At 30.8% G+C, this 56806-nt stretch overlaps 1 protein-coding gene across 14 annotated transcripts; it reads left to right on the top strand.

Annotated features, from left to right (window-relative positions):
- The first annotated feature begins 1021 nt into the window (after window positions 1–1021).
- Window positions 1022–55183, top strand: LOC103573905 (ankyrin-3). 14 transcript variants are annotated; one of them, XR_008404098.1, is made up of 34 exons: window positions 1022–1209; window positions 2536–2964; window positions 12760–12861; window positions 12969–13101; window positions 13216–13379; window positions 13502–13657; window positions 13729–13857; window positions 14020–14859; window positions 14935–15084; window positions 15178–15318; window positions 15412–15567; window positions 15643–15741; window positions 15998–16195; window positions 16276–16459; window positions 17115–17219; window positions 21473–21601; window positions 21714–21819; window positions 24796–24813; window positions 26166–26390; window positions 26486–26646; window positions 26752–26963; window positions 27059–27263; window positions 28512–28701; window positions 28815–29281; window positions 29393–29596; window positions 31170–31414; window positions 31690–31744; window positions 32538–32768; window positions 34963–48210; window positions 49276–49344; window positions 50137–51105; window positions 51805–52024; window positions 53729–53807; window positions 53891–53911. XR_008404098.1 is itself a non-coding variant. In XM_053741068.1 (33 exons), the coding sequence occupies exons 2-33, from the start codon at window positions 2818–2820 to the stop codon at window positions 54033–54035; spliced, it is 19722 nt and encodes a 6573-aa protein (XP_053597043.1). In that variant the 5' UTR covers window positions 1022–1209; window positions 2536–2817; the 3' UTR covers window positions 54036–55183. The 14 variants fall into 14 exon arrangements, 3 of the variants coding, with proteins under 3 accessions (XP_053597043.1, XP_053597044.1, XP_053597045.1); XR_008404097.1 differs by lacking the exon at window positions 24796–24813 and adding an exon at window positions 23328–23405 and having other exon boundaries at window positions 51808–52024; XR_008404096.1 differs by lacking the exon at window positions 24796–24813 and adding an exon at window positions 23328–23405.
- The last annotated feature ends 1623 nt before the right edge of the window (window positions 55184–56806 follow it).

Below are 56806 nucleotides of genomic sequence, written 5' to 3'. Positions count from 1 at the left end.
TGAATATAGCAGACATGAGACAATTTATAAATTTAATAAAATAATGAATTTAAAAAAAACGCGTACTGATTTTTCATTGATCTAATTACGCATTTTTAATTTTTATTATTCTACTTACATTTTATTTATTTATTATAAAATTTAAAAAATTAACACTTGTCAGTTACATTCACATTTATTATTTTGCACCAAAAGTAAATATGAAAGTTTATTTAACACAATAAGTATCCAAGAATGAAATAAAAATAATTTTTATTTTATATTTAAAGTAAATTTTTTTTTTAAATTAACTGACTACTCAATAGTTTGAAAACTTATATTTATAAACTCATAGTTAAATTTAAAAAATGTATTTTTTCTATTACAGATAAATTTTTAAAGAATTAACTAGTTATACCTTATACTTATTTCATTACCAATAAGAATCTATTTATATGCCGAGAAGAAAAATCATATAATAGAGAATTATTATTTAAATTACATGCGAGAATTAAAATGTCTATTATTACAACTACACGCTTTTTAAATATTCTTAATCCATAATTTTTTAACCTACATAAAAATGTTTAAAAACAATAATCTGAAAAATCTTTAAGTATAATACTTTATTATATTATGAACTATAATACGTGACATCCTTAATAAAATTTCAACTTCAAAGTGAATTTATTTTTAGTAAATGAAAATGATATTTATTATAGGCAATAGTGTTAATTTTAACAATGATATAATATGTACATTTGTCAATTTTATTATTATTTTTTTTTATAATGTACACAAAATAGCTCATCAATTATTAACAATTATGGAAGCTGTTATTTTAGAAAAAATATTTTTTATTTAAGATTGTACCGCCAAAAGTTTATTATTTTACATAAAAATAAAAAATAAATAATAATTACAATAATAATAATAATTTAAAGTAGAAGAAGATAGAAATAGAACTAAACCCCAAGAGGCGCTGTAGTCGCAGAATGTTGGGAATTGGAAATCCGATGAAAACGGTCTAGAGCTGCGGGGAGGCACGACGGCATGAGGCAGTCGCTCGCCGACAACCAGAGAGAAAAAATATCGGAGAGCGACATTAGTATCGAATAAAAATAAAAGTAACGAATAACGGAAAAAAATAAAAAAGAAAGTGGATGCAGTGAAAGATGCGTGTGTTTTGACAGTGGCTCCAAATTAAAAACAACAAGTGTTTAAAAAAGGGTTAATATAATATTACTGTTATTCACTATTTATCCTTCTATACATATATGGATTTTATATAAAAAGGAGTTAGTGTCGGAGGGGCAATCTTTATTACCCTGTTGCCCGGGTAGTTTTATTTCATCTATTCGAACTGGGGCACGACGCTCAATAAATTTACCGTCTCATACATTGTATTTGAATATAATTGGTAATATTGTGAATATTTTTAAGTGATGAAAAATTTTTTTTCGGTATATTTGAGCTAGTTTTCTTATACTCCTCGGGGAAAGAGGGACCGAGAGAGTTGAGGACGAATCCAAAATCGATCCGTAGGTGCGCGATTGTTGTCTTGATCCGGTATTACGGTTCGGTTATTTTTTTTATACTCTTCTCTTTTACAATTATTAACTGATTATTGTGCAGACCGGAAATGTTTAATAGATTTTGTAATTAGTTAAATTACACTCACCAAATACTTTCATATTTTTTTTCAGAGTTATTGGATTTTTGTTATTCATCAATCATTCATCCAATACATTTTTCACAGTAAATTTTTATGGTTTTATTTGTTTATTTTTAATAAACACATGTAGCTTCTATCGTGATACTGTAGTTCTAAATTTATCGATCATTTTAATAATATACATATAATAAAAGTGGTGTAGAAGTATCGGTTATAACACGGGCGCGGTTTCTCTCTTCTTTTTACTCCTGCGTTGTTTTATTCACTCAAGGCTTCTCATCCGCGAATTTATTTCGAGCGAAGCTTCATTTTTACAACGTTTAAAATTCCAATCGACTACGTAATACATATGTATAAAATTTATTTCACTCTCTTATATTACTCCATATGACATTTAATATTTAGATTTTTCTAAGCTACTGAACATACGGTACTTTTTTAATTTAAAGAAAAAAAAATATATATCGAAAGACGCATGAGAAAATCCAGCACAATATTATATTTTACTGAATAGAAGGAAAATGCTTTCTTGTCATTGGCTTTGGAGCCATAAATTTTGTCCCCCTTGTGTGTTGCTTTCTACATAACACCATCACTGCAGTGTGTTTTAAAACATCTCCCCTCTGACCTAACGTATTTTTCGGTTTCGTTTCAAAGGGGACTAATAGGGTAAAACCTATACATGTTTAACATGGCCTTGAATTTAATTTAATTAGAAAAGAAAAATAAATAAATAAACTGGTCCATCACATAATATCTTCTTTAAATTTGCATAATTAAAATTTATATCTAATCTATATTAATCTCAGTTAATTATTATTATATACCATTCATATTATACATATTTATAGCTATCATCAATATAAAAATTAATTTTACAGGTAACGGAACCTCTTAAGGATCGGCGAGTGAAGATACAGTGATTAGATAAAAAATAAATTAATAAACAGACGACAGTGAAGATATTGTATTTGACAATAAATTTATTTATTTTTTTTTATTATTTATTTGTGAATGAGAAAAAGAAAACAAGAAATTGATAGTAATAGTAAATTGAACAAGAACCCGGGACTCTGAGAAAGAACAAAGTGTATTGTGCTGGAGGCTTTTATTAAGTGTACGCAGGGGGTCCTCCCGGGGGTAGTTAAAAATAAGGTCGCAGAATGACGGGTGTCGAAGAAGGAAAAGGCGGGGGTGGAGACAACGACGTTAGCGCCACCGATAAAGTCGTTCAGCAAAATGGAGCTCCAGAAAAAGCCCCTGTAGTTACGGGAACTAACATGGAAACTCTCCCGCGTCCTGGAAAACAGGTGAGTCTCACTCTATCATATATTCATATACATATATATGTATATTTAAATACTCAACACTATACTTTTTTACATTGTAGGAAAAAAAAAATAATAATTATTAGTATGATTAATATGTTTATCACTCGGTACACTGACGATGTTATTGAGATATTCGAATTTAAAAATATTTTAATGATTCCCAGCTGTTAAAAAAATGTAAGATAAATGTAAATAGGTATGTTTAGTAAGTGTCATGAGCACGAAATAATTACGTCAGGATCTTTATGTATGAGTGTGCGTGTGTATGATGCTTAAAGACGAGCGTGCGTATTAATATTTATCGTACGCATGACAAAACTAAGCAGCTGTCGTTCTCACGATATGAGTATATATACATAGTAGTAGAATAGCGTATAATACAGAATATATGAGAGAGGAACCCCTGCGAGTTAAAGTAAGAGAATAAGTAATAAAGAAAACCCGCTTCAGTTTACCTTTGTAAATTGCATCCGTTATTAGCCTAGGTCTTGGATTATTTTTAATATTTTTTTTTCTTTTCACAATCAAGTTATCTTAAATTATTTTAATTCAGTAAAGTGGTCTTTTTTTATTATTTGTACATAAATAAGTATATAGATAATTGAAGATCTAATGATATAATAACGAAAAGAAAAAAAAAAATTAAGAGATAAAAGGAAAAATATATATCACGGAATAAAGGATGAAATTGATGACTCAAGTGATGACGAGATTCGTTTATCATCACGCTAGGTATATTTATTCATTCTACTTGATTATGATTTTACTCTTATTTCGTTGTTCCTTTTACTCAGAAAATTGCCGACGACATTTTTGTGTGATTATCTCAACACGTACACATGCACACTCAAGGAATAATTTTCGGTTTACTGCACTGTGACCATCATATATGAGTATTTCGTATTTTTCATCTCGACCCTCGTTTTTCGTTTTATTTTTTCAAGAGCATTAGTATGTATATGTATGTATAAATGTGTATATGGTGCTTGAGCCACCCTCACTCTTGAGAACTTAAACGGTTGAGCATCGAGTGTTTAAAAAATTTCTTAATTTAGTAGATCGTAAGAGTCATATCTTTCCATCTACCGTCTTTTTCACTTCGTCAATTAAATAATTTAAAAACGAAAATTTTTTCTTTTAGATAGACCAAGATTTACGTATATTGAGGAAGTTGTAAATCAGTATTGTAATAGACTTGGTTAACTTATCTATCAATCTATCATGGTCATTATCGATTTCAGTGTTAGTGTATGCATTATAGGTTTTAGGCAAGGTCAATGCTCTCCAGACTCGGACCGCCGCTTCACATCATTTCTTTTGCCTTCACTTTAACTCGTCTTAGAAAAGATTCAATGTATCCCCGTGTAGTACAAAGACAGAGCCCCTCATTTATTCCACATCGCATGCGTGCAATAAGGTCGTTGAACTTCACCACTTATTATTTTCCCTCTCAGACTGTACCTACTAGTCAACATCTACGAGATGGTGAAAAAGAAAGTCCAGACTTAAAAAAAAAAACAAAAAAGTGTTCTTTGAAGTAAACAGAAGCAGTAAAAGCCCATGAAATCGGACAAAGACTGCGTTTACATTAAAGTTAAGTCTACAACTTTTTGCCACTAGAATGAACTAGCTTCATCATCCCCTCGTTTAAAATATCACCCTTCAGATTTGAAGGATGGAAAAAATTACTTCAAGTGTCCTTTTCACTGCCATATACTTGGAATTATCGTATTTTCTATTCTACTAATATATATGTATACATATATACATTTATGAAATCTATAGTTAATGGTTTGCAGGTAAAAGTACAAAGAAACTTTACCCTCACTTTATTTCCGCACGCTTTGAACAGAGTAACAACGACCCCAAAACTCGAGGGGGATATTTATGTTTGGGGTTGGCGTGGCTGATTGTTTCTAAGAGGTATAGATATCATGTGATTCTTATGTTCGTAAAAGCGAATATTGACTGTACAAAGGGATATGAATCCGAATATAGTACAGTAGACAAACATTGTGAGTCTTCCCTTGACGTTCACGCGATGCGAAACTGATATCTATTGGTGACATTCGAGATGACTGGAAAGGAAAATTGGTTTCACTTTCGCTTTTATATTACTACTATTGCAACATTGATTTAACTTATTTTAATACTCCTAACATATATTTTTTTAATTTTTTAATTAAAATCATTTTTTTTAATATCTTAATCAAAACCATATTTTGTTTTTTATAAATTTTGAAAGCATACATATTTCATCACGTGTTTATTTAAACAGATTAATATCACATTATCTTATCTGAAATTAATTAAAACAAAAATTCATTTTAATATTATTCATAGCGTACTCCGTTAGTATAGACCTAATTTATAGAATAGGATTTTCAACGCTACAATAATCGTATTCAATTAAGAACGAGTTACTTCTTAGTTTTTACAAGATTATATATATTATTCAATATTGTCACGGCCGGATTTTTTTTCCATAAATTGAATTTTTTTTTTTTTAATTCGTTATTTATGTTGAATATATTTTGAATACCGAATAAACATCTGTATATTTTTTGTTAAAATAATAAGTTACGTTTTTGATGGAACGGTTTTGCTGACTTTAAAATGATTCACCATCTATAAAATCATTGTAATATTGTAAGTAATCGCGGTCGCATTGATAAACCCTCGTTGTGACGATCGAGGTTGATCAACAATTTATTGCATAAGAAACTTCAATGGCAATCAAATATTCTTTTCGCTGCGTGTAGAAAATAAATTCTCTACGTACTGGACATGCAGACAATATCGATCTGTATACACTATTGAGTATTGAGGTTGGCGTACTTTGTTAAATAAAAATCCTTTTTAATAAAATCTCCGTTGTTTTACTCTTTATCACAATTTACTTTTACCACTATACACAAAAATAATTTATTATTTTTCAATTAAATTTATTTTGTTTTATTGTAAGCTCATATTTTTCGGAAATAAAAAAAAGATAATGTGAGAATAAAAAATATAATAACTATATAATTTAGCCTTTTGTTTTGTTTTATATATTGTTTATAGTTTATATTAGAAATTCAGGGTGGATGGAAATATAAAAAAAACATTAAATATAATAATTTGAAAAACCGGATTACTACGATTGTCTGGTCATTATAAATATTATGATGGGAAAAAAAAATATTCGGGTCTTGAGAAGAAAGGCCCACGTCATTATTTTATCTTCTGTAGTATCTCTTCACAATAGTAAATAACAACTTTCATCCACAACATTAATTAAAATGAATGATTTATTATTTTAAGTAAAAAAAAAAATGAATATAAGTATATATATATATTTAAATAATTATTTTTTCGGTCAGATTGTTTTCATTGGTCGATTAATAGGTTACTTGACCTACTTTTAAACTTTTCCGTTTGTCCGCTCTTCAAATTTTCCTGTGTATGTTCTCTTAGCTGACTCAATTTAACAAATTTCTATAGCAAACCTTCGATTTATTAAATTTTTAAATTCATTATATTTGTTTTTTCTTTCGTACGATTTAATTTAAATGAAAATTAATATAAGCTAATAAATTCATTTATTTGAACAAAAGGTATTATCATTATATAAATTTTAATTAAACTTAAAGCTTAGCCGTTAAAGATAAAGTTTTACTTTGCTATAAAATCAATTGATTTTAAAATGGAGTAATAATTAAATTGTTTAATACAATTAAAATAGCCGCCGCCCTATAGTACAATGTGATGTCGATAATGACATTGCTACAGCAAGTTAGTATGGTAGGGTGAGAAAAGTTTCCCATATTCCGACATGAAAAGAATGAAAATCATACGAATAGAAGTTAGTAGTAGAAAATAGATATATGGGTAGTCAGTGGATGAAAAGGGTAGAAGAGTAGAGCTTGCAGTATACTAGCGTTCATCAGTTGCCGCGTTGATATCGACCGATGGGTTGTGCCTCCATCTTGTTTGCCCCACTTTGGGTGGCGCACCTTTTATAACAATACTGATATGGCTACAGCTACATATGACTAGTATAGTACTTACTACCACGCAACGCGTGCCTTTTTTAGTAAAAAAAAAAAAAAAAAAAATAATAATAATAAAAGTCAGAGTTCATAATATCTTTTACGTATACGTGTATCTCATGTTGCTAAAGCATACATTAACATAATGGGTCCATAATAAGGAAGAAAAACGTAGACAAGAGACTATGTAATGATGTAATATTTAACTTTGTTTTAAATAAATATGTATTGTTCTGAATTTCCTTTTTGTTTTACATATTTCTTATTTAGCGTCGGTATGCGATAATAAAAAGGAAATAGGTTTTTTTTGTATTTTAATATATAATTGCTATGATAATATGAGCGATAGCAGGTGTACTGCAGCAGTAGTATTGATGGTTCTACATTACAAAATTTTTTTTTTTATATTATTCACAAGCATTGATATTTAAAAATAAGTTTGTAAAGTAAAAAGTAAATTTAAAAATGAAATTCATTTTAATGGTTATTTATGTCATATACTATTGATTTAAATTTAAAAGTAGTAAATAACTTTTAAAACTATCAGTACATAAATAACATTTGTAGTGATCAACAATCACAAATATTGAAGAAAAAAAAATATTTTCGTGTATTTATATTATTATTATAACTATTTGTTTTTAATAGTTAAGTAGTATCTAAATTATGCTGTATAATGTTATTTTTTGAAAATATTATAACATATTGGTTAAATATTTAAACGAAATATTATTTTTGTAATGTTAAAATGTATCAATAATTTTATAGATTAAAAAAATATATACCTATTACAGTCGAGTCGCGTTATAAGTCCTATTAGTGTCTCTCTCATATTAACGGGAGTCTGGTTAAAAGAAAAAGATACAAACCGGACTTATAACGCGACTCGACTGTATTTAGTGAACAAAAATTAATAAAATTAGATTAGAGTGCAGAGTTACAGTTATGTTAAGTAAATTGAAGAATAGAATTATTGTTGGAGTACAGTATAATTTAGACCCTTCTTTATTGTATCTATTAGAAAATCGTCTTTCATTGGGTCTTTACTGCATTGAATTGCACTTAACTCATTAAATGAAGGCGTGCGCACAATTTTGTCCCTTTGTATAATTCTTTTAGAATTACTTACCTTATTCCTCTCTCTTTCTCTCTGCTTTTACCTTTATATACTCCACTCACTATTACTATTATATTGCATATCAGCCACAATACACTTGACCTAATGTGAAACAATGACTTCGATTATATTTGTTGGGTGCGAGGCCGAATAGTGACTTAGAATCTGACCTAATGACCTAAAGACCATCAAACTGTAGCAATATAAATTTTTAAATTTAGCTGGGAATAAAAAAAATTTGCTTTCTCTTAATAAAAATTACTCCTATTTAAAATAATACGTCCGCTATGTGATTTTAAATTTTAGAAAAGTAAAATAATAGTTGACTTGGTATGTCAAGTATCACAGATCATAATGAAAAGAATTGTAAGTTTAACTTACTTTATTTTTCTACTTTTATTTCTTCTTATATTAGTTCGACGTGCGAACGTGTCGTCGACATGGTTCGCTGCTCTGGCCACGCTTCAAGACCGATCTGACTCTTCTTTCTTTTTGTTCCCTTCTATTACTATTCTTGTGTTCTTACCTTCTATTTTATTATTTTTTTTAGTTTTTTCGTGCTCTTTATACTTCACATTCACTTCATACCCTGTACACACTATTATATAGTTGGGCCATTCTTTTCGATGTGTCGAGCAGTCAATGAACTCACAGCTTTGCAAGTTAGATTCCCAGGTGACCCTGAAAGCGCAAACGAACGATCTAATGTAAGTTCATCGTGATACCACCTCGCATATCCATTATAATTATAAATTAATTTATAATTACACTTATTGTAAATAAAAATAATGAATTTTATGTAATTAAAGTAGTGACAATAATAATTAAAGTAATTTAGTTTTTTTTTCTGCAATAATGTTTGTCTCAGTAATAAAGTAAAATTAAAATAATCACAAAAGGATCTAGTGTACGCACGTGATCTTGGTCAAGGCCAATTTTTACAATTGTCGCTTATTTACGAGAGATGCCGTCATACATTAAATGTATTATGCATGATTCATATTAGTACACTCTGCTTTAATTCATAATAGTAAATATCTAAGAATTGATTATGACCCTTTAAATTATATCTTACTTACAACTGTCAAACTAAATTTAAGTATATACAATTTTGTAATTTAGAGAAATTCTTTAAACATTATTTCTACTTTTTGTATCAATATAATTATGATATTAACTGTTAAAATTTATTAGACATTAACATTCTATTTTTTATAGTCGTAATCTGAATAAAGACGTATTTTAAATATTAAAAAAAATATTGAATTCTCTTTTTTACTTATTAAAATTTATGACATTGATTTCAAAGAAGGTTTGAGAAAACTCTTTAACGGTTGAGATATGATACTCATAAATACTCATGCTTCTAAATAAGTTTAAAAATAATTAACTTTTATTGGATGTAGAAAGATTTTATTATGTTAAATAATTATCAATTTTTAAGTATTGAAAAGTATTAAAAACTAGTCAATTATAAGCATAGCGTCATTGTCAAGAGCATGAATTGACACTTTGTTCCTTCTTGTCTCATTTATAGTCGTGCTAAATGATTCTTCCGGCTAGTATGATTACGATGGCGACTAAGTTAAAAGGTCAAGTGGGTCATGGCAATATCCAGGACTGTGATTTGTATAATCTCCACCAGTAAAATCCCATCTCCCTATGATGTGATCCACCAGAGTCACCAGTAATTGGTCTACACCACATTCATCAACACTCTTATTATTCAAATAATAAATACATATATATTTTCATTATCACCGTAAGCTAAGTGCTTCCATTCTATTTATCTGACACTTTTTTACATCCGTTCTTTATTAAAAAATTTATGATTTAGATTGATCAATTGTAGCTTATAAAAATTATTTCTTAATTTATTTTCTGAAAATTGTCTTTTTTTTATTTCATTATTGTTCCTAAAATTTTTTATTAATGTCGTTGAATAAATACATATATAAGTTGACAACCTATATTGCTATATCTTGTTTCATTGCAAAATAAATAAAAAAATAATCATATTTTATACTTAATTCGAAGAAAAATTCCGTGGGTAGACGATGAAAAGTAATCATTTAAATTGCCAATACCTGAAGGTTATTTTTATTTATTAATGAAAAAAACAACAATTGTAAAAAATGAAAAAAATTGCGTCATGTAAAGTAATTTAGCGTCTGGTAAAATTGTCATTAATAACATTTTTTTCAATAAAAGAATAAACGTTTCATTAATAACATTAAATAATGTATTGGTAAATAAAGTATTTCCTTCATAATCAAATCAACTGTGAATGTTTTTTTAAAATTTTTTAATTTTTATTTATGTATAGTGACAGAGGAATGAAAGAGTTAAAATAAACTATCACGTGGGCTGAAAAAAAAAAAATAAAAAAATACGTGCGTTGAGTTGGAGTAAAGTCAGTTTAAGTGTATATAAGCAAAAGTACACAACACGTGTTCAACAGATTAAAAAGTATCGAGGATGCATTTATACAATACGGCTCAGCTTTCTTGAGAACGAGATAATATATTTTATCACACGAAATCTAATATTAATTTAAATAACTATTCGTTATAGTTAAAATGTAAAGAAAAATTTTATTTTATATTTTTTAATCGAGTTTAATTTATATCCTTATTAATAAATTTTTAAATTTAAATTGAGTCTATTTGTAAAAGAACTTTGTTCGAAAGACATCACCTTCTTGTTTTTCTTCTCTCATCGTGTTTAGTTTAAAATAGATCTACTCATCTATTTATGCTACTATCAAGCATAACAAAAAGTATAAAAATATTCGCGTACGTCTGTATTCATCAAAAATACTTTCAAAGGAGTAAAAATACAGAGTTACCCTGGTAATCGATAAATGCAAAAAAAAAAAAAAAAAAAAAAAATGTATCAATTTCCCTTGTTTTCACTTTAATAATACGTTATTTTCTACTCTTTTACCGTGTCTGTCACATTAAATAAAATCGTGCAAGAGGTAGTATTGTGTACGAAATATAAAAAAAAGAAAGTGAAATGTATTCAAAACGAGAAAACAAAACAAAAATACACATTTACAGCTTATATGTAGTAACGGAGTTCCCTCACCCTTTGACGTCATGTAGTAGACTTGTTGGCGCCCGACGAGGCCGCAACACGGCGTCTGTATTCCACCCTATACCCGTTTTTCGATCTCCTACACCCTCATATTGCAATTACTCTATGCACCACTCACTATTTATTTTGAGCATTTAAACATTTTTTATCTCTGCCCTAACGTAAATTTAATTGATGAAAATTATAATTACTATTAATAATAATTAATGACAAAGTCAGTTCCAAAGCTTATATTTATAATTATCATATTTATTAATAAGTCTGATGTGGATAATAATATATATGATTTCCACGCTGATAGTCCTTGATATCATATTTAGCTGCACAATTCTTGGTCAACTGGTTGTAACGTCATTTTAACACTCAAAGCCGCGATGATGATCCAATCGTTACGTCATGTGGTATTTATTTTATTTAATTACGTGAATGATATTATTCAAGTACACAAAATAAATTAAATAACAACAGTGATAATATGTTGTAAGAATACATCTAGTAATAAATTCTATCAAATATTGTATGAGATTTTATTTTTTATTTTCTTATGATAAAGTTTATCGAGATTATGAATGAATAGAAAGAAAAAAAAAAGGAGATAAAACTCAACAGTTTAGATTTATCAAATATTTAAACAAGTATTATAGACCTTTATCGTGACAGTTGCCACGTGCCTTAAACTTAAAGGTTTTTATTAGCTTACATAAATAAAATTTTCTCAGTATCATTGAAAATTATTTTTAATGATTATTTAATTGTTAAAAGTTAAGATAAAATATTGTTATGAATTAATGTAATGTATGATGTAATGAATGCCTAGTAATGATAGCAAGTTATTTAACATTTATACACGTTAGATATGGTCAATGTATCTTGGCCAACTTAGCAAGTTAAAATATAAGGCAAAATTTATTGGTGATATCTAAAGACTCTCCTTGAACCACTTAACAGTTAAGGTATTGCTATAAAGTATTTGATTGCGAATATCCAACAACAAGCCTCAGGCTTAAATTTTATTCGCTGTTATTCCTGCTGCTGTTATTACTACTACTACTACTAGTACACTACTTTAACTCTTATTTTTTATTGTTTTTTTTTTATTTTTTTTTATTTGACAGTCCAACTGTCACTCTTTTTGAAGTCCTCAAGTCGTACTATATAACTCGTAGAGTACAGAGTACAGATGAGACAAAATGAGAAAGCAACTATCTTACCGCTGGCAATAAGTGGATATTTGTCAAGTTTGTGTGTATCTTCCTTAACTTACTCGCTTGTCGGGTTTAAAAATAGAGATTACGTCGTGGGTTACTCGAACAAGCCGGTTACGGCAGGCCTGGTTACAGCATGTTGTATATTCCGTGCAATCGTTAAACCAAATAAAAATCAAAGAATCTAAACAAACACATGTCATTATAAAACATTTATTCAATAAATAAACTTGTTTTCAATATGTACATATAATTTTCATTAACTAGTTTTGACTAAAATGGTATTTATAACTTTGGAATTTTTTTTTTTTTAATTTCATAGAGTGATCCAAGTACCGCATTCTTACGTGCTGCACGAGCTGGACAATTGGAGAAAGTTTTAGAATTTTTAGAATCGGGAGTTGACATTAATGCCTCAAATGCTGTAAGTATTTAAATTATCTTAATTTCATCTTATATTTTAAAATTTATTGCTCCTTTAATATTTGAATTATTAAATAATAATTATTTTTAAATTGATTGTAATTGCAGAATGGATTAAATGCTTTGCATTTAGCGGCCAAGGACGGTCATTCGGAGATTGTACGTGAATTATTGGCGCGCGGTGCAATTGTAGATGCGGCTACAAAAAAGGGGAATACAGCTTTACACATTGCTTCACTTGGTAAATATTTTTTTATTAACTTTTGATTATATATATTTTCTTAATGTTGATGTTAACGAAAAATAATAATAGAAATACTTTACAAATATTATTATTCAATAATCACTTTTTTAGCCGGTCAAGAGGAAGTAGTGCAATTACTTGTTCAACGAGAAGCTTCTGTAAACGCACAATCACAAAATGGTTTTACTCCATTGTATATGGCAGCCCAGGAAAATCACGACTCTGTTGTTAAATTTTTACTCAGTAAAGGAGCTAATCAGACCCTTGCGACGGAGGTAAATATAAATAAATCCAGTTGCGGACCAAATACTATTAAATTTTAAATTTAATAGTATTATAAAACAAAGTTCACAGTTCAGCAGCTCATACATTTGTGATTTTATCTTTACTATTTTAGGATGGTTTTACACCATTGGCTGTTGCGATGCAGCAGGGACACGACAAGGTCGTTGCAGTACTCTTGGAGAACGACACGCGAGGTAAAGTGCGGTTGCCCGCCCTTCACATTGCAGCTAAAAAGGATGACTGTAAAGCTGCTGCTCTGCTTCTTCAAGTAAAAAAATATTTCATACTTGATTATTATGTTCATAAAACACCTATAAAAATTTATAATCTATATTTTAGAACGATCATAATCCTGACGTTACATCGAAAAGTGGTTTTACACCACTTCACATTGCTGCCCATTATGGCAACGATCGAATCGCCTCTTTGCTTTATGATAAAGGAGCTGACGTCAATTTTGCTGCCAAAGTATGATTTTTATTTCTTGTATCTCTTTCATTATTAAAATATTAAACTTTTATAACGTTAAAAGTGTATAAAAGCTTGCAAAAATGATGTGACCAAAGAGAATAATTTTATGATATAATAGTAAACTTTAATGTATGTACTTATTTTTATGTTTTATTTTAGCACAATATAACGCCTATGCATGTTGCCGCAAAATGGGGCAAAATAAAAATGGTAAATTTATTAATGAGCAAAGGAGCGAATATTGCAGCGAAAACACGCGACGGTTTAACGCCACTTCATTGTGCCGCCCGTGCTGGTCATCATGAAGTCGTAGACATTTTAATTGAAAAAGGAGCACCAATTGGTTCTAAAACAAAAAATGGCCTGGCACCACTTCACATGGCGTCTCAGGGTGATCATGTGGATGCTGCACGTATATTACTTTATCATCGGGCTCCAGTCGATGAGGTTACAGTTGATTATCTCACAGCACTTCACGTGGCGGCTCACTGTGGTCATGTTCGTGTAGCAAAGCTTTTACTGGATCGTAATGCCGATCCAAATGCTCGTGCATTAAACGGTTTTACGCCTTTACACATTGCCTGCAAAAAAAATCGAATCAAGGTTGTGGAATTATTATTGAAGCACAAGGCCAGTATTGAAGCCACCACAGAATCAGGCCTTACACCTCTGCATGTCGCCAGTTTTATGGGATGTATGAATATTGTGATATATTTATTGCAAAACGAAGCTAGTCCAGACATACCGACCGTGAGAGGTGAAACGCCACTTCATCTAGCTGCACGAGCGAATCAAACTGATATTATCAGGATATTATTGAGAAATGGCGCTCAGGTTGACGCCCGAGCGAGAGAAGAGCAGACACCACTTCATGTTGCTTCTCGTCTCGGTAATGTTGATATTGTTATGCTTTTACTTCAACACGGAGCTGGAGTTGATGCAACTACGAAAGATTTATATACACCTCTTCATATTGCCGCTAAAGAAGGCCAAGAAGAGGTAAATTTTCATCCAAACAAATTTTTAAATTTATTAAAATTAATTATAAACATCATATTATTATTTAATTTTTAGGTTGCATCTGTTTTATTAGAAAACGGAGCTTCGCTTACTGCTACAACTAAGAAAGGCTTTACTCCACTTCATCTTGCTGCCAAGTATGGTAACATGAATGTTGCAAGATTGTTATTACAGAAAAATGCACCAGTTGATGCGCAGGGAAAGGTAATTCAATTTTTTATACCACTAATAATAATAATAATAATAATATTTGTTCTGATGGTTATTCAACAAAATAATTAAATTTTTTAATATCAGAATGGTGTTACCCCTCTTCATGTGGCCTCTCATTATGATCATCAGAACGTTGCCCTTTTATTACTTGAACAGGGCGCGTCACCTCACGCTATGGCTAAGAATGGACACACACCACTTCATATTGCGGCTCGAAAAAATCAAGTAATTAAAAAATTAAAATAACAATTAATTTTTGTAGCTATTATTTAAATATTAAAATTACAAATTTTCGTTAATAATTTAATATTTTTTTAGATGGATATTGCAACGACTTTACTGGAATACGGAGCTAAAGCAAATGCAGAATCAAAAGCTGGTTTTACACCACTTCACCTCGGTGCTCAAGAGGGCCATACAGACATGTCAACGTTATTAATTGAACATAAAGCAGATACGAATCATAAAGCAAAGGTAACATCTTTTATTCATTACTTTCTTTTTTATTGTTTAAATTATCATTAATGAATATATTTCAATTTTATATAGAATGGACTCACACCGCTTCATTTATGCGCACAAGAAGACAAGACTAATGTAGCAACAATCCTCGTGAAAAATGGTGCCGAAGTTGATGCTAAAACCAAGGTAATTTATCACTGTAATTAACTTTCTCAAAATATTTATTCATTATGTATACGTATAAAAATTATTTTTAAATACTTAAACAAATTAACACGGCATCCATAAACAATAGTAATTGTCCTTGAAGCTATGCCTTTGTTGACAGAATACTTATTGTATTTCAAATATATATTAGTCACAATTTTACTTTCCCCCTTTGAATAAGCATCTTCTCCGAGAGAGTGAACATTTTTTTTCTAATTTCATTTTGTCCAATTAGGCTGGATATACACCCCTACACGTGGCAGCTCACTTTGGTCAAGCAGCAATGGTACGTTTCCTACTGAGAGCTGGCGCAGCAGTCGATAGCAGTACTGGAGCTGGTTACACCCCATTGCATCAGGCCGCACAGCAGGGTCACACGCTTGTCATTAATTTACTACTCGAAAGTAAAGCCAAACCTAATGCAGTTACTAATGTAAGTTTAATCTTTGAAATCATTAATTTGAATAAATCAAAGTCTATAATGTTTTTATTTACACTTTTTTTTTTCTTTAGAATGGACAAACGGCTTTAGCAATCGCACAAAAACTTGGTTATATTAGTGTTGTTGAAACGCTCAAAGTTGTAACAGAAACAATTATTACAACGACACATACGACCACAATTGAAGAAAAATACAGAGTTCAAGCACCAGAGTCTATGCAGGAAACGTTTATGAGTGATAGTGAAGACGAAGGTGGTAAGTACATATTTAATTCAATTCAAATTCAATTTAAATCTTACTTACCTATTCAAAGTTATAATGATTTATCTTATCTCTATACATAAAATAATACTTGTAAATTGTGTAAAAATTTTTCAAGCATGGATTTTCATTTATGTATAAAGTTAGATATTCAAAAACTTAACTTTAAAATTGGATATTAATTGAATTATCTAATATTCAATGGTGTCAAAAATTTGTACTAATTGCACGAAATAATTGCATGCTCGATATTGAAAAACAGATAGAACAAAAATTATTTAACGTTAATTTGCGCGATACTTGCATTTAATCCTATGTACTATTTTTTTCTCTCCTATGTGTATTATACTGAATCCTTAGCTATAAACGGAGTTGTGAATTATTGAAATTGATAAAAAAAAAAAAATATTTTATTTCAAAAAAAGGAGTATTAAATATTATTTTTCGTATATTTCTGTTAGAAATAGCATGTTCTTCTTGAGTTATTCTTGTTTGTTCCACTTGTCTTCAGTGGAAAGTAACAGCTGAAGAATATTGCGAATGCTGAACAAAAAAAAAAAATCACTGGATGTTATTTTTTTTCTATACTTTGATTGATTAAAATTAAAAAAAAAAGCGAGTTGAGCTTTTACTCGATAATAAAATGTAGGTGGTGATGAGATCGGCACTGCGGCCATGAATGTGTATGGACAGCCGCCTCACGCGCAACATGTGTACCTCCCTTCCTACTACCAGGGCCAAATGACCTATACTCGTAAGTTTAAGTATCACCAAATGTTGTCACTTCACTATTACTCGATGTCGATGTACCTTCGTATCTTCCCAACATATATATCTTACGTATTTAATTATTATTATTATTATTATTTTATTTTTCACATCACTACACAAACAATATCTCAATCATTTAGCAGTGCATATTTATATAGAACACAAACCAATAATCGTTGTTATTTATTTAATTACATTAATCTCAATTTATGGTAGAATGATGAATTTGCATTAGTGTGTAGTTTAATCTTATAAATATTCAGCAATCTATAAAAAATATTTATATTTTTTTATCATATCACATCGTCATTAATTTTTGGTCAATAGTTTTAAGTAATAAATACAGTCTCGTTTATTATTAGATTATAATTTCGTCTGTGGTAAAAGAAATTGAGAGAAGCACTTGAAAAAGTTCTGGATTCTTTCAGTCAATATTTAATATAAATGTATATATATTTTTTTTCGGTTCACAATTACACGGAAGTCATTTATGCAATAATTATAATTGGCCTTGAAGACGCATGAACATCATTTATTTAGATGTGAAATGATAAATTATCATGATGCATATAGATGCGAATACTGCCAACAGAGTATATTATGGAGTATAAACTTCATCATAGGTGGTGAATTGAATTAGGACATAGTGCAATTAATACAATTTGCATATCAAGATGACGATACAATTGTACACATTGTCATTTTACATTACAGTTGGATAATCTTGATGTTAAATTATACTTTAGAGGGGAATTGCATCTAGTGTACATGAAGGTGGTTGATAGTTGTTGTCGTCGTCATCGTCATGTGGTGATGCAGTAGCAACACCCGAGTTTCCCACACCGCCTACCTGTTACATAATCCCTCGGAGTCGTACAGCCTTGTTCTATGGTTCTTATTTTGTGGTGTAGTCAGTTCGACGTGAGCTGGCATGCTGCCAAATTCAAAACGTCGACCGAAATACGTTTAATTTATGTAACGGGAGGTGTAGTAGTAGTATAGTTATTTGAAAAGTACGTACGCACATTGGAGAACCTGGATAATAGAGCAAGGCCAATTAAAAAATATAAAATAAAACTATAATATTTAAAATAAAACTGATTATGTTTAACTGACTATTTTTATAATTAAATTTATGACGAAGCTATGAATGCAGGAGTTGATGTTGTGTGTTTACTTTTATACTTGCATTTGCGCACTGAACTAATCTAACGATACAACTCAACTATACTCTATTTCTTTCTACCTTATATCAATACCAAGCAACAGAAATATACTAATGGTTGGTTTTTCATGACGCAAAAATGATCGTCAATGCATTATTATAGTATATTGAAGAGTATAAAGAAGAAATCAGTGGGGAGCAACAGCGTCAAAGATCTCTTCACACAGATGCTAATATAAAATTGGTGCTCTATGAACGTGAGGTCACATTAGTAGACGCGCGCCGATCTTGAATCAATCTACGGTATACCAGTCGCTGTTCCTGAACATCGGGAGCAAGCGTTCTGTTCTGAGTTTAATTGAGATACAAATCAGAACATCCTAAGCTCGCGACCAATGTAACACATGAGAACGTTAATGAGAATAGTTTACTTGTTGTGAAAATTTAATGGTACACGTCGACGAAAAAGAAGAACAAAAAAAAGTTCACAAATTTTAATAAAAACACTTCTATTGACATTATATGAAAAAAAAAAGTATATGAAGTAGTAAATTGTGGTAGTGCGTTTGTGGATTTTGTTTATTTAACAAATATTTGTTCGATTTAAACCCATGTAAAATTAATTTTTCGTAATCCTAACTAACTTTTTTTTTATTTAAAAAAAAAAAAAAAGAACTGTCAGTATTAATTTATTTTATACCCTATCATCGATATTGTAAGTAAACTTCATAATGGCCAAGGACAAGACAGTAGTGAAGACTCGGAAGAAACCGAGGAGAGTGCCATGCTGCGGGTGCACCCGTAACAGGAACAGCGACATATTTTGTAATTAAAAATAATGAATTTTCAATAGATCTTCATTTTTCATTTAAATTTAAATAAAATAGACGTATTGCGTCATAACATCGTGACTCGTTGGAAAAATTAACGCTGATGTTGTCTTTAAGCGCTTTACTATTATACGCTAATTATCAAAGAGTATTCAATTTATTTGTTGAAAAGAAAAAACTTATTCATAGTCTTTAAAGGACGCCTATTGAAATTTTTATCTATACATATTTTTTTTTTTTTCATCATGATTAGCATTAGTAGCTGAAATAGAATGTCATTTTTTATAAATACATAATAAACATCCTGCACAAAATGCAGTGGAGTAGTGGACGCGGGTAGGTAATTTGATTACATCACGGTCTTTAAGGCGCGCGTCATCGTTAAAACGAATGAAGGAAGCGATTGGTATTCATATCATACATCTGGGTCAGGTAAAGCTTGTGAATACTGTTGTAGATCTTGTTGTAGATATACATTAGTACATATGGTGTGTACTGTTGTAGTAAACAAAAGATGAAATTACAAGATCAACATTGAGGTATATATTAGACTTGGTACATCATTATTAAAGGAATACACAGAGATTAAATGTGCATAGCTCTATTATAAACAAAAAACCCTGAACTTTTGACAACAAGCTAGAGAAAATGAATCGTACATGATTCAATGTCTTGGCTAAATGAACGAGGGCGTGAATAAACAATTACAAATGCTCTAGACAATTTATCGCGCTTCATAAAATTCCTCGGTCTCTTATGAGTAAGCATTTTTAAATAGATCGAAATTGAATTTTTGACGTTAAAAAGATACGATAATTAAAAAATTATTTGTACTATAATCTATTTTTTTTCTCTTATACTTTTAGATATTGAGCTATTAACATTTAAGAAAAACTATTCTCGCTATGAGATTTCGATGATTGTCATCAGCCCATTGGCATAAGACCGAAGGCTGTTTGATTAATAAATTTTTGTAGGGGAGTGGAAATATAGGTCGATGGCGATACTACATTAAATATTTAGAGATAAAAACCAAAGTAAAAAAAAAAACAAAAAAAAAATTAAAAACTGCTTAAAGCAATAAAGAAAAGTAACTTAATCTTATTAAAAAAAAAAAAAAAAAAACAAATCTATTCATTTTAATATTTTATTATTGAATATTAACGTATATTTTTTATTGTTGTTCATATTTATTTAAATAAAACTTTTTATACGATGTTATTGCGTTGCACGTTTTCCAATGCTCTTCAAGACGCCGGTAAGACTTAAATGTAAATTCTTATTGTACGTGCCAAGTTTTTTTTGTCAAAGAGAATAACTAGAGAAAAGCCTTTAGTCTAATATATATATATATATATATATATATATATATATATTCTGAAGTAATAAAAACAGTGGGATTATAAACATTGAAATTTTAGTTTCATAGATGTTACATTCTTAATTTTATAATATCTTTACTTGTTAGAAGAAATGTGAGCGTGGGTAGTACGAATTCTTGGGTCAATTGAAGTTGAAATCTATATACTTCACATTCTTGACCTGTTCTTTATATTACTACGCACAGTTAGTATGTTATTTTAGTGTCAATTGAGATACACTATCTATCTATTAATTAGGTTTTTTTATCTTTTTACAATTGATAATACTAATAGTTGTTTTGTTATCTATTGAGGTCTATTGGAAAAAAAAATATATATATGTATATATTCTTCAAGGTTTTATTTAATAATTTTTTATCATGATATTTCGGCCGCTATATTAGGATACGAGAATGTATTAGTATAAACAATCCTATGCTGTGCAGATTTTAACTGTTTATTTTCATGAATTTACCAGCAGGAAGCTATTAAATTTTGAATTTCGAAATAACACTTCGTTATTCTTGACAAAAAAATAACATTTAATAATACTGCATCAAGCTAATATTCATATTCATATTTAATTCATTATTATTTTTATTTTTACAATAGATTATTTATTTGCTCATATTATTTAATTCATAAGCTTTTAGAGTGATTAAATAATTAACAGTGCTTTTAGAATTTTTTTTTTTTAATACTAATTTTTTATATTTTTAATTTGCAGTTTTGTTTTCGTTAATAATAAACCATACCATTTAAAGTTATTAATTAACTCTTACATAACAATAACAATAATAATACAGTACATTTAAAATAGGTGATAACTATTTATTGAGATACTTTTTTTTTTTAAATAAAAATAAAAAAATTTTCGTAGGCGAAGATCCGATGCTTAGCGACCAACAGCAGTATCGTTACATGACTGTTGATGACATGAAGTCAATGGGAGACGATTCAATGAGAGTAAACGTCACTGATGATGAGAGGGACAATCGACATTCCGGAGGTCAGTCAATTATGTACTATTAACTTGTCTCGAATTTTTAATTTATACTCTTCCGTTTACTTTACCTATACCAATTATATTTTATTTTATTCTTTGTCGGTTAATATAACAGGGACCACGGTAACAGATATGATCACTAAAGAAAGCTATCATCGCTCAAACGCAGCGAATCTTAAGCCTGATAATATTGATATCAATAGGCATCCAGTTCACGTTGGGTATGTACTTTTAATTTATATATTCTCATCTCATTATTTAATTAAATTTTAAATAATAACTATTATTAAAGTAATTATTAGTATTTGATTATAAAGAAAATATGTATTTAAAGACTTTTATCCAAGCTGATTAACTATAAACTAAAAAAAATTCTACTCTTAAAGATTCGAAAATACTTTTTAATTATAAATTATACAAATATTTCCCAATGTAAATATATCAATTAGTTAACATTGGAGCAATAATGATGTGTATTATAGTATGATATGGGAGTGTGAGTGTAAATGCAACGTTTGACATTAAAAAAATTTATTTTTCAAAAAAAAAATTTTTTTCTCCTTTGAAATTTATTTTTACTAGCGGCACTTGTTGATTTATTTTGATAACTTAATTCCTATCACAATCTAACAACAAAAAAATGAAAGACTTTTTTTTTTTTTATCAAAATTGTAATGCGTGTATGGTGTGTGCAAAAAAAAACCTAGCATGACTAATAATATTTTTCTCTATAAAATTATAATATTTAAATAAAACCATTTAACTCCTGAACGAAGATATAATGTGACTGAGTGTCTTAGGAAGGAAGAAAAATGTAGCACTATACTAAAAATAGAGTAAAGCAGTCATGAAAGCGTAACCATATATAATAACAGTAAATCATAGTTCACACTTATAGATATAGAGTTTATATTGAAAACATCAAGTATAGATGGTGGGCCCTATAAGCAACCAAGCTATATACCTATAGCCAATTAGGGAATCCTCAGTCAGCGTGTCTATTTTATGAATACAAATCAAGTACTATTACCGGTGTTTTATACGACCGCACTTAATTCCGTTGCGGGATATTATACTGGTTGGAGTTAGTTCATTCAGTATCATTGCGCGTTCATTTCATTCACCAACTTATATTCTCTCGACACTTTTTAACTTTAACATATAACCCGTCTACTCAACTTTTTGCCATTGAAACGAGTAGAGTAAGTCAAGAGACATTCATTTATTCGCAGTCGCTCATCGTGTGTATCGACTTTTCTCGAGCTCTCTCTCGTGAAATTTAATTTACCTAACGCTCTCAAAATTCATACATAGTGAATAGAAATTTTTTTATCTATTGTATACATTAATGTGATACCCGTTACATCTGTGTAATAGTTTTAAAAATCATCTATTATTTAAGTTTATACTTTATTATTGATTATTACTTTACTTATTTTGATTTGTCTTCTATTTGATTTTTCTTTTTTTTCTACTAAATTTCGCATCTGTTGTGATTCATTGTCATCGCTACTGTATCATAAAAGTTTTATGTAGCACAGTAGTTTTAGTTTACTGGGTTCACAAGTTTGTTGTTTATTCGAAGGATTTGATATAAAAGTTATTGCACGTGTAATTATAAAAATAGTTTTGAAAAACAACAAAAATAAGTGGTAGAGAAAAGCATGAGCACGGTTTAGAAGAGTGTATCCTGAATGTAATTATTACGGAGTTCTGTTCCAATACTTAGACCGTCACTAGACTCCTTAAATTGGTCACTGGCAGCCCTTGGTATCGTACCAAAAGGACAAGGAATGTGGAGGGACAGGTATCACCTTTATATCTTATTTTAATTATATATTTTTTAATCTTTTAATATTTGGACCATGGGTTTCAAAATTATTTTTATGTATAATTATTTATTAATTTCATTTTTTTCGTTGCTAAATAATTTTTTAAAAATTATAATTGTTATAACAGTATCACTTATAATAAATTAACTGATGCTTTATGCACTTGTTAATATTTAAAAATGGTAGAAGTGCGTAATAATAATTTTATAAAATTTAATTTAATTTTAAAAATTTTTAATTACGATACAAAAAATTTTCCGGGTGATTTAAATTTTATTTATAATAAATTCGAATCATAAAAAAAAATCATTGACTTATGTGCAAAGCAAAACGAAAATTGTGACGTCTCCATAAAGTGCAGAAAATATGAAAAATGGAATCACATTATTATTTATTGAGGTATAAATAATTAGGATTGCTTGGCAGGAACGCTTCTAGTGGCTGTCAATGTACAGTAGAGTCTCTATAACTTTTTCGTTCTATAACTTTGACTTCCCTTAATTTCTCCTCCGACAGCAGGGGAAGTGTTTTCCCACTATCACTCAACTATACATGCGCAAAGGTAAAGCGCGGTTCTGCGTATAGGAGTTGCGCATAAACTGAGTATTCTAACCCTAAATTTGTGTACGTAAATAAATATTTAAGTTAAATAAGCCTTAATATTGTGAAAATCAATAAAAAAGAAAAAAAAAAACTTTTTACGTGATGGAAAATGAGTTTCACTGGAAAATTGATTTTCTATTTAAGAAGTTTAACAACAATAAAATTAACATATTAATTTTGGAAGAAACCTAACCTTTAAAATTCAAAAACTCCCGGGTCGTTTCGACTGACTCACTGTTTTTAAACCACGCCTTCTAAAAAAAAGAAGGGGTACTTCTACAATTTCAATTCTTGGAATTTTGGATTCATCTCAGTCAAAGTTAGAGAGACTCCACTGTATTGAAGTACCATTTATATTAATTATTATTATTATTATTTTCCCCTATTATTATTATTATTTTCCTCTATTATTATTATTGTCCCCTATTATTATATTGTTTATAATTTAAGTTATCACTTCCTGTGATCAATGAGGCTTAAGACACAATTCCCTCAATCACCTTGCACAGTGTGAGTGAAATGCTACATTCCAAATCTCAACTATAATACATAATTATTATTGTTTTACATCAGCATATAGAGTTCCTTAAATTAAAAAAAAAAAAAAAATTAATCATCCGTCTTAGCAAAAAAAAAAAAAAAATTATGTCAGACCATTCCCCATATATTTCATAAAAAAAAAAAAAAAAAAAAAAAAAAAAATACTAACGCGTATTTTTATTTTGTTTCCGATTCTTTCTGTTATTTTGTTTGCGCTCGCAGAATTCCATCATGGAGAAAGTAAGTGAATGAGAAAAAAAAAAAACAAAAATTTACTCCTCCGCCTCATTATTTGTTTTACTTTTTATTAATTGTTCTGTGATAAGATACATTTAATTTATTTGTTTTTTTTTTTTTTTCAATTTTTTAAAAATTTATTTATTATTTAAAACTTACCGCCGTCACAGTTGTTTACTATTCGTTGCTCGCTCTGCACCACCTTTTTCGTTTTATATATATCGTAGTGGCTGATTATTGTTGCTCATTTAGAATTCCACTTCCCCTTGCAACATTCAAAAGGACAGTGAATACATATTCACGAAAATTAATCTGGTCATCTTTAAAAAAAAAAAAAAAAAAAACAATAATTAAATTAACAAAAAATTCTTTTTTTTTAAAAATATGTATTTCTGTTTTCAAAAATATAATAGGCGTAGATTAGTTAAATGTATTTATTAATATTGTGTTTAACATTTAGTAATCATTAGTCAATCATATTTCATTCCTTTGCTTATTACAATATTAAAAATTAAACAAATCGTGAAGATTTTATAAAAATATAAGATGTACAATATCTATTTATAACACTTAATTAAGCACAAAAAATGTTATTACACTGCACAATAATTACACATTATAACGCAAGATTATTATTATTATTATTATTTAAATAAATCATAAATACATAATAACGATAAATAATGTTGCTTGTATAGTGAATGTAATTACATTATTTACTCACAATTAATCGCAATTATAAATAGAAATTATATTCATTTCAATTAACAACAGTTTAATAATATCCTATGAGTAAATTGTCTTTAATATTAGTCACAATGTTACGTTGAAATACATACATACAGATATGCTATATGATATAATAATGCAATAGATTACACATATTTTTTTAAATTTATTTATCAATACATTAATTTTTTATTATTTTGAGTACGAACATAATATGAATTACGTACACATGAACTGTGGAATGTAATCAATATAATTTTATGCTATTATTTCTCTATGATAATCATAATAATAAAATTTAAATAGTTATGTAAACTATACTGAAATTAATAATTTATCTATGATTATTATTCTATTATTAAATAATTCACATTTATTTACACTTATTTTTGCATATATTAAAATTTTAAACAAGAGACATATACTTTTTCAGAATATTATAATCAACCTACAGACTATTGTTTAAATTTTTAGTGCTGAAAAATTATATGGACAAAGCTTTGAATGAAGGAAAAAAAAATTTATAATATATTTATAAAGACAATGACTCGTATGCAAGGCACAAACAAATGAGATATTTAAATGTCAAAGCTTTTTTTTATATCATACATTGTTTTGTCATACAGCTTTTTGGTTTCGTTCCTGGTGGATGCTCGTGGTGGAGCAATGCGAGGATGTCGTCACAGTGGTGTACGGGTTATTGTACCACCACGTAAAGCAGCAATGCCAATGAGAATTACCTGCAGATATCTTAAAAGAGATAAATTAACGAATCCACCTCCTTTGATGGAAGGTGAAGCGCTTGCCAGTCGAATACTTGAACTTGGACCAGTTGCCGCAAAATTTTTGGGGTATAATTATTGCTAAACTTTATCTAATTATATTATAATTACATAAATTATAAATGTTATATTAAATCGGTATTAAAAAAAAAAAAAAATTGTAGGCCTGTTATCATTGAAGTACCACATTTTGCCTCACTTCGAGGTAAGGAGAGAGAGATCGTGATTCTTCGATCCGACAATGGAGAAACTTGGCGTGAGCACACCCTTGAAGCTAGCGAGGAAGCTGTCCAGGATGTGCTTAATGAGAGCTTTGAAGGAGAAGGTATAAATTAAATTAATTCAACAAATTGATTTATTTTGAACAAGATAATAAACGTTATAATTATTTTATTAATTATAAAAATGATCAATATGACTTTCTTTGTAGAATTAAGCCAGCTAGAAGATCTTCAAACGTCGCGAATAGTACGTATTCTCACGGTTGATTTTCCCCATTATTTCGCCGTGGTATCACGAGTTAGACAGGAAGTTCACGCTGTCGGACCTGAGGGTGGAACTGTTTCATCATCAGCGGTACCTCAAGTACAAGCTGTTTTCCCGCCAGCAGCACTTACAAAAAAAATTAGAGTTGGCCTTCAGGTATGCTCATTTATTTAAAAAAAAAAAAAAAAAAAACGTATTTTATTGTTGCCTTGGAATTTGATGTATATTTATTTTTTGAATTATGACCGTAGGCTCATCCAATACCTGCGGAGCTGGTGGCTAAGCTCTTGGGTAATCGAGTGGCAGTATCGCCCATCGTAACTGTCGAACCACGGCGAAGAAAATTCCATAAGCCCATTACATTGACCATACCCGTACCTCAAGCAGCCAACAAGGGCATGATTAATCAGTACTCTGGAGACGCACCAACTTTGAGGCTTCTGTGCAGCATAACTGGTAATATATGCTTGCGCGTAACAATGTAGGAGCGGCCACCAGCCTGACTGACCGATCTCATTCCATTAATAAATAATATTTGATTGTATTATTATCCAATAATTAATTATATAGTTATTTAAATTTATTACATACACTTACAGTTCATTTATTGTCTGTAATATAATGATTAATAATATTGTTATAATTTATTTTTGGAAGAGAGCTTCGTAGGCCAACTGGTAGCTGCACAATTTATGGAACAAAAAAGTTTTTAAAAAATATGGAAAAAATAGTAACAAAAGTCGAGTACCATTGTTGTATACATTATCTTGTTGTGATTCATTGTTAATGCTTGCGTATTGTTAGGATTGAGTCATTTAGGTATGGATCATTAATTAAATGTAGATAAAAAAAATCCTTTTTTTTTTTTTAATACTATTTCTAGCTCATTGTGGATTGGTAAACTCGATAGTTTTTTTTTCAGCACATAATTCGTTTGAATGGTAATTGCTTAGATAATAAACATGTATAGATGTATATTACATTAATAAATTATTCTAATTATAATTATTATTAACTGCCATTTAATGCATTTTATCAATATTTTATCGTGATAATTGGTATTAAAAATTTCTGAATTTAACAGCAATGCTGTATTTTTTGTTCGTCTCCTTTTATTGTATTTTATGTTTAAAACAAAAATATTTTTTTTAATTTATCCAAAAAAATACATATTTATTAATTGAATTAACATTTAAATTTTTATATTTCGCGATAAATAATACACATGCAATTTATTTTTATTTTGTTTATAATTCGGATATAGTTTGCCGCTTAATAACTACCACTCACGCCCATTGCTTTATGAAAGGGTACAATAATTTATTTTTATTTATTTATAATATATGTTATTATTAATTTATTATTTCGCAAGCATTATCATAAGTGGGTGACACTTTTATTATTCCTTCTTTTTACATCGATACCAAGCACATAACAATAAGGCACATACAACAAACCTGACTTTAAATACAGTGTTCATTAAACAAAATATCAAATATTATTTTCATTGTTTTTTTTTTTTAATCTTTTTTTTTTCTTATTACAGTGTATTTTTATTTGTAAATATAAACTGTATTTAATATCAGATAATTTATAAATATTATATATCTCTTTATCACACGATTCACTATTTTAATCATTGCTACAATCATATCACGGACATATTTTAATGATGTTATTGGACTTGGCGTGTATGTCGTTCAGGAGGTCAGTCACGGGCGGTCTGGGAGGATGTGACCGGGTCTACGCCCCTAACTTTCGTCAAGGATTGTGTGTCTTTTACCACTACCGTGTCTGCAAGATTTTGGCTCATGGACTGCAGAAATATTACCGAGGCTACGCGAATGGCCACCGAGCTTTATACTCACGCAACACATGTACCCTTCATGGCCAAGTATGTCGTTTAATTATACTTTTATTATCTTTCATTTTAATTTAATTACCAACAATCCTTTTCTTTCTCATTTTTTAACAATCATAATTTTCTTTTTACTTTCTTAATTGTAGATTTGTTGTGTTTGCAAAACGAGTTGACCCGCTTGAGGCAAGATTACGCGTCTTCTGTATGACAGACGACAAAGAAGATAAAACTCTGGAGCATCAGGAGCACTTTACAGAAGTAGCAAAAAGCCGAGATGTTGAAGTACTCGAGGGCAAAACACAATACATGGAGTTTGCCGGTAACCTTGTACCCGTTATGAAGAGCGGTGAACAACTTCAGTTACCCTTCCGGGCGTTCAAGGAGAATCGTGTACCTTTCACGGCAAGAGTAAAAGATCCAGATGCAGCAGACATGGTTGGTAGAATAATGTTTATGAGTGAGCCAAAGGTGGCCAAGGGCGAACCACCACAAACACCAATTTGTACATTAAACATCTTGTTACCGGAAAAAATTTCACCAGAGACTGGACACTCTGAACTGGATTTACTTGAGTTATCCAAGAATTATAGCTTCTTACGTGACGGCGGAATAAGTAAGATTTATTTAATTTATTATCTTTTTATATAAATATAGTTAATATAAAAAATTAATATAAATTTATAAATAAACAATAATAACATTTATGATGGTTTCATTTTTCTAGGTCGCCCAGATACAATTCATAGGGCAACTATCCGTCTAACAGACATTGCGAATCTCCTTGATCGTGACTGGGAAAAATTGGCTGAAGAACTTAATGTATCGCCTGCTGATGTTGATTTAATTAAAGATGAACATCCGGGTAAACCGGCACTTCAAGCTGCTGCGATGTTTAAATTATGGCAAGGCAACGGAAATAAAGTGACTGGTTAGTATTTTTTTTTTGGTATACATATAAATTATTAATCATTATTGAACGTGTATTACAGTATACTGTATCAATAACATCTTTATTTTTGAGTTTAAGAATATCTAGTTATGTTTCTTTGAATAAAATTTACAAAAAGTTTTATTTTAATTTATATGTTGTTCGTTAAAGTGATAAGTCAAACATAAATTATTAGTTATCTTTATATTTTTTCCACATGTTATCATTATAAACATTAACTTCTTGTTAAAGTTCAATTATTATATTTAAGACTTCGATCCAATAACTTCATTTTATTATGACAAAAAAAAAAAAAAAAAAAAAAAAAAATTATAATTGATAAAAAAAAGAAATTGTAGAAATTAAAAAATATTAAAAACTGAAATACTAAAGATCATTGTTGCAGGAAGACATTCAGTAAGAGCGCAATAATATAAATATAAGTGTCAAGAAAATTATCTTATATTAAAAAACCTTGACTTTTTAATATCATAAAAATCCCGTTGTAAATTGATAATGCGCGAATAAAAATAATTGAGAAAATAAATTGATGAGTCGCAGATTGAAATAATAAGTATGACGTAATATAATGTCCTTGTCTAAATATTTGAATCAGTATATAAAGTTAAGAAATTTTTAAATTATTTCTTTTTTTAATAATGTTTCGTGTATAGATAGATCTTTTTTTTTTCAAATTATTATTTATTGATTATTGAGTAAAAAAAAATATCCGATTACAATAATTTTATAATGCATAAAGAAATAACTAAGAAAAAAAAATTGTTGACTGGACAAATTACGACAGAATATGATAGGTATTGCTTGAGTCAACTGTCTGGAATCTCCGCAGTCACTTAGTTTATGAACTCACCATGCGCATTATTATGCCTATGGCATAAACACGCTAGATAGAAGATGCTACAGTCCGACGCCTTGTTTCTCCCACTAAAATCTTTCATGTTAATCATATTGCTACAGTCCTCAGCACGCGAATTACATCATTATTATTATCATCATCAAAAGAAGAAATAACAAGTTATTAAGTACGTTGGCAGTAGCTTTGTATTCGTCAGAAAGCGAAGGTGGTGCTATTATATTATTTTGTGAAAGTACTTTAAGCTTTAGGAAAAAAAAAAAAAAAAAACGTAACACACAGTGCATTTATGAAAAAAATTAAATAATTATTTTATGAACTTAATTATTAATTTTTTAAAAATAATATTAACATTAATAAGAAATGTTTATAACCCTCTATCAAGCCTACGAGAATCCATCAATCTCGGGTTACACGAGTGAACTCCACTTGTTATTCAACAGAGCATTACCTTCGCGAGTCCAAATAACTCAAGACCGAGGTTTGTTTTAAATCAGAAGATAATCTCGATGTGGTACTTAGAGAGTGAAATGAGATAAGAAAAGAAGAGTCGAATTGTGAGCGTCCGCGTGGTCTCAATTATTACACTCGAGTAGTGTTTTAACGAGAATCTAAATGAATGAAAGCATTTATGTGTACTTGAATTAATTATTATATTCTGGATACAAAAAAAAAAATTTTTTTTGTTTATCTCAACAGGAAATACGCTTGAGAAAGCATTGAACAAGATCGGTCGGGAGGACATCGTGAAGAAGTGTATATTTAATGTTGAACTTGTGACTGATGATGTTGAAAAAGCAGTTGCAAGAGTGAGACTCGATCAACCAGGTTTTGATTCACTTAAAGAAGAGTTGGGACCTTCTAGAGATTCATCATTGCGGCGTGATGGGACATTGGGAGATCAGAAACATGGTTTTGATTTTGATGAATCCGATCAAATGAAAGTGAGTGGTTTATTGTTGTTATCAAATATTGATTTAATTTGTGATGTTGTAATTTAAATAAATTTAATTTCATACGTCATAATGTATATAAATTCATAAAGCGTAGTTTCGAACGATTCATTAGTATAATTTGTGATAAAATTGTAAAAGAGTACATTGTTCATTATTCACTTCCCACTATTGTTAAAGTCAATGTTAAATTACCTCATTCGCTTGGGAATCTCGATAATTGTCTTCACTAATCAAGCGCCTCGTTGTGCTATTTTTTTTTATAGGACTCTGAATCAGTTGAGGATTTAAGCAACATTGGAAGTGTGCCGCAAAAAAACAGTAAGTATTTATTATAATATTGAAATAATAATTATTTTATTTTTTATTATACAACTTTATTACAAATCACTGCTATTACTTGTATTATTAATACGTGACACATACATCTATTGCAAAACATTAGCAATGAAAATGTTAATAAGGATAATAAAATATTAAACTTAATGACTTAAAGGAGAGGAAGTAATACATGATGTCACAGTTTGAATTAAGTCAGTGATCCATAATTCGTGCTATTGCCAGATCAGATTTAATACGATTCGGGGATAAGAGCGAGAAAAATAAAACGCACTGAGTCACTATATACTATAGACTACACATCACTTTACACTTGCTTTTTATTCACTATTGTGCAGCGATGTGTCCTGCTCGAATTGCGCAGCAAAAATATTTTTAACTGTTAACTTTTATTTTTTCGACAAATTATATTTATATTAATTGAATTGTGATAATAAGTGATGTAACGTGAGATCGTTTGTTTTTAAATTTATAAAATAAAATACAGTTAAATATAAATAGAACGGGAAATTAAATATTTAAAGGTACATATCAACCAGTTGACCTTGACAACATTCCATCGTAATAAATATTTCTTGATACAGATTGAGCTCAAATTCCTTACGATCTATGTCTGCGTTTACATCTTATTATTATTTTTTTACGTTTTATTATTGTACCTAAATAATTTATTTTTAATATCTGTTTACATATTAATTTAAATTTATGCTTATTTATTATTTACTTATTTATTTATTAAATGTAAACACATTTTTTAATTTTGTGCACTTCGCAGCAAAACAGCAGCACATAACAATTACCAATGGCACTGTATTCAATGGTACCTCGACCCCAGTAAAAGATAAATACGCAAGTGAAGAAAAAGATCTTGGCGACGATATGGCTGAATTTCTCCAGCATAAGTATCACGTTACGGATACAATGACTAAAAAAACACGCGACGAAGTTGACGATGACAATAAAAATCGACAGAGGGTTATTGAAGATGCTAATAGATTAGTAACCGGTGAGTAATATCCCATTTTCATTATTAGCAAACAAAAAAAAATTCTATTATTTTTTAATATATTAATAATCTTGTTCTTATAAATTAAAAAATATAAATAAATAAAATACTAAATGGATTGAGGGGTCATGCTTTCTATTGAAAATGCAAGCAAGGTGAACGTGTCAGCAGGGCATATTCTTCTTTTTATAATATATTTATGATTCTTTTTTTAATTAAAGTTTTCTATTAATTTAATGTAATAAATTTCATAAAGCATGAATGGCCAGAGTGTTTAGGTCTAAGCTGAAAAAACTAATTATTCGATTAAGTAAATAATAATGTAAATAGCATTACTATGCATCAAGTGTTACGCTGGACACGCAAAATAAAAGATACTCGTCTTTTTGCGAAACCGTGTCCATAATCAATTTGCTTGGCAGCTATTACGTTTTACTTAGGCTTTAATGTTCTTGATGACCTCGAGAACTCATCATTATTTATAATTTTATCAATTATTGTTTATTATTTATATTTAATTACGTATTTGTTTTTATTTCTTCACATTTATCATTTGGCCACTCTAACTTTACATGTACCATACAAATATTACATTTAATCGTTATTAAATTATATTAAAAAAACACAACATCGCCATCATCGCGAAAATCATAATCATTATTTGTTTTCAATTTTTAATTCATCAATTTAACAATAGCAAAAAAGTGCACAAATATATTTTTTCAAAAATATATATTTAAAATATTAATTTTCTTCTTTGGCTTCATGCAACTTGTCATTGTCATAATAATATGACTAGGCCAATTGCTTCGCCGTTAAAAGTTCTCTTTAATTTATAACTTTCTATAAAAAAGAACTTATTAATTAACTTATATCAATTTATATTAATTTAAATATGAATATAGATTGGTATAGAACTTCTCCTTTCTCTCTTTTATTCTCTTTCTCCTTGTCGAATATTTTAATTTAATTTACAGCAGTGTTTTTTAAGCGTGAAAATGCCGCAAATAAAATATTTAGTTATTTTTTTTTTATGTATTTAGCGTTGCATGAGCTCGCTGTGTGGGCACACGGAGCAGCTGTCGTTTGATTAATTAAAAGAAAATCTAAAGTTCTCATAATTTACGTTATAACAATGAGAATTCACACTTTCTGTCTAGTTTTATTGAGCTAATTATTGTTTTTTTCGTCTCTTACACTAGTAAAATGAATACTGTAGCGTCTTTATTGATTCATGTTATTAATTTATATACACCTATAAATTAGCTGCATTAATAAAGTTATAAATATAAGAATTTTGAATAAATAAAATTTAAATAATGAAATTAATTTCATTGTAAACATTAACTTGCTAATAGTTATTGATTATTAATTGCAAAGTATTGAGTATAGTTAAGATATGGATAATAACATATTTATCATTAATATTATCTCATCAAGAATATGAGTGCGAGAATTTATAATATTTAATTAGTAAAATGTATTAATATTTATTATTTATCATAAAGACACATACGCCATTATAGATTCTATTGTATTCAATAATAACTAAAAAATAGAGACATAAAAATAAAATATTATTAACTTGATTTTTTAATAGTTTCAATAATAATAGTAAATTTTTTTTTTTAAAGTTTTGATGTATGGAAATTATTTGAAACCAACGCAAGATCATATTTTACATTTTATAATGTAAAAGACCTGCAATAATCAAGTAGAGCAATGATAATATACTGCCAAATTATCTTCTTACATTAGCGTAATGTAAATTAAGCTTTGAGTAGATTGAGTAAATGTAGGGCAATATAGTGACAATGTCAGTCTTATATTAACGTATAAATAAGAAAAAATGATTACGTATTTATGTTTGAAATAAAAATAATGTAAGGGGATAGCTGCTCCACAGCACAAACACGTACGCACATAAAGCACATAAAAAGTTGTTTAATCCCTCGTCTCTATCGTAATCAATAAATAATAAAGTAAAATAAGTAATTACAATAAAAGTATAAATAAATAAAATATTCGGCGATCGCAGCTTTGACTAAACAATAATTAAAAATAATACAGTAACAAATACGCAACTTAAAAAATTAAAACTAAAGAGAAAAATCTAAAACAAAATAATTGAAAATTGTCTATAATTTTTCTTACGTTTTTAGATATGCCTAAAATGTTATAACTTAATTAACAGGTGTTATACAAGACGCTGAGAAAGAGAAGGAGAAATTAATGATGGAGGGGTTGTCGGGGGTTTATCGAGAAGGGGGTAAAGAGGCGGGAGGTGCAGTAGGCATTCATGATGATGATAAATTAGTACGCGGTATTGAAGGTATAGTAGTTAAAGAGATCGTAACTCGCGGGGAAGAATCTATCGAGCCATTAATTACAAAAGAATTAAAACATAAAGAAATTGATGATCCTCGTACAAAGGGTAAAATTATTTCAAAAACTATCGTGACAACAACAAAAGGTGATCCAGATTCTGGGTTATTTACTAAAACAACAACAGTGCGTGAAGTATCTCCCGGACAATCATCTTTCTTTGGTGCTGATGATCCTATTATAGGATTAAATGTTACGCAATCACCATCTGAAGAATCAAGAAAAGTTGTTGTGACGAAGACAACTGTTACAAGTGGTCCGGTAATCGAGGAAAAAATTATTACAACTAAAGTGACAACGACCGTGCCGGAAGTGCAGACGGTTGCGTTTGATATAAACGTTCCAACCGATCGTGCGACGGAACAAGCCAACAGCATCACCAGAGTCGTCATTGACTCTGTCACGATGCCGGCTGATGACAAAAGTACAAGTGCAAAGGAAAAATTGTCTAAAGAAGATAAAGAAATTGCTGATAAATCTACAAAACAAAAGGATAAAGTTACAGTGGATAATAAAAAAGATGAGACTGATAAAAAAACCAAGAAGATGAATGAAGATTCAAGAAAATCAGTTTATGAAGATGTTTATAGTCAACCAGATAACACTAAAGAAGATAGTAAGAAAAAAGAAAAAGGTGGAATATTTTCTGGCATTTTTAAGGGACCAAAATTGAAGAAAGGAAAGTCTAAGGATTCTAAAGATCCATCTTTTGATAGCGGTGATGATGAAATAAAAACAGTAACTAAAGAATTTTTGGATGATACTCGAAAAGTTGCTGAATCAATTAAAGAATCACCATCTTATCCTGCTTTTGATCCTGCAACCTATATTGCTATTTGTCCTCCAAAATTACCGGAGAACGAGCCAAATCGTGATCCGATTTGGGCTACTGCAGATTTTCTATATGATTCAAGAAGGAGTGCTGAGGCTTTTGTACCTGAACAACATGTATCCGAAAAACCTCAATCAAAAAAATTAGATACTGGAAAATTTTCAGAGAGAAAACGAGACTCTAGAGAAATTTCAGAAGAACCTGAAAATGGTAAAGAAAAACATGGGTTTTTCACAAATCTTTTCAAAACTTCAAAAAAAATCGAGAGTGATATAGATTCTGCTGTTGATGATGGTAAGAAAACTCTCGAAACTACTGAAGAAAAAGCAAAGAAAGAAGTTAAAAATCTGAAAGAAAAAGTCGATGAAGATATTAAAAAATCCGCTAATGGTATGAAAGATAGACCAAAAGATGAAGTAGATTCAGTGTTACGACGAAATAAAAAAGTTGTTGATGACATCGAAACTATGAAATTAAGTATTAAAGATAGTGGTAAAGTTATTGACGCTGATTTGAAACGTTTGAGTGGTGATATTAAATCACTAGATGATAAAATGAAGCATTATATTGATGAAACTGAAAAATCTACTACATCTATCGAAAAAGCAATTACAAGAGAAACAAAACAAGTTGCTAGTGAGGTGAAAACAGATGTTGAAGATGTCGTTGATGAAGCAAAAGAGAAATCAGGGGGCTTCTTTGGTATTTTCCGTAGTCCGAAATCAAAGGAAAAGAGACGAAGTAGATCAAAAGATAAAGATACAAAAGAAACATCTTTTGATAGTGGAGATGAAGAATTAAGAATTGCTACTAAGACTTTTTTGGATGACACACGTAAAACTGCAGATAAATTATTTCAACCTGTTAGTTCAAAAGTCATGCCCGAGGATCAAATTGAAAAAGTTGAAAAATTCGCTTCTGTAACAGACGATTCAGATGTACCCTTGGATAAGTTAAAACGCACTTCTTATGATATTAAAAAATCTTCTCAAAAGACTTCAACTATGACAACTACAATGGTAACTACAACAAAAATTGTAGACGATACTAAAGGTAGTAATGGACATACTCCAAAAGTTTCAGAAATGAAACCAACTGTTTCTACTAGTGATACAGAAACAGGAAAATTAGAAAAAGCTGAAAAAAGAATATCAGGTGATTTTGAAGACTCTGCTGATGAAGGAAAACCAAAGGGAAGTGGTTTCTTTGGTATATTTAAAAGTCCGAAGTTAAAGAATAAAACTCGTTCAAGAGATCGGAGTAGCTCCAAAGAACCCTCATTCGACAGTGGAGATGAAGAGCTTAGACAAACAACATCAAAATTTTTGGAAGATACACGAAAAACTGCTGAACGTACTGGAGAATTTGACACACGAAGGAAATCTCTCAAAGATACCATTAAAACTGAAAAAGATGCTGTCATTGTTGAAGTACCAGACGTTCCTATTCTTTCACCTGTTTCTGATACTTCAGATTCAAAGAAAGATTCAGATAAAGGCGGAATATTTGGAATATTTAGAAGCCCTAAGAATACTTTAAAACGACGAAGTAAATCGAGAGAAAAAAGTTCATCAACTGATGTGTCTTTTGATAGTGGAGATGAAGAAATAAGAATTGCAACATCGAAATTTTTGGATGATACTAGAAATATATCAGCTATTATGGAAGAGTATCCTTATCCGTCTGCTCCAATGAGTGAAAATGAAAAGGAAGAGAAAGAAATCATTCAAGATAAGGACAAAAATATTGCAGAAAAAGATGTTGATGAATCTAAAAATAAGAAGAATGGTGAGAAAGGTAGCTTTTTAACAGGAATATTTAAAGGTACTAAACATGCTGTTGATGAAGTCACCGAAGAAGTTAAAGAATTTTGGGATGAAACAAAAGAGGAAGAAGAAAAAGCTAAGCATGCTATAGAGAAAGCTGTTAAAGATACAAAAGAATCAAAAGAAAAAGTGTCTACGGATGTTGAAAAATTGAAGAACAAGGAACTAGAAACAGCAAAAGAGAGTAAAGATGAAGTAGTTAAAGACGTGATATCGGTGAAAGATAATATTAAAGACACTAAACAAAAGATTAAAACTGATGCAGTTAATGTTGTAAAATCAGCAGACGATAAAATAAAAGCAAATAAAGCAGCAGTTGTTAAAGGTGCTAAAAAAGATGCGAAAGCGGTCGTGGATTCTGCGAAAACGTCAGCGAAACAAGTTGAAAAGGGCTCTAAGAAAGCTAAAGAAAAAGGTACAGGCTTTGTAACTGGTATAATGAAAGGAGCTAAAAATGCAGTAGATGAAGTTTCTGAAGATGTTAAAGAATTCTGGAATGAGACGAAGGAGGAAGCGAAGTTGGATGAGAAAAAAGCTAAGCTTGCTGCTGAAGAGGCCACAAAAGCATCTAAAGATGTTCAAGATGAAATGACGATTAAAGCCGCTACAGTTAAAGACAAAGCAATTGGTAAAGCAACTGGGACAGCAAAAGGTGTTTTAGATGATACTACAGCGGCGAAAAACCAGGCAAAAAAGAAAATGACAGCTGGAAAAAACACTGTGGTAGGAGCAGTCAAAGTAACTCAAGAGAGAGCTGTTAAAGGCGTTGAAAAAACTGGAAAGGTAACTAAAGGTGCAGCCAAAAAAGTCAGTGATGATGCTAAGAAAACAAAAGATATCGTCGACAAAGCAATCAAACAAGATACTAGGCTCATAAAAAGTAAAGTTCTTGGAACAGCAGAGTTGGAAAAATCCAAAGATATAGTTGAAAAAGAACCGAAGGCAACTGGACACACCATTATTAAAACCGTAAAAACTACGAATATAAATATTCCTGCAGTAGCCATTCAAACGTCAGAAACTGCTAAAGATAGTGCTACTAAAATTGGTGACAATATTGAACAGGCAAAAGATAGAATTGTACAAGAAATAGAAAAAGATACAAAACTTGTTGCAGATAAAATAAGTGAAGCATCTAAACCTGTTGTGGGAAGTGTTGAAACAACCAAAGAAGAAGCTGAAAATGAAGCAAAAAAAGTTAAAGGGAAAGGATTTTTCGCAGGAATTTTCAAAGGTATAAAACACACTGGTGATGAAGTAGCTGAGGATCTTCAGGAATTCGTTGATGAAACGAAAAAAGACGCTGAAAAAGAGGAAGAACGAGCACGGCGAGTTACCGAAGAAGTTGTCAAAACTGCTGAAGATACAAGAGATGAAATAGTTTCTGATGTTGAGAAAGAAAAACAGAAAGTTGAAGAGAGAGTTGCGGAAAATTTAGCAAAAGTTGTAAGTGACGTAGATGATGCAAAGGATAAAGCTCATAAACAGTTAATAACTGGAAAAGATGCAGTTTCTGATACAGTTAAAATAACTGGCGAAAAAATTATTGCTACTGCACAGACAGCTGACGCAAAAATTTCGGGAGCAGGAGCTAAAACATCCAAAGCTGTTGAAGACGATGTCAAAATTGTTTGTGACGAAGTTAGTCTTGCAGCTAAAGAAGTTGCTGATAATTTTGAAGCGGCCAAATATAGAGCAGAGCAAGAAGCCATGAAAGGAAAAGATAAAAGTACAGGTTTATTCTCAGGGATCTTCAAAAGTGCGAAACATACATCGAACGATATTGCAGATGATGTTCAGGAATTCTTAGATCATACTAGACAAGCAGCTGCAGAGGAAAAAAAGGAAGCAATAGAAGTAGCTGGAAAAGCTAGAAAATCCGTTCAGGATGCAGAAGATCAAACAACTTCGAAGGTCCAGACTGGAAAGGACGAAGTGGTCGGAAAAGTAACTCAAGAAATTAAAAAAGCAGCTGATAGCGTAAAAGAAGTTAAAGATAAATCACATGATAGATTCGTGACAGGTAAAGAAGTTTTATCTGATGCTGCCAAGACTACAGGACAAAACATTTCAGAAACTGCAATTAAAACCTCGGAGAAAATTACAGATGCTAAAGATGTTGTCGCAAGAGAAATAAAAGAAGATGCGAACTGTGTGAAAGATCGAGTGATTAGTACAGCTGAAGTAGTAGTTGATAGTGCTGTGGTGGCAAAAGGTAAAGCGGAGAAAGAAGCTAAGAAAGCCAAAGAGAAAGGCAAAGGGTTCTTTTCTGGAATATTCAAAGGTGTAAAGCAAGCCGCAGAAGAAGTCGCTGAAGACGTTAAAGATTTCGTCGATGAAACTAAAAAAGAGGCAGAAGATGAAGAAAAAAAGGCCAAACGCGCTGCTGCGGATGCTGCCGAATCAATAAAAAATGCTAAAAACAAAGTTCATGATGATGTCGTTGCTGGAAAAGAAGCAGCTGCTGAAGCGATGAAAGAAACCACCGATGTAATATCTAGTGCCGCAGAAAAAACGTCACAATCTGCAAAAGACGTGACTCGAAAAATGGGTGACGATGTCGAGAAAATTGCTGGCAGCGTGAAAAAAATTGAGGATAAAGCACATGATGAACTCGTGGCAGGGAAAGAAGTCTTGACTGGCGCAGTAAAGGCTACGGGAGATAAAGTCTCTGAAACTGGAAATAGAGCTTCTGAGGCAATTACAGAAACTGCAGACGCTGTTGCAAACGAATTAAAAGAAGATGCGAAGGTAATTAAGGATAAAGTTAGTGGTGCAACTGAAAAAATAGTTGATAGTGCTACGGTGGCAAAGGAGAAAGCGGAGAAAGAAGCTAAAAAAGCTAAAGAGAAAAGCAAAGGGTTTTTTTCGGGAATATTCAAAGGTGTCAAGCAATCCGCTGATGATGCTGCTGAAGACGTTAAGGACTTCGTCGATGAAACTAAAAAAGTGGCTGAAGATGAGGCAGAGAAGGCCAGACACGCTGCTGCAGATGCTGCCGAATCTATAGACAAAGCTACAAACAAAGTTCATGATGATGTCGTTGCTGGAAAAGAAGCAGCTTCTGAAACGATGAAAAAAACCACCGATGTAATATCTAGTGCCGCAGAAAAAACGTCACAATCTGCAAAAGACGTGACTCGAAAAATGGGTGACGATGTCGGGAAAATCGCCGGCAGCGTGGAAAAAATTGAGGATAAAGCACATGATAAACTCGTGGCAGGGAAAGAAGTCTTGACTGGCGCAGTGAAGGCTACGGGTGATAAAGTCTCTGAAACTGGAAATAAAGCTACTGAGGCAATTACAGAAACTGCAGTCGCTGTTGCAAACGAATTAAAAGAAGATGCGAAGATAATTAAGGATAAAGTTAGTGGTGCAACTGAAAAAGTAGCTGATAGTGCTGTGGTGGCAAAGGAGAAAGCGGAAAAAGAAGCTAAAAAAGCCAAAGAGAAAGGCAAAGGGTTCTTTTCGGGAATATTCAAAGGTGTCAAGCAATCCGCTGATGATGCTGCTGAAGACGTTAAGGACTTCGTCGATGAAACTAAAAAAGTGGCTGAAGATGAGGCAGAGAAGGCCAGACACGCTGCTGCAGATGCTGCCGAATCTATAGACAAAGCTACAAACAAAGTTCATGATGATATCGTTGCTGGAAAAGAAGCAGCTGCCGAAACGATGAAAAAAACTACCGATGTAATATCTAGTGCTACAGAAAAAACGTCACAATCTGCAAAAGACGTGGCTCGAAAAATGGGTGACGATGTCGAGAAAATCGCTGGCAGCGTAGAAAAAATTGAGGATAAAGCACATGATAAACTCGTGGCAGGGAAAGAAGTCTTGACTGGCGTAGTAAAGGTTACGGGTGATAAAGTCTCTGAAACTGGAAATAAAGCTACTGAGGCAATTGCAGAAACTAAAGACGCTGTTGCAAGAGAATTAAAAGAAGATGCGAAGATAATTAAGGATAAAGTTAGTGGCACAACTGAAAAAATAGCTGATAGTGCTGTGGTGGCAAAGGAGAAAGCGGAAAAAGAAGCTAAAAAAGCCAAAGAGAAAGGCAAAGGGTTCTTTTCGGGAATATTCAAAGGTGTCAAGCAATCCGCTGATGATGCTGCTGAAGACGTTAAGGACTTCGTCGATGAAACTAAAAAAGTGGCTGAAGATGAGGCAGAGAAGGCCAGACACGCTGCTGCAGATGCTGCCGAATCTATAGACAAAGCTACAAACAAAGTTCATGATGATATCGTTGCTGGAAAAGAAGCAGCTGCCGAAACGATGAAAAAATCTACCGATGTAATATCTAGTGCCGCAGAAAAAACGTCACAATCTGCAAAAGACGTGGCCCGAAAAATGGGTGACGATGTCGAGAAAATCGCTGGCAGCGTGGAAAAAATTGAGGATAAAGCACATGATAAACTCGTGGCAGGGAAAGAAGTCTTGACTAGCGTAGTAAAGGCTACGGGAGATAAAGTCTCTGAAACTGGAAATAAAGCTTCTGAGGCAATTACAGAAACTAAAGACGCTGTTGCAAGAGAATTAAAAGAAGATGCGAAGATAATTAAGGATAAAGTTAGCGGCACAACTGAAAAAATAGCTGATAGTGCTGCGGTGGCAAAGGAGAAAGTGGAAAAAGAAGCTAAAAAAGCCAAAGAGAAAGGCAAAGGGTTCTTTTCGGGAATATTCAAAGGTGTAAAGCAAGCCGCTGATGAAGTCGCTGAAGACGTTAAAGATTTCGTCGATGAAACTAAAAAAGAGGCAGAAGATGAAGAAGAAAAGGCCAAACGCGCTGCTGCGGATGCTGCCGAATCAATAAAAAATGCTAAAAACACAGTTCATGATGATATCGTTGCTGGAAAAGAAGCAGCTGCTGAAGCGATGAAAAAAACCACCGATGTAATATCTAGTGCTACAGAAAAAACGTCACAATCTGCAAAAGACGTGGCCCGAAAAATGGGTGACGATGTCGAGAAAATCGCTGGCAGCGTGGAAAAAATTGAGGATAAAGCACATGATAAACTCGTGGCAGGGAAAGAAGTCTTGACTAGCGTAGTAAAGGTTACGGGAGATAAAGTCTCTGAAACTAGAAATAAAGCTTCTGAGGCAATTACAGAAACTAAAGACGCTGTTGCAAGAGAATTAAAAGAAGATGCGAAGATAATTAAGGATAAAGTTAGTGGCACAACTGAAAAAATAGCTGATAGTGCTGCGGTGGCAAAGGAGAAAGCAGAAAAAGAAGCTAAAAAAGCCAAAGAGAAAGGCAAAGGGTTCTTTTCGGGAATATTCAAAGGTGTAAAGCAAGCCGCTGATGAAGTCGCTGAAGACGTTAAAGATTTCGTCGATGAAACTAAAAAAGAGGCAGAAGATGAAGAAGAAAAGGCCAAACGCGCTGCTGCGGATGCTGCCGAATCAATAAAAAATGCTAAAAACAAAGTTCATGATGATATCGTTGCTGGAAAAGAAGCAGCTGCTGAAGCGATGAAAAAAACCACCGATGTAATATCTAGTGCTACAGAAAAAACGTCACAATCTGCAAAAGACGTGGCTCGAAAAATGGGTGACGATGTCGAGAAAATCGCTGGCAGCGTGGAAAAAATTGAGGATAAAGCACATGATGAACTCGTGGCAGGGAAAGAAGTCTTGACTGGCGCAGTAAAGGCTACGGGAGATAAAGTCTCTGAAACTGGAAATAAAGCTTCTGAGGCAATTACAGAAACTGCAGACGCTGTTGCAAACGAATTAAAAGAAGATGCGAAGGTAATTAAGGATAAAGTAAGTGGTGCAACTGAAAAAGTAGTTGATAGTGCTACGGTGGCAAAGGAGAAAGCGGAGAAAGAAGCTAAAGAAGCTAAAGAGAAAAGCAAAGGGTTTTTTTCGGGAATATTCAAAGGTTTCAAGCAATCCGCTGATGATGCTGCTGAAAACGTTAAGGACTTCGTCGATGAAACTAAAAAAGTGGCTGAAGATGAGGCAGAGAAGGCCAGACACGCTGCTGCAGATGCTGCCGAGTCTATAGACAAAGCTAAAAACAAAGTTCATGATGATATCGTTGCTGAAAAAGAAGCAGCTGCTGAAACGATGAAAAAAACTACCGATGTAATATCTAGTGCAACAGAAAAAACGTCACAATCTGCAAAAGACGTGACTCGAAAAATGGGTGACGATGTCGAGAAAATCGCTGCCAGCGTGGCAAAAATTGAGGATAAAGCACATGATAAACTCGTTGCAGGGAACGAATTCTTGACTGGCGTAGTAAAGGTTACGGGAGATAAAGTCTCTGAAACTGGAAATAAAGCTTCTGAGGCAATTACAGAAACTAAAGACGCTGTTGCAAGAGAATTAAAAGAAGATGCGAAGATAATTAAGGATAAAGTTAGCGGCACAACTGAAAAAATAGCTGATAGTGCTGCGGTGGCAAAGGAGAAAGCGGAAAAAGAAGCTAAAAAAGCCAAAGAGAAAGGCAAAGGGTTCTTTTCGGGAATATTCAAAGGTGTAAAGCAAGCCGCTGATGAAGTCGCTGAAGACGTTAAAGATTTCGTCGATGAAACTAAAAAAGAGGCAGAAGATGAAGAAGAAAAGGCCAAACGCGCTGCTGCGGATGCTGCCGAATCAATAAAAAATGCTAAAAACCAAATTCATGATGATATCGTTGCTGGAAAAGAAGCAGCTGCTGAAGCGATGAAAAAAACCACCGATGTAATATCTAGTGCTACAGAAAAAACGTCACAATCTGCAAAAGACGTGGCCCGAAAAATGGGTGACGATGTCGAGAAAATCGCTGGCAGCGTGGAAAAAATTGAGGATAAAGCACATGATAAACTCGTGGCAGGGAAAGAAGTCTTGACTGGCGTAGTAAAGGTTACGGGAGATAAAGTCTCTGAAACTAGAAATAAAGCTTCTGAGGCAATTACAGAAACTAAAGACGCTGTTGCAAGAGAATTAAAAGAAGATGCGAAGATAATTAAGGATAAAGTTAGTGGCACAACTGAAAAAATAGCTGATAGTGCTGCGGTGGCAAAGGAGAAAGCAGAAAAAGAAGCTAAAAAAGCCAAAGAGAAAGGCAAAGGGTTCTTTTCGGGAATATTCAAAGGTGTAAAGCAAGCCGCTGATGAAGTCGCTGAAGACGTTAAAGATTTCGTCGATGAAACTAAAAAAGAGGCAGAAGATGAAGAAGAAAAGGCCAAACGCGCTGCTGCGGATGCTGCCGAATCAATAAAAAATGCTAAAAACAAAGTTCATGATGATATCGTTGCTGGAAAAGAAGCAGCTGCTGAAGCGATGAAAAAAACCACCGATGTAATATCTAGTGCTACAGAAAAAACGTCACAATCTGCAAAAGACGTGGCTCGAAAAATGGGTGACGATGTCGAGAAAATCGCTGGCAGCGTGGAAAAAATTGAGGATAAAGCACATGATGAACTCGTGGCAGGGAAAGAAGTCTTGACTGGCGTAGTAAAGGTTACGGGAGATAAAGTCTCTGAAACTGGAAATAAAGCTTCTGAGGCAATTACAGAAACTGCAGACGCTGTTGCAAACGAATTAAAAGAAGATGCGAAGATAATTAAGGATAAAGTTAGCGGCACAACTGAAAAAATTGCTGATAGTGCTGCGGTGGCAAAGGAGAAAGCGGAAAAAGAAGCTAAAAAAGCCAAAGAGAAAGGCAAAGGGTTCTTTTCGGGAATATTCAAAGGTGTAAAGCAAGCCGCTGATGAAGTCGCTGAAGACGTTAAAGATTTCGTCGATGAAACTAAAAAAGAGGCAGAAGATGAAGAAGAAAAGGCCAAACGCGCTGCTGCGGATGCTGCCGAATCAATAAAAAATGCTAAAAACACAGTTCATGATGATATCGTTGCTGGAAAAGAAGCAGCTGCTGAAGCGATGAAAAAAACCACCGATGTAATATCTAGTGCTACAGAAAAAACGTCGCAATCTGCAAAAGACATGGCTCGAAAAACGGGTGACGATGTCGAGAACATTACTGGCAGCATGAAAGAAATTAAGGATAAAGCACATGCTAAACTCTCGACAGGCAAAGAAGCCTTATCTGACGCTGTGAAGCCGACGGGAGAAAAAATTTCTGGAACTGCAATTAAAACATCGGAGACAATCACTGAAACTAAAGATGCTGTCGCAAAAGAAATAAATGAAGATGCGAACTGTGTCAAAGATACAGCAAGTAGTGCAGTTGAAACAACAGTTGACAGTGCTGCGGTGGCCAAAGAAAAAGCAAAAAAAGAAACTACGAAAGCTCATGATAAGACTAGTGGTATGTTTTTCGGTATATTAAAAAGCGGTAAACATTGTGCAAATCAAGAACACAGCGATGTTGAAGGCTTTTTGATTGAAGCTCAACGTGAAGCTTCAGAAGAAAAGGCTCGACTTGAAAAAGTTGTAGAGGATCTTGCAAATAGTGTGAAAGATGATATTCACGGTTCGCAAGTTGAAACAAGTAAAACAGCATCAAAAACTGTCGAGGCTGTGGGAAAAACTGTAAAAAATGTAAAGGGTCAATTAAAAGATAAAGAAGACATACTCGTAGCAGAAGCCAAAAAAGATACAAAGGCATTAGAAGATTCAGTAGAATCTACAAAAAAACAATTGGGAAAGGAATCTAAAAAGACTAAAGCCAAAGGTACAAGTTTCTTCTCTGGTATTATTAAAGGAGCTAAACATGCAGTTGATGAAGTAACTGAAGACGTAAAGGAATTTTGGGATGAAACGAAAGAAGAAGCCAAAATGGAAGAAGACCGAGCCAAGCATGCTACAGAAGAGGCGGTGAAACCAGTAGAAGATGCTCAGGATACAGCTACTGCTGATGCTGCAGCAGTCAAAGATAAAGTATCAGAGACGGTAAAAGGTATTGCTGGTGACGATAAGTCTATGGTAGATGAAGCAACAAAGAAATTAACATCTGGTAAAGATGCTGTAGTAGAAGCCGTGAAAGTTACTAAAGTAAAAATCAACAAAGATGCTGAGAAAACAACAAAGACAACTAAGGACGCTGCCATGAAGATTAATGATGATGTAAAGAAAGCAAAATATATAGTTGATAATGAAATAAAAGAAGATGCTAAGCTCATAAAAAGTAAAGTTATTGAAGCATCAGAATCGGTTGTTGATTCTACTGACACAACGAAAGATAAAGTAGAAAAAGAAGCTAAGAAAGTTAGAGATAAAAGTAGTGGTATGTTCTTTGGTATTTTGAAAAGCTCTAAACATGCAGCTGAAAATATAAGAGAAGATGCAAACGAATTATCAGTAGAAACAGAACAAAATGTCAAAAAAGGTAAAGATCTTGCTGCTACTTCAGCCGAAGACGTAGTACAGACAACAAAGAAAGAAGCTGAAAAGTTAAAAGGGTCTATGACGCAGGAAATAGAAAAGGATGGAGATGATATTAAAAAAGAAACTAAAAAAGCTAAAGACAAAAGCGGTGGCTTTTTTTCTGGCATAATAAAGGGTGCAAAACACGCGGTTGAAGAAGTAACAGAAGAAGTAAAGGAATTTTGGGATGAAACTAAAGAAGAAGCTAAAGATGAAGAAGAACGCGCTCGACGGGAAGCTGAGGAATCAGCAAAAACTGAAAAAGTAGTACGTGATAAAGCTGTTGTAGATCCTCTCGATGATGAGGAACACATGCGGCAGCAAATGTATTTAGATCTTGAGCGAACTGTTCACGACGACGTAGGTACTTCACTTTACCATCCAAAATCTCCAATAAAATCATCATCGCCTGTAGATAGAAATCTCACTATTTCTGATAGTGACACTGCATCGGAGTTGGATTCCGCTCCTAGTACTTTAGAGCATGGAACTCTTCCAGAAAAATCCAAAAACAAAGATAAACCGAAGGGTGTTATTTCAAGTATTGTAAAAGGTGCAAAGAGTGCATCACACAAAATAGTTAAAGAAGTTGATCACGTTGCTGATAACATTAAAGATGCAACGGGAAAATTCTGGGAGGACACAAAAATTGATTCAAAAGACTCGCATTTATCTGGTAGTTATGACGTATCTTCCCCGCTCCGCGAGACCGATTCTAAATCTGTTGAAGCGACCGATGCAGAAGCTAAGTTAGAGACATTTAGTTCATTAGAAAAAGCTATAGATAGAGAAAAAATTCCGCAGGATCATTCAGACATGAGAGTTAAGTCTGTCTCGCGCATTCCACAAAAAACTACTAGTACAACGAAAGAAGTGGTTAAAGAAGTTAGGGTAGTTAGAATTCAGGAAAGAACATCATCAACAGAAAGACTTGATGAATATGATGGAGATTTAAATAAATTAGGGCACCTCGAGCCTCGCGCAGTACAATCCGTCACCACAGTCGTAACAAAGTCTGTGCGGACGGCAGCGGCGACCCCGCCACCCAGCCCCGACGAGCTCGGTGACAGTAGCATTAAAGGTATCTTAAAAAATGATTGAATGTGTTATATATATTTCAAAAATATATATATACATATATATTATATTACATACCAGCTGTGTGTAACATAAAAACCTAATTTCCGTTGAATTTTTTTTTTTTTTTAATGCTTTGATATATTTTTTAACTCATTAAGATTAATTTTTTTTATTTAATTACAACATTTTTTTAAGTTCTACCATCGTGAGTTGGGTAGACAAGACAATTATTTATAATTGTCCAATAAAAAAAAAAATGAATCATGCTCCGTGATCCGTCATTAAATCTAGTTAAAATGCTAATGGCGAGATCAAATTTTAACAATAATAATACTTGAAACAACATTATAATCTACATTACTAGCCTCTCAGCAAATTTTTGACTGCAAAATGATGTAAAAAATTATTTTCTTTTAACTTTATTTTTAACAGGAAAAATGTTTATCATTTTGCAGCTCGAATCGATCAATTGACAGGCTAGTTATCCATGAAACTATCCGAAAAAATAATATTTTGCTGTAACATAATCCAATTGATTTGCTATTTTATTTTTTTATAGTTCTAACAATTATAATTACTGTTACCGTAATTATAACCAATTTTTTTACGTTTTTATATTTGAGTTTAATGCATGATTTCAGGGGTTTATAATTTATTTCTTATGTTATATTAATTTTGCAGAGCTTTTTCAACCACTGCACTGTGGTGTCCATGTGGTATCACGATCCAATTAATCAATTAATTTTTCTTTTTTTTTTTTTATCATTATGTCCTATTTCCTTCATTGTAAAACCTCCATTTTTTAAATATTTATTTCAAAATGAAACCAAGTTAAAAAAAAAACTACATAAAACAAAAAAAAATTTCTAACCGCGCGTTACGTAATTTTTAAATAATTTCATTAACAGGAGAACCACGGTCTAGCGAAGCATGCGAACCAAATGAATATGGCCAGGGAACTTATCATCACTTCATCCTTATTCACCACTGTTTAAATCACTGCTTTAAATGTTCACTAAATATTGAATCACGATAATACTCATATATATTTGTGGGTTTATTACAGATGTAACTGAGGAAGCTGCCAAACGTGCCCAACTTCTTGCAGATCAGGCCTTCGCAGCGGGAAAGCCAGGTAATTAAATGTATAAAACAACAAAAAAAAGAAACGTTTAACAACAAAAAATCTATCTATTTTATTCGCAATTTATTTTTGTTTCAAATTATTATACATTTAAAAATGTAATTAAAATAGTTTAACTAGCTGGAAGAGATCAGTATGTTAGAGTAATTTTTACTCTTTTGGTACCCTCAGTTATATTTAGCTTTATCTTCCATAGTTAGCACTTGCTGACGCTTTTACCACACAACTACTACTTTATGAATGCGTTTCATTGATATAACTAACTATTTATTAAAAATAATAATTATTATTAACAGCACATATACGTTTTTTTTACAACTTGTGAATATTTATTTTATATATTAACCATAGATTATTAGATTTAGATAATGTAGATTATAAGAATTATAGATAACAGCTTTATATATCTATTAGTTTCAATGAAGTGCATTCAATCAATTTAAACATAACACCATTCAATAAATGTTTCATCTTCTTTTTTCATAAAAAAAAAAAAAAAAACAAAAACAAAAATATCATTCATTCAGTGTTGATACCAATTAAAAAGTTTTGTTTGATATTGATTGACGAAAGCTGACCCTATTTTTTCTTTCTTATTTATTGAGTTTTTTAAAAAATAACAAAGTTATTTTTACAATTATTTAAAAGCCAATTTAACAAGAGGAAGTATAAAGTTAATATTTACAGCTGGGCTAGAAAGTTTAAAATTTATTTAGTGTGTATCAATGTGCTTTATATATGCCCTTGTTCCTGTTCTTGTCCATGTCCTTTTGGATGGGTCAGGGCATGATTCGGCTGAGATTGATGGGACTGTAGAGAGGCATGTTACTACTTCTGCTCCGACAAAGCAACCTGTTCCCGCCCCACGTCACTCTACCAAGTCATCTATTAACAAAACTGAGATGACTCTTGAACTCAACGAACATCATCATAATTCAAGAAGCCCAAAATCTAAGATACCAGAGCCAAGTAAAATATCAGCAAATAATTTTTTAATCAACAAAGAGCTCCTTGTTGAACAATCTCGAGTGCCTACTCTTGATTCAATAGAATCAAATAAAAAAAATACGATTCCTGTTCCTATGGAAAAGCTAAAACCATTGGAGATAATTAATGATAAAATTATAACAGAAACTAGTATGGCAACTATACAAGACTCTAGTGTAGAAAATCCGTCCACAGTCTCTCATACTTTACCTGAAGAGACAGTTTATACTAAAACAATAACTACAGTTGTTAGTTCTGGAGTAGATAAAAATGGCATGAAGAAGCTATTGAGTACCAGTGAATTATCTCAGCTGGAGAACATTCCAATGGACTTTGATAAATTTCCAGACCTCGTTGAAGCCAGCAGCTATACCGTAAAAACTTCAAAGACTGTCGTAAATGAAAGAATACCGTCGTCCAGATCTAAAGAAGATCGGATGAGCGAAGAAAGTGCATCTGGTAGTATTGTCAAAGAAGTAAGATCAATCAGCACCAAGAGTTCCTGGGAATCATCAACGAGATCTCGTGATGATCATGACAATTGGGAAACTCAATACTCATTGGATACTTCACCAGGTTCATGTGATGCTGGATTCACTAAAAATAGTGATTCACGGCATGACTTACCCAGTGACAGCGATAGCGAGGGCTCTCCACGACCAAGAAGACGTTCATTGAGCAAGAGGCGAACACTTGGCAGCTCCAGTGGCTCTGATGTTGCATTGCACGAAGGTGCAGAACTCTCCCCTATGGAAGATGACCAAGGTACCTCACTCACAGCTAACAGTTCTAAGTAAGCGATGTAAATATCCTGCTAAAACGACTCACCTTCAGATCATCTCCAGGCTCCTCGTCCTTAAACCCGCAAAAATATATTTATATTTTTAAAAGCTTCATTGGCTGCTGCCCTAAATATTATTGTTATTATTATTATTATTTTCTTTTTTACTTATTTCTCCCCTTTAATTTGCTTAATTTTTTTTTTTGTTTCATTCAAAAAAACAATTTAATGCATAATTATTTTAATTTTAATTTGCACGGCTTGCATGTTTCGAACGAAAAACCGCACCTTGAATTTTGTTATCATTACTACGGTTATAAGGAAAAACAAAGCTTGTAAAGGAAATTTTTGTTTTTTTATATTATTGCTAGGTGATTTTATTTTATCTCTACAAGGTATTAAAACATGATTTATCAAGCGGTTATTGACAGCTAGTTGCTTAAATATCCTCAATCAAAATTCACTGGGAATACTATAATCATTCATGCAGTTTGTCATTACTAAAAAGAAAATTAGAGTCAGTACTGAGAACTAAAACTCCATGTCAAATGTAAAATTATCATTTAAATCCGGAGTTATATCGTGATTCTTATTATATAGCTTATGACAACGTTTTAAATTTAAATTATCAATTAGATAATTTTTTAGTAAGAATATATATACTATAATTAACGTGGTAATAGCAGAGCGCAATTTGGTACAATTGGCCGAGAGTGTGAAAAGCTGTCCTGTAGGGACCACAAACAACCTTGAAAGGATCAAGACTAGTGATAGAACCAACTGGATTTGTTGGATAAGTGTGGCTGCTGCTATTTTAATTGGCATATGTGCAATTTATCTTGCCCTGATGGAACCTCGAGTACTCTCACGTGTCCTCTCAAGTCATGACCCAAGGCAATCTGGGTACGACAAATGATAATTATTTTTTAAATTAATAATTACATTACATTTAATACTTATTATTCCAATCAGGAAACCATACGAAAAATTATAAAAAATATATCTATAAAATAAATGCCAATTCCAATTTTAGGTCAACAAGATTATTCTTTAAATATTAAATTATGGTAGAATAAATTATAAATAAATCCAATAAATACAAGCTTTAGTTTTTTCAGTATTTTTATTGATGTAATGACTACAATGCATGACTATTTAACATGTTATACAGGCATGAAAAACAAATATTTATTTATAACTATAATTCATAGTACACTGCACTTTATTATAATTTTATTTGCTTTGAAATATTACAAAAGTATGTTATATTTACTTATTAATTTTAAATAGATAATAATCACAACCAATTGTAGTGTTTGTTTTGCACGATAATATATAATAGTGTAGTGTTAATAATACTTTGATTATATGCTATTTATTTATCTCGTCTTTGTAATCTCATAACTCTTTCGAGACCACTCGATCCTTTGTAGTTCCTGTGAGAACAAATATATTCTCAAGATAAAGCTAAAGTTTAGAGGGACCAACGTTCGTGTTACGATGGTTAATCACAAACAAATACAATAATTATAAAATTTTAATTTAAAAAAAAAAATATATTTATAAAGTCATTAGAATTGTTAGACGAATTTTCATAAATAGATTTGAGTTTAAATTATTTATTTTAAGTACAACCTTTATGAAAAAGTAAGTAAGCGTGATTAATTAAATTATTATTGCTTATAATTATAATTATAAGTAGTTTAATAGTCTAAATATTTAAAAAAAATTTGTAACGAATAATCTAACATTAACTAAAATATTATAAGTAACTAAACTAATGATCTTTTTTTTATAGTAAATAAAAAATTACTTTTATTTATCTTTAAAAATAACGTGATTGTTCGTCTAACAGTACTAATAAATCCATATTTTTTTTTTTTTAATAATCAATTAAAACTAAGATGAAAAATTCAATTTAGTATTTTCTTCTCAATAATCAAGCGATAATATTTTTAAAAAGTTATTTCGTTTTTTTTGGAGGCCCTCAAATAATTTAATTCATAAAAATATGAATCATTAAAAAATATAAAAATAAAACAATCTCTGTTGAAATTGTATAAAAAAAATGAAATTACCTAATTAGTTTATCGATATAACTGTTTAATTGCTAAAAAAATTCATTCAACAGTAAAGTAATACTAGAAGTAATAAATAAAATAATAATTATAATTAGCTAAAACAGTAAAATTTTTTGTTGCCAGAATTTAGTAATGCTGTGAATTTTTTTTTATTACGTGTCTAGTCTTTTTATACCCCTTGTTTGGGCATGATGTAAAACTTACAAAAATTATATAAGAGAGTAACGTATATATTCGATGTGACAATACATTTAAGCGTATAGTAAAATAAAAGCAACATATATATATATATATATATATATATATATATATATATATATATATATATATATATATATATATATATATATATATATATATATATATATATATATATATATATATATATTCTCATATATTATTAATTTATATTGCAGTTTGCAAATTAAAAAAATAATATTAATTTCTAAATAATAAAAAATTTTTTTTTTATAATATTTTTAAAGTTCATTTTTAAACTTATCAAATTATTCTTATGTATCTACAGAATCTGACTTTTTGCAACATAGTGAACCGTCATATACGGAAACAACTACAACAGAGATCGACCCAGTGACCAACGAAAGGTATAAAAATTATTTTCAGTAATTTCGATTTCATTTAAATTTATAATAGATTTAATAATAACTATGTAATATTTTAATTACAGAATAACGAGAACGACACGAATAATGACCTCATCATTATCATCAACGGTGCCTGTAACTGAAGAAATGTCTGGAAACAATGAACTTCGAGAATCGATGCAAAAAGTCGTCGATCAGTTTATGACAGAGGAAAGAAGAGCACAGTGAAATTTTTTGTCTTCATTAGACTAATTAAAAATCATAAATTAAAATTTTTAAATTTGAAAATAAGAAAAAAATTAATCTATAAAATAAAAAAAAAAAGTATGAATTGATTCCTCGCTACGAATTCATATTTTATTTTTTATCGCATGTTACTCTATATCAAAATTATGAAAAAAAGTCCTATGTATCAGCTTAGGCCCATGCTTTTTTTAAATTTTAAATCAATTATTTTATTTTTAAATTTTTACTTATTTTATTTTGCTTCATTTTAAATAGTTATAAAAATAGCTACAGCTAGTGTAGTAACTAGCTGTCTTAATACCTAGTCGTCACTATGCAAGCCCGTCCACATGAAAAACCAATTAAATGCTTATTCTCTGACATTTTTAAAAATCATATTTACTGTCATATACTGGCTAAATATTATTTAAAATATTCATAATAAATGAAAAAAAAGCAGAGTAATTATTTTAAAGATCATTTAAAAGAGTTGTAGCTCTTCTAAAATCTATTTATAATCATGCGATGCAAAATAAATATACATAAATTAATATAACAATAAATAAATGAGCGATTGTTAAGTGAAGTGGACTCGTAATTATATAATATTAATATTGCATAATAATAATATTCACTTCCTTACAATCGTTTAGATATTCGAAATTAAAAATTATATTATCTATATACCTTAATGAGTATATATATTGCTTGCTAATGAAAATGTTAATGTTTTTTCTTACTGTTAATAAATGAATAAATAAATGGTTCTCAAGTTTTGGCTTTCAGTGACGAAACCAAATAAAGTAAATAAAAAAATATATATATATTTGAATAATGTGCTTCAATGCTACAAGGTTATTCAAGAATTTATAACGTCATGTAAATTGTAATTTTTCTTTTTTATTAATTATGTAAAAAACAAAAAAACAAAAAAAAATAATTATGATGTATTATGACGTTAATGTTTTTACCAATCATAAATTAATTGTAAATTTATCTTGATCGAATATCCTTCGCGATACTTTTTTTTAATTGTGTATATTATTATAATTATTTTATTAGTAATATCTACATTATTATTATTATTATATTATAACTATTATTATTATTATTATTATTATTATTATTATTATTATATTAAAAATAAATAATATACAAGAGTAATTATTGTATGTATTAATAACTTTTAAATGCTGTTTTTTTTTGTGTTTTTTTTTTTGTTTTTTTTTTTGTTGCTAGGAACAATGTGAATAACTTAAAAAAAATGAATAATGGATTTATGAAAACTAATTATTTGTTCTCTACTTTGAAATTTATTTAATAATTATTTTATCTTATTAAATGTATGCTTAAAAATCTTACACAAGTAATAAAATTTAATTACTGAACAATTAGTAAAAAGCAAAAGAATACGTATATTTATTTAAGATAGAAACAATATCTTAAATTATTTTTAAATTCATGCAATTGTGGATAATTATGCAGATGAAATTTCATCCTTCAGGCCGTTGATGTATTCAAAATATATACGATTTACTTTGAACTATATCATCTACAAAGAAAAATTAATTATATTTTATTTTCAAAGCTTAAGTAAATGATTATTATTATTTGTACTTGTCAACAGATAATTTATACATATATATATATATATATATGTATTAGACCGATTCAAAAAAATCGACTATTTCTTTTTTATCAAGGACACACTCAGAAGTTTCAGTGGGATCAAAGACGATGCAAGTTAAAATTTGAGCCCTCAATATTAATATTAAGTACTCCTTGATTGCGATTTTCTATTTCCCATTTAAATAGCATGGGGAAAAAAATTTTCAAGTTTTGAATTTTATATCTCCGTAATGACGTATTGTACAAATAAGCCCAGGATATAATTTGTAGGAAATGTAATGCTCTACAAAAAAGTTCTCTTATGATTTTTTTATACATCCATCTGTTCAAAAGTTACTTAAGCTTTAAGTCAAATTTATATTAAACTACGAGATCTTTTTACTTTTCCAGCGAAACTATTAGACTTATTACAAAATGTCATAAGACCTTTTTTGTAGACAATTTTATTTCCTACAAATTATTTTTGATAAAGTTTTTTAAAATTCCACGTTGTTTTCTAGTTATTACCGGTTTAGTGTCAAGATCTTAAAATCTATCCCAACACTATTTTTTTAAAGTGCTTTCCATCAAAATGTTAATAACTAGAAAACCATACAGAATTTCAAAAAACTTTATCGATGATAAATTATAGAAAATAAAATTGTCTACAAAAAAGGTCCTATGACATTTTGTAATAACTCTGATAGTTTTGCTGGAAAAGTAAAAAGATCTCGTAGTTTAATATGAATTTGACTTCAAGCTTAAGTAACTTTTGAACAGATGGATATATAGAAAAATCATAAGAGAACTTTTCTGTAGAGCATTAAATTTCCTACAAATTATACCCTGGGCTTATTTGTACAATACGTCATTACGGAGATATAAAATTCCAAACTTGAAAATTTTTTTCCCCATGCTATTTAAATGGGAAATAGAAAATCGCAATCAAGGAGTACTTAATATTAATATTGAGGGCTCAAATTTTAACTTGCATCGTCTTTGATCCCACTGAAACTTCTGAGTGTGTCCTTGATAAAAAAAAAAATGAATTTTTTTGAATCGGTCTAATATGCATATTAGACTGATTTTCATTCTAATACAAATAGATAAAGAGCATTGAAGTATATTGAAAAACTTACAAAAGATAATTTGTCCGAAATGAAACG

The sequence above is a fragment of the Microplitis demolitor genome, chromosome 8 (assembly GCF_026212275.2).
Source record: "Microplitis demolitor isolate Queensland-Clemson2020A chromosome 8, iyMicDemo2.1a, whole genome shotgun sequence".
Taxonomy (NCBI): Eukaryota; Metazoa; Arthropoda; class Insecta; order Hymenoptera; family Braconidae; genus Microplitis; species Microplitis demolitor.
This window is presented reverse-complemented; position numbering and strand designations above follow the sequence as displayed.

Bases quoted from the DNA above. Each gene is read 5' to 3' on its own strand.
- LOC103573905 (XM_053741068.1), top strand. From the start codon at position 2,818: ATGACGGGTGTCGAAGAAGGAAAAGGCGGGGGTGGAGACAACGACGTT. The intron at 16,196-16,275 runs GTAAGTTTAATC...TTTTTTCTTTAG, and splicing joins AACCTAATGCAGTTACTAAT to AATGGACAAACGGCTTTAGC. The intron at 48,211-49,275 runs GTATCTTAAAAA...GGTTTATTACAG, and splicing joins CGGTGACAGTAGCATTAAAG to ATGTAACTGAGGAAGCTGCC.